The sequence below is a fragment of the Pagrus major genome, chromosome 6, assembly GCF_040436345.1.
Source record: "Pagrus major chromosome 6, Pma_NU_1.0".
Taxonomy (NCBI): Eukaryota; Metazoa; Chordata; class Actinopteri; order Spariformes; family Sparidae; genus Pagrus; species Pagrus major.
Window position 1 is genome coordinate 26,326,926 of NC_133220.1, and position 60,948 is coordinate 26,387,873.

At 41.1% G+C, this 60,948-nt stretch overlaps 3 protein-coding genes across 13 annotated transcripts in view; 1 reads left to right on the forward strand and 2 right to left on the reverse strand.

Annotated features, from left to right (window-relative positions):
* Positions 1-4,377, reverse strand: part of pcsk1 (proprotein convertase subtilisin/kexin type 1) — a 14,159-nt gene extending 9,782 nt beyond the window's left edge. Inside the window, exons 1-3 of the mRNA XM_073468751.1 lie at positions 4,189-4,377; positions 1,936-2,040; positions 1,725-1,847 (exon numbers count right to left, since the gene is read on the reverse strand). Of these exons, the coding sequence (XP_073324852.1) occupies positions 1,725-1,847; positions 1,936-2,040; positions 4,189-4,377 (417 nt within the window). The remainder of the gene's footprint in view (positions 1-1,724; positions 1,848-1,935; positions 2,041-4,188) is intronic.
* Positions 4,378-14,269: 9,892 nt separating this feature from the next.
* On the forward strand, positions 14,270-54,088 carry cast (calpastatin). Of its 8 annotated transcripts, XM_073467554.1 has the most exons (36): positions 14,270-14,314; positions 15,089-15,178; positions 37,124-37,192; positions 39,423-39,566; positions 39,845-39,955; positions 41,022-41,141; positions 41,743-41,826; positions 42,668-42,712; positions 42,791-42,889; positions 43,013-43,093; positions 44,204-44,242; positions 45,034-45,120; positions 45,592-45,663; positions 45,759-45,851; positions 46,111-46,212; positions 46,332-46,448; positions 46,565-46,639; positions 46,731-46,841; positions 47,523-47,648; positions 47,804-47,905; positions 48,017-48,133; positions 48,257-48,370; positions 49,102-49,218; positions 49,384-49,434; positions 49,568-49,672; positions 49,935-50,051; positions 50,203-50,316; positions 50,428-50,532; positions 50,626-50,730; positions 50,833-50,925; positions 51,194-51,238; positions 51,332-51,469; positions 51,606-51,686; positions 52,467-52,496; positions 52,771-52,877; positions 52,983-54,088. In XM_073467554.1, exons 1-35 carry the CDS (start codon positions 14,285-14,287, stop codon positions 52,867-52,869), a joined length of 3,228 nt encoding a protein of 1,075 aa, XP_073323655.1. In that variant the 5' UTR covers positions 14,270-14,284; the 3' UTR covers positions 52,870-52,877; positions 52,983-54,088. The 8 variants fall into 8 exon arrangements, with proteins under 8 accessions (XP_073323655.1, XP_073323656.1, XP_073323657.1 ...); XM_073467555.1 differs by lacking the exon at positions 39,845-39,955; XM_073467556.1 differs by lacking the exons at positions 39,845-39,955; positions 41,022-41,141.
* Positions 53,772-57,260, reverse strand: cd8a (CD8a molecule). 4 transcript variants are annotated; one of them, XM_073467565.1, is made up of 6 exons: positions 57,137-57,260; positions 56,556-56,885; positions 56,368-56,469; positions 56,153-56,260; positions 55,908-55,947; positions 53,772-55,313 (listed from the first exon to the last, which is right to left on the reverse strand). In XM_073467565.1, the coding sequence occupies exons 1-6, from the start codon at positions 57,171-57,173 to the stop codon at positions 55,265-55,267; spliced, it is 666 nt and encodes a 221-aa protein (XP_073323666.1). In that variant the 5' UTR covers positions 57,174-57,260; the 3' UTR covers positions 53,772-55,264. The 4 variants fall into 4 exon arrangements, with proteins under 4 accessions (XP_073323666.1, XP_073323665.1, XP_073323664.1 ...); XM_073467564.1 differs by lacking the exon at positions 57,137-57,260 and adding an exon at positions 56,998-57,127 and having other exon boundaries at positions 56,368-56,463; XM_073467563.1 differs by lacking the exon at positions 57,137-57,260 and adding an exon at positions 56,998-57,127.
* Between the last annotated feature and the right edge of the window lie 3,688 nt (positions 57,261-60,948).

Genomic DNA, 60,948 nt, shown 5'->3' on the forward strand with positions numbered 1-60,948 from the left:
AGGATAAGTGGTTACAGATGATGGATGGAAAGATACTCAACAATCAACTATCTTTCAGCAGAAAGTTACATAATAGTAATAATTATAATAACTTTATTTATATAGCTCTTTTCTAAACAAGGAATAGAGTAAAATGATAAAACCCAAAACTTGTTAAGACTTCGTAAATGCCTTGCTGTAAAAGAAGATTTAAGAGAACATTTTATTTGATGTGATGATGTACCCTGCCTGATTTCAATAGGGAGAAAGCTCCATAGTCTTCATCTTACAAGTCGGGATTTCGGAGCTGCATTCACCGATTGAACAGAACGCCCAGGAACATCAGTAAATCTTATACCTTATGTTAATCTTAATATAATCTGGGAGACTATTTAACGCTTTAAAAGTGATGAGTAACATTAAAACAAAAACATAGCGTGCTTCAATGGACAGTAAAAGTAAAAAAAGTGAGCTGCAGCCCATTTACTTGCAGTTTAATGTATTTTATGGCTTGGTCTGGCGCAATGAAAACAATAAACAGCATCCAAAATCATTCCCCCCAAAATACATTCAACCACTGTTGTATCTACTGTGGTATATATGTACAGGATGGGTGTGCTGCGGTCAGTGGGCCAGTCCAAGAGTTATCTCTAAGCTTATGGATCAAAATAAAGTAAAGATGCCATTCAGCATGGTGATTTCGGGGTCAGCCCACGGTCAGGATAGAGTGAAAGTGTCAGTAATGGATCTGGTAGGGGGACGCACAGCTGTGACGGTCTACTGTTCTCTGCTGCTACTTGGCCTCAGAGGGCTAAAACATCCCATTCAGAGTAAATTGGGACTTAATGCATGGTGCCCTACTCTGCTCCATCCTGCTGGATTACAGCCTCTCCACTCCTCTCATCTCCACACGGACTGTGTTACCAATTAAGCAAATGGCTCTTTTGGCTAGAACTGCTTGATAGCATGCTATTGTTTCATTGCTTTCGTGTTTTCGCCCTCTCTCTTTTCGGATAGCGGTTTATTGAAAAGTAGTAAGCTGCTTCCTTTATTTTCTGCACACATGCATGTGCACAGACGTCGGGGATGCACAACATTTATCAGTCTGATAAATTATTAGAGGAAGACAACATGCAGTTGTGCAAGTGTGCATAAACCACAGGTTAGGAACTTCTTTTTAATATTCAAAGACATGAAATTATCGGTTATCTTATCAGTATCAGCCATGACAGGCAGCTGCATATTTGTTATGTGTTGGCTGAAAAATATCTCTAACAAACATTCTGAGACAGCCCTGTCCACATACAAATGTACATGCATTTTAAACAGACACATATACCGCACACACACTCAGTAGCTTCCTGCTAGAGGCCTGAGGTCCCTGTGACAGCAGAGCGGTGAGCAGTGTGGAGCTGTCAAGCACTGCCAGGGCTTTCAGAGAGTCTCAGGGGAGAACAGACTGACCGCAGGCAAACAGAAGGCTCCACCAGACACATGTACGCCACATATGACCAGTAGACGGGATATCAAGCTAAATCTGTTGTTTATGGAGCTCTGGAAAGTACACAGTGTTCAACTGGTTTCTAAAATGTGTACATGTGACATCTTTAAACCAGGAAGAAATAGATTCATTGTTGAGCCACTTGTTGATTTTTCTCATGTACAGCCAGCGCTGTGGCAGACAGGCTTAACTTCCTGTTTTGTTTGTGTTTGTGTGTTACGTTCAATCCTTATTAGAGACTCACCAGGTACCACTGCTGGTTCCACATGGGATCATCAAACAGCTTATCCACCGGGCAGTCCCTGCACTCCCTGAGGGACGCTCGCTTGTTGCGACGCTTCTCGTACTGCTGCTCTGCCCACAGCACCTACACACAGACAGGAAGTGGAGACCTTAGTCTTTGAAAATGAGACAAGACAGAGTGAGACATGCTGATGGCTAAAAGATCAACTCACCCGATCATCCTCCAACAGCCGCCTGGTGATGTGCGCGGCGCTTCGTTTCATTCTGCTAGGATGATTGCGGTGTTTGAACAAGAAATGGTCTTGCAGGGCCCCAATCTGCAGAGAGGAAGACAGGCTGAATATTTTTTTTACAGGAAATGACATAATAACAGCCATGTGGTCGCTGGTGCCTGTCGTTCAGGTCTAGAAACATTATTATCTCTCACAAAAAGCTGCAGGAATTCAGTCATTCGGACAGTAAAACATTACTGCAATGTTACATTTATGTTTTATCTGTGACACAGCGTACGGTGCTTATTATTAAGTAGATGGTAAACTACATGGTTGGAAATCAGATTACTAGCAGACATAAAGTATTTACAGGTTTTTATCTTCATTAATTCCAGTTGAAAACATCCAAAGCACACCACACAAGGTCCACAGGTGTCATTTACACTGGGGAACGCTGGGGACATGTCCCCACTATCTCTTTGAAAGCATATTGTTTAAATGTTCAAAGGAATGTTATCTAATAAATGAGATGAAATTAATTTTGTTGTTCCATCATGCATTTTTCTCATAAAACTGCACATGTTGAAGATGGTTTTAAACTGTTTTTTATGTTCTTATGGCCCCACCACTCTTCACCACAAGGAAACGTCCATGACAGGTCCTATACTTTACACGTGTGTGTATCACAAGCATCTTAACATCATTCACTGAGTTCCTGCACTGTTACAGTTTACCTGCCGTGCATTCGTCCCTCTTATGTAACATTTAGTAACAGTTTTTTATACTGCACTGTTTGGACTGTCACTGTTTACCTGCATCATCCAAGTGCCTTTTTTTTATTATGGATAGATACATTTAAACTAGTGATGCACGATACATATGGAACAGATAAATCATCGGCCCAGTAATTGAAAATTTACATGATCGGTTATCAGGCAGATAAAGAAATTATAGCTGATAAATCTAACTGATAATACAAAGCCAAATTGCTCTTGTTGGCTTAACAGGTGCCGCATCTACACACAGCAGGTGGTGGCATGCACCTTTCCAGTTGTTTTATGAGCAGCCAATAAACACCGAGAAGAAGAACAACAGACACGATGTTGTCTCACTCATAACTGAGCTGCTGCGACTGTGCAGAGCCACGCAATGTAGACATGAGCCACACATGTCGTAACTGGTGTGATCTTTTGTTTTTACAACACAACACGAGGGAACAAGCCTTTCTTACACTCAGGTGTGCATGAAAAAGCATTAAAATGTTGGCTGCTATTTTCGGTTATTTTATCAATATCGGCCATGAGAGCCAGGTAATTATCGGTTATCTTATCGGCTGAAGAAAATCCAAATCATGCAACCCTAATTTAAACTAACTTGTGTTTTTTATTCTATTGCTGCTGGTCTCTTAGAGTTATCATAATTACATAATTGTGTTTAATATCTCGATATAACGATATACAAAATCTGAGATGATAGTCATATCACAATGACGATTTCATATCGATATATTGCCTGGCCCTACTTCATCTTAATCTTGAGGGAAAGCAAAGCCTGGTGCTAAGATGTGAAATACCTTGAGTACAATCACATTGTGTCCATTCCACAGACACAACCTAACATTTTGGATGACATCTTAACTCTTGTGCTCTTATTCTCTTGGAGCCTGAGTACAAGCGATGATGCTGATGACACAGTGATGATGATGATCCAGTGTGTCTCAGTCTCCATGACGCCCTGAGAGCTCAGTTAATCATTGACGGCTGCTGGACACAAATTAATGAACTGTCCTTATATAAATCATCCTGAGCCTTAATGTGTTTGTAGAGGAGGATGGTCAGTCAGCATCAGGCTGGCAGGTGATGTGCAGAAACGGGGAAATGAAAACCACAAGTGTGTAAACAGTGAGTCATGGACTGATTACACCCCCCTCCTCGTTTAATTTAGCAGGGTGCTGGAAATACAAACGTGTGCTTTTGGGCTATCATAAAAATAAAGCGACGAGTTTTCCAGTGTAATGGCCTCATCAGTAATAATTGATACAGCTATTTGCCTCTTCTTCTGCTGATGGCTGATGTTGTAGGCTGCAGGCTTCATTAACGTTTCATCATTCAGTTTTGCTTTCATGGTTTTCTCTTTGGCTGCTGTTTGATGTTCAAATGAGCGCTGTTTGCTCTCATATCACGCCAAATAAAAATAAATAAATAAATAAATAAATAAATAAATAAACGAGCTCAGGTCTGAAGTGGTGCCTACCTGTCGGACCAGCTGGTAGTCCAGCTCTCTGGCGATCCCCTCTGCAGCATCCAGCCCGCCCGGGATCTCCACTGCCCACTCGTTCAGGTACTGCCTGTCCCTGTAAGAGGACTCCAGCGAGCGGGGAACCACGGAGCAGAGGACGGCGAGGACACAACACATCACCGCTGGACGACATCTCACTTCCATCTCAGAGCAAATTCAACCAGATGAGAAAATGATACTAGTAATAACAACAACACACAAACAGCTAAAGCGCCAAAAGAAAGCTGCGATGACGAAGAGGATGAAGAAGAAGAAGGAGAAGAAATGTCTCTGCTGTCTGTTTATTCCTCAAGAAAACAGCTGGCTGAGGTGGAGGGAGCGTGAAACTGCGCGTTATTGGTCCGCCAAGGAGAGGAAATACTGGTGATGGGAGGGTGTGTGCGCTGTGTGTGTGTGTGTGTGTGTGTGTGGTCGCGATGGGGGGTGTATACACGTCAAATTACGGCTGTTCTGACGTCAGTTTGGCGTCTACCTTCGGTAAGATGTGAGTTCAAGTCCCGGGGGGAGAAAGTCTGAAAGGGAGGGAGGAGGAGGAGGAGGAGGAGGGAGATCCGACTAAAAATATCCCACTGTTTGTCCCTGGAGGAAGAGGAGGAGGAGGAACCACAACAATATATGTGATCCTATAACAGTGCTTCCATGTACATGTTTATCCTCATCATCATCCTCATCATCATCATTATGAGGCGGATGTCGTGCAGCGTCTTTCTGCTGTATCCTCCATCCGTGTGAGACAGTCCGACGCCTGATCAGCTCTTCTTCTGTTGTGTTGCTGAAGATTATCGATAGCAGAAAGCGGCCTCGGTCAATAATACACCTCTGTGTGTCCTCAGACCGTGCTCACGTCACTGTAGGACAGAGACAGACAGACAGACAGACAGGACAGACAGAGGAGGAGGAGGAGGAGGAGGGTGCGGGTGTTCAGCACCGCGGACAGCTCCTCGTTCACACCGCAGATTCTCATCAGGAGACGAGATGAAACCAAAAGACTCATGAGAAGGAAAAAAGGGTCAGAGCAGCAGCTGAGGAGACGATTACAACAATGCAGAGTCTAAGGAAGCAAAATCCAAATGCAGAATGTGTTCAAAATGTCTCCTGAAGTAAAACTACAAACGTGTATTCATTCACCACGCAGTATTGTAGCAGTCCAATGGTTTGAGACTTGCTATTTTTCTTTGTTTGGGCTGATTTCCCTCATGATCTAATTGCAGGGGATTCAGATCACCTGTGCACATGGTGGGGAGACTGACTCCTGATTGAGGAGTGGAAGCAGCTTGGGGCATTTCCCTCCCAGCCAATCATGGTGTGAGGACTCCCTTTTTGTGAAGGCTTAAAAGAGGAGGGGAATAGCACACAGGTGGCTCTCACCCTCAGTCTGGATCTGTCCCTGAATCACTGAGAACCATATTCCCCCAGGCAGAAGCTCTGGTCTGTTTAGGCCCTATTTTGTTTTCTTGGCTACCCACATCTTTATAGTGAGGAAACTGTTTATTTGGGAACCCCTTACAACCCAAGCCCCTCTACACCTTTAGTTGACCTTTTATTTCCCTGGGGCTTGTAGGAGGCATTTGTTTATTGATTTATTGGCCAAGTAGCGGACATTGGGCCTTTCCCCAAGTTTTACATGTTTTTTGTTTATATTTTTATGTAGGTTGGGCTGGCTCGCTAACTTGGGTAATTTAAAGGGGCACTATGTAGTTGTGGAGAAAATCAGAATTTCAATATTTACAATACTAATGAGGTAATAATACAAACTCAAATATTTATCTTTTCCATAACTGACTAAATAAGCTGTTCTCAGAGGAAAATAAAATTAAAATGTCTTCCCCAAAACTACACAGTGCACCTTTGAATAGTGATGATGCATCATATTTTATAAACATTAATCAAAATATAAATAATCACTTGTTTGGAAATTGAAATCTTAATTTATGGAGTGATAACTATAATTATACCTGACAGTAAAATGTAGTGTACTTACTTGTAAGTCGCTTTTAGCAGTCGCTGCTAAATGCCCTAAATGTAAATGTAAATGTATAGCCTTCGTATGAAGAAGCATAGAATGGAAAATAGAAGTAAAGTATCTCAAGTTTTACTCTGTGGATTGTATCTGTTATATTTCATTTCTGAAGACAAGAATTTTCCTGTTTTAATTCCCTTCTCTCTCAATTTTTAATTAAGACCCTAACCCTAACCCACAGCCCTGAGACATACAGTATGTACAACATAATGCATATGGCAGCTCTTTTACTGAGGGAGTATACAGCATATTGAAATGGTTCAAATATTCATGATGGTTATTGTCACGGTTGCTTTTCTCACAAAGTAGTGATACACATGAAAACACAGACGTCATTGTGTAATTTCGTCTTAAAAAAGAAGGGTGATAAGAGTCGACTCGAGTACATTGCATAGAGACAATTACGCTAAGCTGACAATATGTCCTTTGACAAACCTAGATAAGTTAAGTGAGACTCTCTTCACAGAGGACATTTGGACATGTCGCAGTAGAGGATGCACAGGTGTAAGTAACAGAATTAAGAGTCAGATCCAGAGTCCTGATACTGTGGCTCACTGTCACACAGCCACGGCTCACTGGGACACTTCAACAGAACAGAGCCATTGTTAATGTTATCAGCAACACCTGTGCTTTTTCTAAATAGACAAACAATAGTTGTACACCGATTCAGGTCTGACATGGTTCCGGTCTTTAGTCGTTTATATACTAATACATAATATAATATAATATGTTTTACACTGTGAGCTATTCCCATTATCAGATATATCAGATGGATTCAACATAAGTACTCAAAATTAGGCAATATTTGCGCAATATTGGATGAAAATGGCATACAACATATAAATATGGCACATTTTCGACAAAGATACACTCCTTTATTATACAATGTAAGCTGCAGTCCTACAAATGTCTACACTGTATGGATAATGTAACACATTGCGTTTTCAGAGAGGGGCTTATGCAGCATAATGAGTTTGATTGTGATTTTTTGGTGTCTTCTTTCCAAAATCAATACGACAACTGGTAAAATAAAAACACAGTTAGATCAAATTATCCATTTCTTTTCTCATGATGGCTGAACACATGCTGGAAAACCATAATGGGACTTCAATACATTTAAATGAGCTGAATGTACACCATTTTATTCATTTTAAAATGTGTCCTGCTGTTCAAATGTCATCCTAAATCAAACAGTGTTAGTGGGCCGTTGTTCAAAGGTTTTTTCTAGCGATGCTGCTGTCAGCATCAGCTGCTGTTTGAGCTGTTTACTGATGGAAACAGTGTGTCATTGAGTGTACGAGGATCTAGAGATAAAGGTGCTGTAAGAGTGGATGTTATTTTCTCCCCTCGGAAACAATGGAGCTTGTGTCGGTGCAGTTCATGTCAGACAGACTGTATAAATTAGGCACAAAGAGACATCAATAAGAGCACTATTATACAAAAGGACTCTCCAGTTTAATACACGTGTAGGATATTTGTGTAAAAATAGAGCGAGCTTGTTCGTCATTGTGTGTTAAACTTGTCAGAACTGATAACGACTGATACGGTCGCTCATCTGGCCGTGTGCAAACAGGTCTGCACCAGATCTGCAGTATAATCCACGTTTACCTAGCAACAACTGTTTGCTCTGACTGAGGTGCTCACCGAGGCGCGCAGAAACACACAGCGCAGAGCCACAGAAATATGAGCAAGGTGGACAATCTCTGGTTTCATTAGAGAGCAGCGAGTCCTTGACTTTATTTTCATTGATTCTCGGCGTTCTCTGTCCTAATCTCTGAACTGTGTGGGTGTGTATTTCACCACGGTGTCCTGGGATCAGTCATCCGGCCTTCCTTAGTTCACCCAGAGACCACACACACACACATATGCACAAAACCAACACACACACACGTCAGCTTCGTCAAATGAGGTCAGAGGTCTGTGCGTGTTTCGTCAGCTAATTATTTTTCCAGCTCCAGAGACAGACGGGGAAGGAAAGTCCTGGCCCTTAGCAGGAGGATGACGCAGATGAAGCTGCTGACACCTCAACAGACACTAATTCAGCCGAAATCAATTAGGTGTGACAAATAGATGTGAAGACTTCAGCTGCACTTCCCTGTGATCTCAGAGAACGTTTGCGGTTCAGTGACAGCTACAGTGTTTTGTAGCTTGCTGGCAATTTTCACAGTCATTTACTGATAAGTTGCTGTCCGGTCTTGTGTGTATATTATACCAAGAGAGTGCATTTTCTAATCCCGAGGAAAGAAATAGAATAGAAAAGATAAAATATTATAATAATGTGATGATAAGATTAGAGTCAAAGTCAATTTAACCGAAGTGTGTAAAGCAGAGAGATACATTGTACCAGTGAGGAGGACTGATATACTCGCATATCACCCACCAGCCCTGCGAAACCTGCTGCATGTGACACTAAACCGAGGACACATGGTTGCCATACCAACCCCCTCCTCTTGTCACCTTCATCATCACCGTGGCCATCAGAGAGCAACTGAGTGACAAATCGTCACCCACAAGTCGCAGTGTTGGTCAAGAACAACAAGCGTTACCATGAAACGTGACATCACACTGATGATTTGCTGCTAAGACTGTGATTTTATTTGCAAAAACATGCTGTGCAGGCGAACACTGATCAAACCAGATGAATTGTGTGTTCTTGTCAAAACCCCCAAAATCTACATAATAATGATATAATGAAAATGACAATAAGAAACATTTTGGGCTTAATAAACTCAGTAAATGTTGGAACAAAATCTGAGCTGTTTGCACCGACGCCTCTTGATGAAGTCTCTCCCCTCACTGTATCACTGTCAGAATAACAGCACGAGGCAGACCTCGAGGCCGTACGCTCATCGCTGGACACCTGAGTCTTTTGAAGTGGAAATCCCCTCGCCCACCATTTCATTCTCTACAGATCAAACATATTCCTCTTTTCATTAAAGTGGAAAGAATTACAATGAGAGGTCATTTTAGCCAGATTGAATTAAACATGAGTTTTTTCTTCTTCTTCATGACAGTAGATATTGTAATGTGATATATAATAAACTGTAATAACAGAATCTCAATATTTCAGAATACTGACGCCTACGACTCATCTTCAACCATGCTGGTACTCTGAAATGTGTCGGGGCTCTGTGATAAGTCTTTTACATTGTTTCACGTGTTTTCTCATGTATAAGTGTGGTATGTACATACATCTGTATTCACACATTGTCTCTGACAGGTGAACAGACCATGTGAGTTTTTCTTTGTTTTGTTGTTGTTTTATCAAGTGTTAACTCAGGTAAAGGCATGAAAAAAGATAATTCCTTAAAAAAAAGGTTTTGTTACTTTTCTCTCTTGTCTTGTATTGTTCATTTTCTTTTGCAAATTCTATTAGTTTATTGTATTATTTATTAATTATATGAAATATATATCTTTTTTTATTTATCAAAAGAAGAAGAATTTTTAGCATCACATGACTCAACATATTTTCTCAATACAATTGTTTTATTATTATTATTATTATTATTATTATTATTATTATTATTATTATTATCAATTAAGTCTTTTAACCAAATTCTTTATTATCACTACCTCTCTGTCTCTCCATGTATAGAGGTATTTGCGTATATATATTTACCTACCTACCCTGAAATGGACATGAAAACCTAGAAATTGAATTACTGATCCATGTGTGCCCTGAAAATTTCAATAAACAAAACTTTGCAAAGGAATATTGTACAAAATTCAGTTGCACAGCCATCGCAACATGCAATTTTTCTTGTAATGTAAGCATCCTCTAGTTTAAAGGAAGTATGGATCAAGCAGACAGAGAAGACATGTTCGAGATTCTCAAATGTTTTTTATGTTTCAGAGACATTTCCAGATTTTCCAGGTAAATTTTAGGGTAAACTGAAGGTTGAAGAGGGTCAATAAAAGCAATCAGAATGTTATTTAAAACATGTGGCGGAAAGAGAAGGATTTCTGCTTCTCAAGTTAGAATTATGAATAAACTTTATGGAGCAATTTTCAGAACAGACACAGAAAGTAGTAACAAAGTGCTTCACAAGCCAGAAAATACAAAATAAAAACACTTACAAACAGAGCAGCCCCCATTTACATATATGAATATATACATACAGTATACTGTATGTATACAGTAATAGATCTGGTGTATATTACTTGTTGTTGTTATTAAAAGTAATTCATAAATTCTAAAATCAAACCTTAAAAACTTGTCTGTTTAATAGCTCACAGTTTAAATGTGGAAAATATGTGTAATACTGGAAACAAAAGCAGCAAAGGTTAAGAATCCGTCTCATTCACTCGTGTCACCAACGCTCAAACTACATTGCACAAATGTCATCTGTTATCACACGGTGCTGTAAAAATGTCGCCGTGGTGTCACACAGATTGGCATCACTCTGCAGGTGATAGACTGCTGCTTTCTGAGGGGATGCGACAGGGTTCATACTGTTATCAGAAGGTGTGAAGGTCAGACGGACTCTTCTGTCTCTGAAGGGCATCAGAGTGACGGACACTGTCGACGCTCAGACGTCCCAGTCACCACTTCATCCATCCCCTGACGCTGACATCACCGCTGAGAGAAATGACAATGGAAATGTGTGTGTGTGCTCACAGGAGGCAGATCAGACAGGAAGTGCACCAATCAGTGCTGGATTTGTTTGTACTGATCCCTCTTTTGTGTCTTCTATAATATACAGTATCAGTCCACATATCAGGCAAATCATAATGTTGTTCTGGATATCTTTTAACGGACATCATACGTATGTTATTAAGCTTTTTAACAAAACTGATTCTCATACCGTTGTGTACTGTGACACTGAAGAGACTTAAACACAACAAGGCTTATTTGTCATGTTTAACACTACCATTTTTACTTATCATGGAGAAGAAACATCAACAAGTAGACCGACGTGTTTGAAGCATGTATAAAAACCATATATAATAATATAAACAGCAACAAATGGTCATATTTGAGAAGCTGCAGCCACAGAGTCTTTCCAATGTTTGCCTTAAAATGAACTGAAATGATTCATCAGCTAACAAAATGGTTGCTGATTAATTTCTTGTCAATCGATTGATTAATTACTAATGATTTTAGCTTTGTACTTTACCACAAAATAGAAGTCAGTCTACTTCTCACCTGAAACTTAATTAATACAGCATATGTTCACTATCATTACATTCTTTAGATGGGGATGTGTGAGACATGGCAGGATAAAGTTACAGTGATATAAAAGTGCTTTAGAGTGAATTACCTCTCGTGATGGCAAAATAACTATGTACCCAATTACTATACGTAAGTACAAATTTGAAGTACAAGTACATACCTTAAGACTTTTTTCTTTTCCTGCCACGTTCTACCTCCACTCCACTACATCTCAGAGGGAAATATTGATAACATGTATTTGACAGCTGTAGTTTAGTTACTTTATTTATATGTTTTGCATACAAGCTTATACATATGATGTTTTGTTATAAACTTAACTACCAAACTGTTTAAACACAAGCAGCTATAATGATTAGTCGACTGACAAAATATTAATTGTCAACTACTTTGATAATCATTTGGGATTTTCATGACAGTCATTCATAGTTTGATGTCATTTTAAATAACTTTGAGGTTTGTACTCGTGGTCGGACAAAACAATTATTGAAAATATATCAGTTTGTGACTGCATTCCTTATTATCATCAGATTTTTTTTACAAACCAGACCATCAATTAATTAGTAGTTAAAATAGCAGATTAATGAAAGAAATGAAATGAATCATTTGTTGCAGTCCAGTACATAATTAACTCCACCTCATCCAACTACAACAGTAAAATCCTGCTTTCATATTAATGCACGAGTAATAATAATTCAACGATATATAATAGAAGCCTTTAAAAGTCACGCGGACCAAGTTTCTGCATCAAGTTTGTTTAATACTTAAAGCAACATTATGCAACTTCTACCTTAAAATAACAGCTTCAGAATGATTTTGATCTGTCTCAGCCACTCTGCCCTCCTATCACTTGTTTCTGCACTATGTAACTTCAGTGAGAGGGTAGGATCACAGCGCTACATACATGTTTACTTCAACATACAAGTTTTCAACACATAACATTGTTATGATGTCATGAGTTTTGTTTGTAGTCAGCACCTACATCACATCTGACAAATTGTCACAGACCTGGGATTTGTATTTACAGTAGTGGTGTTGCACTCAGAAACTGTGGGGGGCGCCAAATGGGATGCACAAAATGCCAATTTCTACATAATGTTGCTTGAAATATTTCAATGATTTTGATTTAGTTAATAGTTTTGAGGTTTGGTCTATTGGTCGGACAAAACAAGCACTGTGAAGGTGTTCATTTGTGACGGCATTTCTCACTATTATCAGAATTTTTACAAACCAAACCGAAGTTAAAATAGCAGATAATGACAGAAATTAAATGTATCATTTGTTGCGGTCCAGTATGAAATTTACTCCACCTCATCCAACTACAACAGTAAAATCCTGCTTTTATAGTAATGCATGAGTAATAATAACCCAATATAAATGTCACATGGGCCATTTTTCTCTCTGATACTTAAAGCACATGTTCTACGTGCTTAAGTAGAATTTTCAATGCAGGACTTTTTTTTCTTGTGATCGTGTATTTTTAGTGTTGATTAATACAAAAGCTTTTACTCACACACACACGCACAGTCCCTCTCTTGGCCACCAGAGGGCCACCTTGCGTTGCATAGAGAGGGAGAGAGGAAGAGGATAACATCAGCGGTGAGTCAACTCTTCCCTGGGCTGTGGGGTGTGCCTCTTCATGCCAAAAAAATCCAGTTTGAAGGCTCTTCCTGCACAGAACTCAGTGTAACACGAAGATTTCAGCACAGAAATACACGGACATGTCCTCACATGCACTGGATCACACAGTTAAAGCAGTTTAAAGACATATAGTTCACGGCTGTTATCCTCTTTATATGATCTCGTGTGTGTGTAAATGTAATGGCTGTTTTACTGTGTTACAGTGTGTGGAGCAGTGTAGCTGAACATCATATGTGATATGTAACCTCTCCCTCTGCAAGACCTTACTTGCTGCAGCTCCATCTTAAATAAGCACGCACACAGCTGGGCTGCGCACATAAACATTTAGTTTGTGCCAGCTTTGATCAATCATCAGACGCCAGAAGTGTTTTCAGCGGGAGGGGCAACTTATTTTTGCTCAGAGATCAGCCTACTCTTATTCCCAAAAAACAAGGGACCGAGGACGCATAAGGACACTTTTAAAGTTCATCTATCCGCGTTTTAAAGATGCCACAGAAGAAGAAAAGCCACGGTCAGCACAAGAGCGCCAAGGAGGCGAAAGAAGTAAGTTGTTCTTTCTGACTGGGTGAGGGTTGGGATGCTTCAGGATGTGTGTGAGGATGCAAAATACACAAATGGCTTCTTCTAAGACAACACTGCATGTTTGCATCCACTTTTCAGCGAGTTTGGACACTTTCCGTGCGTATTTTGGAGCGAATGTGACGCGTATTGTTGCAGGACGGCTGCTGCATCGATTAACCGCGCCTTTGACTCGGCATCCTCGGTCAGTCGATGCTGGTAACACCAGCTATTGTTGCCAAATGCTGGAGAGCTGCTGGCGCTGGAAGCAAGTTCCTCTTTTGGAAATGTGTGTGTGTGTGTGTGTGTGTGTGTGTGTGTGTGTGTGTGTGTGTGTGTGTGTGTGTGTGTGTGTTGATGGTTGATGGGAGTGTGGGGGTGGTACACAAGCTGTACACTGGTACTGGATAATCATGGGCTATGCGGAAGAGCTGGACGCTCTGGAGAAAGAATTGAATTCAGTGGAATCAGCCTGAGTCAGAAGAAGACAAGGAGTACAGACAGCTTTGTCGTAATTATCTGAAGCGTGTGTGTGTGTGTGTGTGTGTGTGTGGGGAGTGGCACACTGTTTGGTGAGGCATGAAAAAGTAGATCCTGCGGTGAGGACAGGAGACAGTGGCAGTGCAGGGTTGAATCTTTATTCCTTCGCCTCCTGATCCCTCATGGCGTATGCAGCATACTGGAACAGCCTTGTGAGTACATTGCTTCCCCCTTCTCTGCCTCTCTTCTGACGGTCCCCTCTGGCAAAACACTAATAAGTCTTTGTAGGTAAACTTGGCACCTGTGTAGAAGCTGTCTCAGTGTGCAGAAAAGCAGCACAACTAGTCTGATAGTGTTCAGGCTCTGTTGAATGATCTTTAAAACTTGGCATAGTCAGCAGAGGATTAATTATCAATTACAATATATGAATGTAAGAGCTGTGCCTACATTGTGTCACACAGTGTTGATAGACGAGGGTGTGTGACTGTTTAAACACTCGTTTCAGCTTTGAGTTTGTTCCAGTTATTCCTCCTAGAGGTTAGGATCAGATGTTAAAGGGGCACTGTGTAGTTTTGGAGAAGTTCAAACTCTGAATTTTACAATTTGCAATATTAATTAGGTAATAATACCAACTCAGAAATATTTATTTTTTCCATAACTGTACAAACAAGCTGTTCTCAGAGGAAACTAAGGTCCCAGAACACTGTTTGAAGCTAGAAGCTGGCAGGGTCCGCCACATATAAACAAAGTAAAACAGTATGAAACTGTGTTGTCCTTTAAGGTCAGTTAAAAAGCAACAATGGGTTTGTTAAGAAACACTTTCCCGTCACATGTTAAATGAATAAAGCAGCAACACAATAGCTTCTTCTCGCTGCATCCTGTAACAGACGTTCCATTGAACTTACAGCCAACAACTCTTTCTCAAAGCCTGTGCACCGCCAATAACGAGCTGGTTGGTGTTTGTGTGTGCGTGTTTGTGTGTGTAGAAAGGTGGAGCAGCTGCTTCCCAACCTGATGTCCATCACGGTAGCAGGTTCACTGCCTGCAATCCTTCTGCATGGTCCAGCTATGGCAAGGTACTGACTTCACCTCCTCTTGCTGTCTCACAGATGCACAGTGAAACCAGAGAAGAGGAATTCTTGAATTTATTTTGCCTCTGACAGAATCTTGCAAAAAACCTTGGGCTCACTTGATGAGCAGGCAGGGTTGAAGTAGATTTTTTTGATGAAATATTTAAGAATGTATATCTGTAACTGTTGGTGTCATGAGAATTGTAGGACCTTGAAAAGGGGGTTTGCACGTTGGATACATCTGAATATACACACTTGCAATCCTGCATATGACTGCATATTGCTCTGAAGTCAAAAGACAGTGCTGATCTCAGTATATAGTATGTGAAGGAAGCTCTGAGTTTGTGTTTGTCTCCCTCTGCTGAGCACAGTCACCACTTGAGACTCCCTGAGCTGGTAAAATGCTGATTCCTCAGATAAGAGCTGCTCGTCTGTGAGCCTGCAGCCTGGGAAAGTTGTTGGTGTGTTCAGTCTTGTTGTTGATGAGGAGGTGTGGTAACCACACACTCTGCCCTTTTTCCCCCCAACCACCAACGATCTGGTTCGTTCAGAGTGAGTTTAGAGTCTTACAGAGAAATAACCTCAGACAATGTTGTCTTTGTTCTCATTGAGCACTTAGTCTTCATTATCTTGAACTCATTTGTCCTTTTAAAAAAAATGGCCGGGCTACTTTTATCTTTATGAGTATAAACTTTTATCTTTACTAGGAATCGTCTTCATCTATTTAGAAGACATTTTTCTAAGATTATTTTCAGACTTTCACCTCGATGAACAACTCTCACCTGACTCGAAAAATATACTTCCTGATGTTTTTTTTACGATGATGTAAAAGATGTATTGACAGATGGCTGTAGAGTTATGAGACTGGTGTAGAATGCATGCATTATTTCTAGGAGCAGGTCTCTACAGTACGTATGTGGATGTGTGAGGTGGTGATTGGCAGAGTTTGTGGATGTATGAACTGCTGGGTGACTGTGGTACGACATGGGTCTAAATATAAAGAAGAGCACCACTCTAGCCGAGGAGTCCAGTTACAGATGCACATTAACGTGGCACTGGGACGTCATTCATTCATTTGCATTCTGGTCATACATTTAACTAACTGTATTCTATTGGTTAACACTCTGCACTCACTATCTGTCACTGGATTAATCTTTTTATGCAAATCTGAAAAGAAGAAAATGATTTGCGACGCCAACACATGCCAAACAAGTGATACAAGTTCAGGTAGATCTTTGGGAGTTTACATCAGTGGACGCCTTTTTCCCATGGTGCACCGCCTAGTTTTACAGGCTGGGTCATTTGGCACGGCGCATCGACAAAGGTGTGTCTGTGGGGGCTTGTGCCAACGCCTGTATGTGCATGCGTACACACATGTGCAGGCATGTACATTGTCATAAGTCTATTGCAACATGTACAATGCATGGATACAAGTGTGTGCCTGTGCTGCACATACGTAGTTCTTCTTTCTCCTTTCTGAAGTCATCAGGTACAGAACAAGGATGCAAACTTGTATGACTTCATTCCATTGCAGTGTGAACACACTGGCAGTTCAGATGGAATAAAGGAGATATGTTCAAAGTCTAAGTTGCATTGTGGGTAATGTAGGCGCCACGTTTTGAAAAGCAGTCCACCGGTCTAGCATTGTACTCCTACAACACTGTTGGACTCGTTGTGGACAGTTTAAAAACAAATCTAAAGAGAAGAACCAGAGACCAGAGAGAACCAGCCTGAATCTTTCCACATATTCTTCTTCCTTTTCAACACCACACACGACACCTACATTACCCACGATGCAACTTAGCCACTGAGTGACATCACTGGAGGCAATTAATCAAATTACATGCCGCTTCCTCTGGAGCCACAGAGGGCTCTATACTACTTTGTTTCAGCAGTAGTACTCATCAAGACCTGTCAACACACCTTAATGTGTAAAACTGGTGGAGTTACCCTTTAAATGTGAATATTTTCTGGTTTCTTTAGCCCTCTGTTACAGTAAATAGAAAAACTTTGGGTTGCAAATGAAACAAGACATTTGAGGACGTCATCCTGGGCTTTGGGAAATATTAATCAACATTTTTAACCATTTTCTGACATTTGTCAATCAGTTGAAGAAAAGAATCGACAGATTAATTGACAATGACAACAATTGTTAGTTGCAGCCTTAATGTCGTAGGTACGGATTGGAAAGCCCCTTGAGGCAAATATGTAATTTATGATATTAAAAGTAACATTGATCTTACTTGACTTCTTCTTCTTCTTCTTCTTCTTCTTCTCCTCCTCAATTAAAGGTGCAACATGTAAGAACTGGCCACATGTTGAATTCATACTCAAAACATATAGGGGGCAGCATATCACTAGAGTAACTGCTAACTGCTGCTAAATATAGATGCCGTTAGCTGGTTAGCTCAGTTAGTCGTGAAGCTAGCCGTCTGGACCGGGAGCTTGTTTATAGAGCGAGCACAGGAGCTTTGGACAAGGACAGGCTGGGGCTAGCTAGTTAGCATGCTAACCTCAGTATATATCTCTGCAACATAATCCATAAATGTCATAATGTCAAAACTGTTATTTCTTCAGATTTTGGTGATAATTTTAGTTAATTTTGGATTGTTTTCGACTAAAATCTTTCATACATATTGCACCTTTCATTCACACAACAGATATATTCTTGAATTATCCATGTCCACTGACATTCATTCATGTGTTTAGGTCTTAATTCTGCCATTCAGGCTCATGTTGGTACAGCACCCAGTGTGGTGTGACTTCTGTTTTGCATCCTTAAACCCTGCCACGTGGCACGCTTAAAGGGACAGCACCCTGCTCCACCTGGACATTTGATCAAGCACAAACAGGAGTTTCATGTCTGGCCGGTTTCAACTCATTACTTGCACGGCACATTATTCTGCCGAGGTGTGCTACTAAAACACTCGCAACTAAGAGGCTCGCAGGCCGATTCCATCGCGCTGACTCACTCAAAGACAGCATTGTCTGCGCACCCCACCCGAGAGCTGCCCAAAGGGACACACAATCCACCCAAGTCATAGGTGAGGTGAGCGCCTCAGAGCTATGAGTGGAATTGCAGTTTGCGCTCGCTCTGATGCAAAAGACATGAAAACAATAGGAGATAAGTAATGACTCTGGGTACTCCTGAGTGTACTTGTTCCACACATTTTTTATGTGGAAGGCTGTATAGAGTTCAATGTTGTCTTTTGCGTTGTTCAAATAAAGCACCTCTCTTCTATAAAAGTACTGTGGGTTCAGAAAGCCAACACCCAAGCCTTAAGCTTTAGTAAATCTATTACTCATGGGCTCTGTAGGAACACTCCCTACATTCTTGTTTCCTATATACACTGATTAATGATGAAATCCCACTGATAGCAACCTCACATCGGCTCCTCCAGTGGCTTTTCACCGATTTCGACCTGGTGACCAGATGTTGTAATAATCATGCTTTAATCAGTATCCTCCCCTGACATTACTCCTTCAGATCAGTCTCGTCTCTCGTGGCAGTTACTTGACGCAGATGTGATATAAAGTTTGACCCTCCCTTTATTCTCAGAGGCAATTAGGTGGCCGCCGTGGTTGCACAAGCTGTCTTGTATTGCTGCGTGTAGTGTGTACATAAGCATGTGTGTGTGTCTGCTATGCCGGTGTGTGCTCAAGTCACAAACATGGGTGTGTGTTGATAAGTAGCTTGTCTCAGATAAAAGTTTTAGATACAGCACACTGCAAAAAATAGGTCCACACACCTGCACATGCAGGCATATTTTTATGCATGTGTGCCCTTGTGTGTGTGTGTGTGTGTGTGTGTGTGTTAGATCCGTATCTGTTTCTCCTGAGAAGCAGCTCAGATGTGGCCTCTCATCAGGTTGGTGGGTGTCAATCCAACGTCAGCTCACTTCCCTTTATAGCCCAGAGAGTTACGGCCCGGCCTCTTGTGACTTCCACATCTGAGCCCCCCCTCCCTTGCCTCTGCTCCACGACCACACCCCCCTCCAGTCCCTCCCCCTCTCTCTCTCCCTGTCCCGTTCCCTTCCCCGTGCGCTGGAAACATGCTGCAAGCCGACAGACAAGGCAGAGGCTGACAGAAACAGACACACACACACACACGTTCGGAAGCACTTTCAGCCAACATGGGCCAGATACTGAGCTGGATCCGAGGCCCACGGGACGCCCCGGCCCTGCGGGATGTGGCCGTGGAGGAGCAGGTGTGTTCAGATGTGTGTGTGTCTATGTGTGTGTGCTTGTGCCGTGGTATGTGCTGAGCAGTTAATGCAAAAGTGTCCACGTGTGTTTTGTTTTGCTAATGTTAGTCAGCCCGTTAAATGTACTTGTATTAGTAATGCAGCTGTTCTTGTTGGTTCTGTTGGTCTGGTTGGTGCTGTGCGTTTGACAAAGGACTTATAGGGGAAACTCACATAAGGAGGAAAACTGTCTTGGCTTCAGTCCAAGTGAGACCTCCCTCCCTCCCTCTCTCTCTGCTGGAATGTGAGTCTGCTGGTCAGTCTCCACCAGTTCAGAGTCAGAGTTTGTGGTTTGTAGTAGTCAGATATTAAACCAAGGCTTGGACGAGGCCTGCCTCGGTCTCTACCTGTTGCAACAGGCTCTTGTAGAAAGTGCATAAATACTTGTTAGTGATGGTTGTTTTCAAAGGACATTCTTGAGAATATTCTGATTGTATTGTCATTAAAAGGAACAATAAGTTCTGTATTTCTCTGAACAGGGGTTATAGTTTATAGGTGTTGCCCAAATAGCATTCCCATGTGACAATCTGCAGCAAGATCATGCAATCTGAAAGGGTGTGTAGCTATCCTGAGCATGTGTGTCCATGTGCACACACACTCTTGCTCTATTGTTTTTCAAGGAATAAAGAGATCTCCTATTTTTCTTTGCTCAACTTAAAATCACACGTCCTCACTGATAGGACATATCCTGTAGCCTCACTGTCACATTTTCACACAGAGAAAGCAGCTGTGTGGTGATATTTGACAGATCCACAGTACATGTCACTGAGATAATGTGCTCTGAGTCACTTTATGTGCTTAAGGTTAAATAGAAAATGTGCGCTGGGAGGAGGACTGCTCACAGATAGCCTTCAGATTTTTGTTGGGAGGTTTTTTGTTGTGTTTATGGACAAAATTCTTCCGACTACTGGACTGCAGCAGTCTGCCTCCCCCACAGCTCAGTGTCCTCTGGAGCCATTATCATGACAGGAAATGGCCACTGGGGAAACACATCAGAAAAAAGTCTAAAAATGACAAGACGACAATTGAACACTTACACACACGTCTGAAAGGTTTCCCGACTGTCAAACACACACATCCATTAAGAGCTTAGTGGGGATTGTACTCATCAGTCCTGACATTTGACACTTGTGTTTGCATGCTGTGATACAAATCAGCTGTTTCAACAGTGCAGTGGATTTATAACTGATTAATAATTTACATCACATACTACAGCATCATTCAAACTGCTTCAATACCTATTAACTAAAAAGTATTGTAAGTACAGTACGACTGTTATAGTAGGGACCTTAATGTGTAATGTAAATGTAAAATTCTTAGCTGAAAATGTTCAAAAATTAAATAAATTGTCAACAGAATGTGAAAAAGATAACTATATTGTGTTGCAGACATATCTACTGAAGTTAGTATGTTAACCAGCTAGTCCTGGCCCATCCTGGTCCAAAGCAACCGTGACAACCAATGTAAACACCAACACTACCCCGGTGCTCCGAGGGTCCCAGCCCCGACTGCTACCTGCACAGCTAACTCAGCTAACTAGCTAACTGGTGATATGCTGCCCCGTATTTGTTTTGAGTATGAATTCAACAGGTGGTCAATTCTCACATATCGCACCTTTAACTTAAAGAAAATAAGAAAACAGAAATTGCAAAGGTAAAAACTGTGCATTCATAATTCTGACTTGCTTAATGCAGCTATTATCAATGTTTTCATAATAACAATGTATCAAATGTGAAAGCAATCGAAGTGAACCTACAGTGAATTTAATGTTTTGGTTCACGCTCGTTTTTCTCACTAACCGGTGGTCATTTGTTGTTTGTTGCTTGTGCTGCTGGTTGTTGTTATTTTACTGGCCTGGAGCACAAAGATGGACTTCAGTACAGTTCTGATGAGTCATTTGATCAAATGAGTATGATATCATTAAGCATGTAGACTTTTCTCGCTTTTAGGCAATGACAGATCAAAACTTGAATTTCCCCTGTGGGGTTCGTTGATATCAGTAACCACAAACCAGCAGGGTCGGTTTGCAAGAGCTGGTGTCACGTGCCGTTTACTGAAATCATGTCACAAGGTGTCTGGATGACAAAGTTCAAATATCATTAAGTCCTATAACTACTATAACTACTCCCCCTGTGAAAAGTTTGTGAATTTAAGCCAGAGCGAAGTGAGAAATCAAATGTTTTGAACAGTGGGAGGGGATCAGCTGTATTGATGTGATGCTTCAGCACGTGGCTTTCTGTAATAAACCCTCAGGCTGTGTGCGCTTGTGCCAGAAAGAAAGCGAGAGAACACTGTGTACATGTGAGCATTAATACACAGCCACATTTGTTGACACATATCCTGTGCTGCAAAATATTATCCCTCCATTTCCTGTTAAATGTGTTGGCGTTCAGCCTGCAGGGAGTCTATGTGGTATTTCCCAGCATTCAGCGGGACTTGTCAGATTTCTCGCTGCACTGTCAGTTTGGCTTGAGCTGGCTGCTGATCCAAACGTTGCTCTCAGGCTTTTTGTTATGTCAGTTATATAAAATCAACTCCAGGAGAGTGTCCAGGCCTCTGGGCTCACCTGCTTCAGCCAGGCGCTGTTGTTCACCACCAAACTCTTCCTGAACTCCTGTCCCGCTGTCTGTTTACATCTGACGTGCTTGAGGAAAAGCTGGCGCTCGTAGCCACATGATGTTTGTGACAAGTAAGGTAATAGGTAATGAAGACCCAGTGGCTTGACGCTTACTGGAAATTGTAATGTGAGCGAAAGGCTAGAGCTTCGTGGTATTACTTCACATAAGCACATCCAAGTAGCAGGCCGAAGTTGATGATGACGTTGTAGCAAGCTTGTGATTATTATGAGCTAATTTTCAAAATGGCTGCCAAGTCAGTTGTGGCTCCTGTGCTCCAAAGAGTTATTCTGTCTTGTCCTGTAATGTTAGGCAAAAAGGATGAGCCTTTAATCTGTAGATGTACGACATAGATAAGCCTTATCTAACTGACAGTAGATATGGTAGGAAGGTGGAGAAAGGTCCAAATGGTCTTGTGTGTTTTTAGTGTGGGATGAAGTGTGGGTCAACAAACCAGGGTGAAAGTGCAGTGCTAAATTTAGAAATGGTACGTGGACATGCAGCTGAGCACAGGACATCTATAGTTTAGTAAGTGTGTGTGGGGGGTATGGATGGACAGGGGGGAACCAGAGAAGGAGAGTTCAACAGGTGTCACTATTTCTATTTTCACCTAAGTACCAAACTGGTTTGACTCCTCAGATTTTTTCGTCATTGTCAGTCCTGTTATTTAGGATACCGATGCACTGAAGTCATTGTTCTACAATGATGTGTTTTAATGGCTAAAAGAGGGACAAGTTAGCTGTTGAATAGTGATTTTTTTAAAGGAATGAAGCTGTCAGATTTACATTAATCTCCATAGGGCAGTGCTGTGTCACTCAGATTTCCGAGCATCTCATCATCACTTGAACGCTCCATAAATCAACAGTGATTCAGATTTAATAGATTGAGACTTCATGTAAACCTCAAAATACATTATTACACAATAATATGGTACCCTTAAAAAAGGTGCAATATGTAAGCCAACTGCAGCTGCCATTAGCTAGTTAGCTCAGTTAGCCGTGCAGCTAGCGCTCCTATTAGCTGACTCTGCCCGGACTGTGAACTCAGTGCTCCGGGGCAGTGCTGGTGTTGTTTACTATCAGACTCTTTAGGTACAAAGTGGCTAGGGGCTAGGTGGTTAGCATGCTAACTTTACAGTAGATATCTCTGCAACACAATACATGAGATATATATGGTCAAAACTGTTTCTGTCAATAAAAACTCAAGTTAATTTTGAATGTTCAATCATCAAGAACATGATTGCTTGCTCTGCAGTGTTCAACAGTTGATGTAAAGAATATGTAATAAAGTGCAAGAAATTGAGAATGCACACAAATCATTATTTATGTTTTGCCAAATATGGAGTTTAGATAAAGTAGCAAAGGAAAAGTTACATTTAGGGTGATGCAGACAGACAGTTATCTTTATTATTTACAGAAGTTCACATTTTTGTATTGTGTTTCCAAAACTGAATAGATGAATCCAAGGACTAAAGGAGAATACATAAACTTAATTTCCATTTTTCAGTCAAACTAGTAGCATAAGGATCGAGGCATGGTGATGTACTTAGAGTTGCTCCAACATTTTAGGTCAGGGTGAAACATTAGCAGCATTAGCATTTATTTGGAGTCATGTCTCTGGCCACCTGACAAACAAAATATCAGTCAAATATTCATTATCTCTTTTTAGCGCCGTTTATGGTCTCCAACTTGTGAGGCAGCTGGATTTGATTAATCCCATGATATGTGAGCTTGTAAATCTATTTTGCCTGGCTTCAAGCTATGCTCTTGTGTCCGAACACACAGTGGTTGAACCAATCAGCATCCCATGAGGAACCACTGGCAGCTATGGGTGTGACGCCCAGCCACACCAGCGTTTGAAAGCAACAATGGCGGCTCCTCAAGAGGGTAGCATAGATGCTGCTATAACATCAGAACTGTGGGGTCTGTTTCATTATAAGAAGAGCAAAGAATGGCACTGAAGGCTTTCCTCGATGGAAAAGACGTACTTGCTCTTCTAACTACTGTTTGATTTACCGACTCGCTCTGCTGATGGTAGCCTTCTCAGAGCTTGTGTGCTGGATGCAGCTGCTTCCTGCTGCTGGAAACAGGGCTGTGAGAGCTGTAAAACACAACCAAACAAAAAAACCCAAACAATTAGCTACAACGGGCTAAAAAGCTCTGTAGAGTTACAGAGCTGAGCAATCATCCCTTGTAGATGTATCTCTGCCAGTGACCTCATTACCAGCAGTGATGTCATTGTTACAACCATGCTGACATTCAGATCGATTACCATCGCAGGTTTAATCCATGTGACTGTGTTTCTTAAAGGAAAATGAGTCTGGTTTGTCAAGTTTTCCAGTCAACGACAAGTTCACACGGAGAACACGGAGAACACGGATTCCTTCTGGCAGATACTGTTCACAATCAGACCAACCAGTTTCACACAGTCTTTTATAACCTCTCCAACCTTTTGGCAAAACACGCCTCTCTGCCTGTTTATCTGAGTTTTTCCAGTATGTTTTCAGTGTAAAATGGTTTTAACTGTGATCTCTTGCCAGCAAAAGTATACAATCACTCCTGTGCCTTCCCACAGACTTAGTTCAAGAAACATGAGACTATGCAGACTCCCACTTAGAGTTTTCCTCTGAGCTCATAGAAACAGAAGCAAGAAGTTCAGACAAGAAACCAGCTTCACAGCTCTGATTGGGCGATCCCTCTGGATGGGTGGGTCCCGGCCCATTAGTTGTCAACAAAAATAAGTGTTACCAGGGGTTACCAAATAAGCCAACACTCTCTCTCTTTCTCTCACAGACCTTAACACCGACAGAGTCAAAGACACAAAAGCTAAAGGGCAAAGCTGTAAGAGAAGATTTATTGTGAAAGGTCCCAAAACAGACACAAATATTCCTGGCGGGGAGATGCCAGGGCCGGGGCAGGGATTGTACAGCAAGTTGAGGAGATAATGTGGTCGGACTACTCGTTTTTTTAAATGTATTTTTAGACAAAGAGGATACGGTCAGAGGAATTTAGGAACAAGGCACACCATTCTTCTGGAGAAGAAAACACATCCACCATACTCTTTATTCAAGGTGATATTCCTGTGTCCTGTAATCATCAGCTCGACTTGGCCGATGTTTAAATGCATACCGTGCAGGATTTATCGGTTGCTGTTTGTGAGCACACCATTTAAAGGTGCAGTGAGCAATTCTGGAGGAAGATAGTTGACAGTCTCATTCTCAGGTACTGACGCTTTGGGTGTGCACTAAATTAAAGCTCTTAACAATCAACCACCCTTCTCCAGAACTGCTGACTCCCTCATTCAGACGGATTCCTTTATGTGAATCTATACATTGTTTTCTGGAAAATCCCTCATAGTATAGCTTTAAGCAAGTCTAGGAAGAAAGGAGATGTGTGTATCTTCAGCAGCAGCTGGAGTTCATTGTGCGGTAATATGAAAAGGAAAGTGCGTCCAACTGTGTTTGTAAAATAACAATAAGTGGGTCAAATACAGCCCAAAAACAAAACAAACTGAAACTTTTTGTTTGTTTCTTTGCTTTCAAAAACACCATTTTTTCCCAGGGGACCAGGGTTCCCACATCTTAAACAACAAATTGAAGGACTTTTCAAGGACCTCCTAGGCCCATTATCCAAAAATACAAGGGCCCGACATGGCGTCGTTTGAGACACGGCTCAAGGACAAATACTGCTACAACACTGATTACTCATAATAACAAACTTGGACTGAACGTTTGAACGTTTCTCAGCTGTGCTGCTGTTTTTGTCTTCAACCATAAGAACTATGCAGGGACAGTTTAATTAGTCGTACTGTCATACTTTTATACTATTTATTATAATGCAGAGACAAAACAAGTGTGACACACATACAGTACATGCCAGACGTGTGTTCATTCACCATAAAACAACAGACTGATACAGACACTGACAGACACAGTGAGCCCACGCAGCAGATGACACTCACACAATCCTCCATTCATCTTCATCTAAGTGCTCTGACTATCTTTAGACACAGGGTGGTGCTGTCCTCGAGAGCCCTCCCCTTCAACATGCTTCACATGTTTTGTGGTTTGCAGCGCTCCATCTGAGATGTATTTAAAAGTCTGTGGATTAACTTTAGTAAGTAGTGAACTATCAGCTAATCAATACTGTAAAGTGTGTGTGTGCTGAGAGGAGTTAGAGGTCACACTGCCATGCTTGTTTCTGAATTTCTTACATAACCTCTGGCTGCTGTCCAGAGGCTGTGTTTCCTGTCCATTCCTTTGTTCAGGGGCTGCTTTAAAGAGCTGTGAAGGCCATGGAGAGCATGCCTGAACGTGTGTTGATGATCACATTGTTACAGGTCCCTTCCTTCCAACTGTGTCTGTCTTAAATTTACACCTTTTTTAAATTTTTTCTCTGCTCTGGCTGTCTTTGGGTGTGGTGTGGACTACATGTGACGTGTTCCCCCTCCCTCTCTTCTTTTCTTTCCAACAACACACACACACGCTCTGTCTCTGTTGCTTCAGTGGCTCTGCAGTCTAGATTCCTAAGCAGTGAGTGTATCAGACACACCCAGACTCTACCAAACAACACCACTCCAGCAGATCTACTTCTGTCTGTTTACTGCTTCATCCATCGACAGTAACTCTTCGTGATAATATCTTGATGTAGGCCATCGTGTCTGTTATCGAACTGCAACATCCCCTCCTCGCACAAATCGCCCTGACCCAGCCCCAAGTTTCCCTCATGCTGACTTATTTTATTTTCCTGGCAGGCGCTGAGCAGTGGGTGGGTCTGTGTGCGACTGACCAATCTGACTGAGCCTGCTCTGCTAGCATTTGGCTGAGGAGGTGGAGCCCGAGCAGCACAGGCTTGTTGTACTGCTCCCAAGAAGGCGGAGCAACAAGTTTTGCACTGCTGGGCGTGTGTGTGTCAGTGTGTGTTTACATGTGTGTATGTGCATGCTTATGTGGATTAACAGTGGGAATCTAAGGTGAAGCAGCCGCAAGGGAGCATCTCGGTAGTGTACACATCAGGATATATAGAGGATATACACTCACAATCAAACCTATGGTATGTATCTGGGAGTATTTCCCCTTCGTGCTCGCTCTAATGTAAGTGTGTGTGTGGAAGGGCTTCCTGTTTGACTAATACCTGTCTACTCAGTTTGACAGCTGCTGTGTGGCTGTGTTTGTGTGAGATAGCAGCTTTTGTTGATCTAGTTTACAGCAAAGTTAAGGAAAGTTGGCAAAGGACGACAGATTTGTGCGTTACTGTTTCTTTTATGGCCCCCGAGAAGGAATTGTCCCTAAGGTGACAACAAAAGGGATCCAAACAAACAGTAAACAAGCAACTGGATATGCTTACTCAATGATACTGCCCTTATTTTGTATTAATATAGAAGCAGTAACTCTTAATGGCTTTAAAGGGGCACTGTGTAGATTTGGAGAAGGAATTTAAACTCAAAATTTTAATATTTACAATATTAATGAGGTAATGATACAAACTCAAACTCATTATTGTTTCCATAACTGAGTAATCAAGCTGTTCTCAGAGGAAAGTAACATCCCCAGGTAGAAAGGTGGCAGGGTCCGCCACATATAAACAAAGTAAAACAGCATGAAACTGTGCTGTCCTTTAAGGTCGGTTTATTTAGAGAGTTGGTTTATTGAGTTCGTCTAGGCATGTAAAATCAGTCAATAAAGATCTTTCTCTTCTGGTTAAAAACTACATATTGCACCTTTAAACAAAATCATCTAACAGTATGCAGACTTCTGTAAACCAGGGTTTGCTGCTTATTTGTTGCCAGCATTATGACTGCATTAGTGTGATGGACAAACTTCGCAGAAATACAGAATAATACAAGATCAACAATGGATGTGCTTCACACCTGCTTGCTCTCATCTCGAGGTTAAGTGCATGTTAGTTTGCAATAAAAGGCAAATGAAGAATACAGTAAAACCAGCACAGAGCTGTTGATGTGACAGTTAAACGTATTAACAGCACACTGTCCTCACAGATAGCCTGTTAAAGTAGTTATGAGTTCACCAACATTCATCCCCACAGAGCTCTGCACAGAAGACAACAACAGTTTCAGACCTCTGCTCCACATTCTTGCCGTGTAACACCAACTGCAGCCTTCGTCATTTCCACCTCTGAGCCGAGGTGATCCACATTATCACGAGCGAGCATTTAGACAAGTTGCCAGTGCTATTTTGGAGCAGCAGCAGCAGCAGCAGCTAGCTAAGGAGCTGCTTCCAGCCTTATTCACATGTGCGTGTCTGTGGTTTGTTGGGTGGGGCCCAGCATTAGTCATCAGTTTTCATTACTGTCTGACGCTACTGCTTTAATCGCAGTAGTCGGGTACGGCTGCATTGTTTCTTACAAATACATTGTGAGTTATGTGCGTCATGTAAAGAGCAGTCCGGCAGGGTCTGATGCAGCGAACGTATGTGCAGACGTGTCCTGGCTGAAACAGGAAAACCTCGAGCACATCGACTGTTTCCGTCTGTGTCAAAATGAATGCCAGTTTGAAGGGGGCGATGGTTTCAGATGGCTCTGTGCTGCCATCAGCCAAGCTCGGAAGTCTTGTGTCTATTTTGACCGCACTCACTCGAGCTTCAGCCAGCAGTGTGCCCAGCTCTCCCAGATGGGTTGTGATGTGGATATCCTGTCCCGAGCGGCGTCAGTCAGTGTCGTCCTCACTGGTTACTGCTATGGCGGCTAAAGCTCTGTGGTTCTGCACACATGCATGAGTGTATGTGTGAGTGTGGGGGTCATGTGTCGCACCACAGGAAATGTGGTCAAGCACCAACTTAAGTGACCGGAAAGAAGTGGGTTTTGGTTCGGAGGTTTTTTGTCTAAAAGATGTTCACACTTGCCTGCTGCTGTTGCTGCTGCATTGAGAAGGACCTTCTCTCTCGCTGTGTGTCACATAAACTGTTTTCTGTGTGTGTTTCTGTGTCAGCCAGTGTTACAGTTGACATAAAGTAAAGAAAGTTCATCGTAGGTCTGTGAGCCGCTGAAACGACCTGAAACTTTTCTTCACTTGTAACTTTTAATAATAATTGAGTATATATGTCGGCCTCTATGTGCATTTTTGTTTCAGTGTGTGTGTTCGTATTTATCATGGTGTTTATTTGTACTGTTGTGTTTCATTCTTCCGCTGTCTATGCATCTGTCAGCTGTGAACTCAATATGTCCCTTTTATGAAACAGGTACATGGCAACTATCGGCCCCTCCCCTTACCCCGACAAAATTTCTACCAGGTACAGCTGTATGCAGTTTCTTCCGTGTGCACACTTTGATTTTGTCTGTGTACAAGAGTCGGACAGAATAACGGGAACAGCTCACAATGCAGTGGAAGATACAGCGGTCAGATCACAATCTACAAAAGTGACCGCAGTGTTAAATAAATGTAGCATCACGAAGGAAGGATTTTCTGCAGATCAGATTGTGAGGTGTTCCTGTTACTCTGTTCGCTGCTGTTAGCTGCATGAGAGAAGTCTTGCATAAATCCTCCTGCACGGAGCCAAAGTCACAAACCACTTGGAGCTGGTGTTGTTCCCAGTGTGGTTTCTTTGTTGTTGTTTTTTGAAAAGCTGATTAAATGACTCCGTCCAAATTCAAAGGCCAGTCAAGGTCGACAGGAAAAGCATATTTTAACAGAATTTAATTTAACTAATGCTTCAGCTAGCATGACATTTGATAGCGTAGCTAGTGTAAGGCCTCATTAGCAGGGCTGGTTATCAAACCTCATGACTTTTTGGTACAGACCTAAAATGCGTCTGTGGAACCAAGTATGGACAAATAGAAAGTGTTGAAAGGAGATACTGAAGGGTTATGTGTGATATGTTGAGTTGTTTATGTTACTTATGATCTTATTTTTCCTTATTTAAACCAACACGTTGCCAGTTTGAGACAGTATTTCTGTGTGGCTGGTTGTTACATTATTTAAAGGTACAGTACGTAGGATTTAGGGGAATTCAGGGACAGAAATGGAACACAATATTCATAATTATTTATGTATAATCGCCTTAAACTAAGAATCGTTGTGTTTTTGTTACCTTAGAATGAGCCTATTTCTATAGTGGTAGCAGAGTTTGCCATCTTGCACCGCCATGTTTCTACAGTAGACCAGAGCAAACAAACTAAACACTGGCTTTAGAGAGGGCCTTTCGCATTATTTGCAATTTAAACAGCCACTCTAGGAGAGTATGAGAAGAAGGGTGTTCAGTTGGTCGTAATCTGTGACCACACCAATAGATGCCACTAAATCCTACACACTTAACATTTGATACCTTTAGAACATTATCTTCTTTTGGATTTTGTAGGAATACATTTTATATTCCCTAAATTATGTTACAAATAAAAGTACTGTTTTGGTATCTGTAGTCAAACTCAGGTATTGTACTGATACTAGTTTTGGAAAATGTAAACTAATAGGCCACGTTCCCATCGCTCTTTGCAGCTTTAGTTGTAAATGGTCCACATTTCACTGTGCAGCACAGTAGTAGATATTGCTTTTGCTCTGTTTACTTAGAATATGAGTGTCATGTTTCAGCTTTTTAAGAAAAACAAAAACTCTGCAAATACACGTTTGCCACAGGGCAGAAGCTCACCTGGAGGCAGAGCCAGACTTGAGCTGTTTTTAGCTCAGTGGGTAAAGCATGAATGTACAGTAACACCAGTGGGATCCTTTTTTTTTAATTCTCCCTGAGGTCACCTGTGTGTGAGGCCTGTACTAAAAGCAGCTTGAACTGTATGTGCACTGCTTGCATTGTACCGGTGGATGGTTATCTATAAGCAGAGAGCGGTCTGCTGGACAGCTGTGTGTGTGAGGAATGCAGGAATGCTGCAGTTTGGAGTCTGAGCAGAGAGAAAGCTTGCAGAGCGTCTGGGTGGAGCTCAGGTGAGCACAGAGTTCAGTGTGGTGGCAAATACCTAAAACTGGCCCCATGTTGTTGCTTGCTGTTACTGGCTTTATATATAAATAACTTTTAGCATGTTAATTTTAATGCCAACAAGATGATATAGCCTTTCATTTCAGAGGACAGTCGAGGGAAGAGACCTTTGTGCTTCACTCTTTGGCATGTTCTTTTTTTATTGCTAGTTTTTCTCTGGATCTGATTCTGACAGTGGGAGTCATCTTGTAAACACACTTTATAGTTCCCTCCCTGTCTGTCAAACAGTGCATTGTTTCCTTTAATGGACTGTGAATGAAATCGGTGTGTTTGCCTGTTGGAAAAGTATCTGGGTGGCTGGTTGTAACTGGCATCTGTCACACTCAGTGAATACGGAGCTGGTGGTGGACTTGTGCAATGCTTTGACTGTCAGACTGAGGGGAGACTATTTTGTTTGTGTGTGGTTTTGAAGCATGATTTCCTCATAGATCTCCTATCTGATGGTTGTGCAAATACCTGTGGATGCTGATTTAAGCAGTAAACATGAATTTGTTCCGACCTGTAGTAAGTGAGCGACGTGGAGATAAGCGTGGATGTGTATGAGGGGTCAAAGAGCAGAAAGTCAGATTAGCAAAGTAGCACGTCCATGGTTTTAATCTTGTACTTTGTTGTTGGACTGCTCTCATATGACTAAAAGGCAAATGAGTCAACATATCCTCTTAGCCAACTTCCTTTCATTTCAACTGACACATTTAAAATTTGCTGAAGGTCCTATGTTTAGTTTGGACACGTTCTTTGAGAGCTTTTGGTTTGCCACAATTTGCACGAGTGTAAGGGAAAGTATAGAGAACAGTAATGATGTCATTTGGTCACAGAGACATCTGACATCATGTTTTAGTCATGAAGGTGAAAGCCGCCACTGTAGTGACCACAACAGTCCCTTTAATCAAACAAAATGAAAGCTACTTTTTCAGTGTGTGCTTAAAATGTGCCACTTGTACACAAGACTGGGCATCAGCGGGCAAGAAGTGTAGGTAATGCTAGATGACATCATGGCGTTCAGAGACAATCTGCATGCTCTAGCTTTTCCCATTCCCTGCAAAATAAAACGACCAAAGAAAATAAAGCCTTCCGTAACCTGATCCACTTCATAAATACATACATGATTTACATACATGATTGTTGTTGCATGTGCTTTGTATTGGCTAGAAGGGCTTTTCCAGCAAAACCATTGTTCTCCTGCGGTACAGCTTGCCCTGTTGTGCGCTCATCTCTTTCATTGCGCATGTATGCTATTTTCATGTCTACACAACAAAAACACAAAGCCACAGCCAGCAGCTGGTTAGCTCAGTTTAGCTTAGCATGAAGACTGGAATAAGGGCCAAACAGCTAGCCTGGCTCTGTCTATATAATTTCTGCCTACCAGCACCTCATGTTAACATGTTGTATCTCGATTGTGTTGTGTTTGGCGAATCAAAAAACAAAGTGTAAACATGACTTTGCCGGGAGCAGAAGGCCTGCCAGTTAATTCCTGAGGCCTGCCAGTAGCTCCCAGCCGAGAATAGTCTGGCACATAAACCCTCATAAAACAGTGCGTTTGAATTTTTGCAAATATATATTTTTTCCTATTTATTAATTTTTTTACTGATTCCACTACTGGGCAGAATTTTGTTTCCGTTCGATAAAGCTAGGCTAGCTGTTAGCCAGCTTCATGTTTTTGTAATAAGCCAAGCTAACTGCACTGTTCATTTAATGAAAACTAATACTTGATGTAAAAACATTTGTTTATATTATCAATGTCAAGTATTGACCAAAGTAATCTGTTAGTATATGTACCAAAATACAGTTGCATTAGCGCCAACATCAGTATCAACATTAGCTTCATAACTCTAAAATGAAAATATCTTAGCTGGTGGATTTCAGTTTCATGTGTAGTATCAACCTTAAAAACACATCTGACACATCATGCATTACTACCCAGCATGCAGTGCAACTCTGCTTCCTTTTTTAAACCTAATACAGTTTTGTCTGTGGTAACTTGGGAACAATCAATATTTATGCGGTAACAGGAGTAATGTGACTTCCCCTGTTGCGGGGGATCCCCCAGCTGCTTGTGACCTCACTTCCTCGCTTGTGCTACTTCCTCCTCATTCTCTCTCTCAAGCAGCATTATGTTCATTCACTTATAGTAGAAGAAGAGAAAAGAAAGTAATAGGTGGCATGCTCTTAGCTGTATTGTCATTTACTTGACTTTGAATCTGTTTTATCAATGTGAAGAACCATATGTTGTTATTTTAAAGTGTGATTGTCCAAAGAAAGACGGAGGGTTTGAGAAAAAAATGAACCTCGGAGCTTTAATAAACTAAATAGAGCCTCAATTAGTGACCTTATTTGTGTTAAATGTAACAGCAGTGTGTGAGGTAGTCACTGACAGTGCTGAGCTGCAGTCATTTCTAAATCAGAGGTGACAGATTGCAGATGATTGAGAATGGTGCAATTCACACTGTGTCTCTGTATCTCTGTGCTATTTCCTCCTCCTGTTAATCTGTTTCCCTTCTCTCACTGTAGTCATTCACAGACATACAACCTGCCTCCATCCTGCTGGTTCAGGGTAACTGTAAGACGTGATGAACGGCTGGCTTAACAGGTTGATTCACTTAGACACATACAGACGCTCAGACGTGGAATAATGATAACTGTTGGGCCTAATTGCCACGAGACTCAACGGCATCTGTCAAAGGATACTTTGAAATTCATCATAAACAAACAGGCCGGTGTTCAAACTGTCGTCTGTGAACTTCCATCAGCACGTACAGTATGTTTGAGGGGGCACTGATGGACAGCCTGGGTGTTTACATCCCAATGATCTCACAGCCTTTGCGTGATTAGTTTGAACAGCAGAGAAACAGAAATGTTCACTAACTGGCTCGGTTAGATCTGACTGTACAATGATACACAACCACACAATGCTTTGAGTTGGATGTGAAAATAACTCGGCAGTAATTCTGACCTGGTGTCAGTGGGGTGGAGGCCTTTTAACACTCTCTTTGTTCACACCACCTCAAAGGACAGGGCTGGGCTCTGTGGCATACTGAGCTCCACCTGGATACAGCAGAGTGCTTCAAAATACCATACACCACCCTTAAAAAGGAGTGTATTTATTACATAGTTTGTATATGTACTTCTGTAAAAGGGAAAAAGCAGTTATTCTTCAGTACAAGTGGAGCAGAGAGTGCACCTGAGAGCGGTATGTTCAGGATTGTACTTCTCATTTATTGCTGCTGCTGAGACTTGTTGTATAACTGAACTTAATTTGATTCATTTTGCAGAGATACATTTTTATAGTATGTCGTTACAGTTATAGTTAGAAGAGAACAGGTGGCAATAATCTTGTTCCAGTGATGAAGCTGTATAAGATAGACCTTTTCCTTGATGCTTGATTATTGCATGATACAAGTTATTGCTAGTTTGACTTCTAGTCTTCTGTGTTTTATTGGAAATTAGCACTGTTGTCTCACAATATGTGGGTCCAGGGTTGAATTCTCAGCCTGTGATGAACAGTCCAGGTTGTTTCCTTCATGACTTCCAGTCTGAAGGAGAAGTTTATAAAGACCCTGATCGATATATGGCCCGGGTTGGTGTATTTGCTATATTAGCTTATTTCAGGCATATGTAAATGTGAGCTGCTTAGTAACAAGAAATATCATTCAAGACATGCCAAACATATATTTTTGCATAGTAAACATAGTTGACATAGTTTTTGTGCCCTGACAAGTTTACTTTTTAGTTGGAAAATGCCCTGCTCAGTATAGATCTTGGTCACAATACTGATAGTAGTAGTGTATGTGTTTTTTTAATGTATGTACTGTAACTATATATATTGAATACTGATATATTGTTATTAATATAACAATATATAATGCAAGGATGAATACAGTTAAATGTAAAATGAAATGTTGTTTTCGCAGAAGTAAACTAATACGTGCTGAGTGATACAGTTTGTGTCCTTTAGACTGTAAAGAAATGAACAAATCAGTTTAGAGTTTTCCAAATGAAGTGAACTCCTTCTGTAATTGTTCCAAGTGAGTGAAGACTTTCCCTCAGCCAGAAAAGAAAGGTTTATAGACCCTGGTCCCTCGATGAGGTGAATGCACTCGCCTTATAAAGTTTTACACATGTTAATGGACAAATAGACCATTGTCTGTCAGCTTGTTTAATGCTTCTATGCTTGCTGAGGGAACATGACCAGAAGGATAATGACGCTGAATGTTCCCTGTTGACTCTAATTAAATTTGGGGACAGACATAATGCCAGTTAGACCAAACTGTATCTGAAGAAATAACCCCAAAACATAATCTATTAATCTCTGAAAGGAACATTAAGACCTCATTTGCTGTGACTGAAGTCTGTGTATGCTGTTGTCATTGAGATGATGTTTGAAACACAGGAAAGACGTCAGAGTTGTTTTGGAAACCCAGCTGATTATCAGTCATTGAGCCTTTAGCGTTGTGTCATACTACTGCGATTATGTACGGAAGGCAAGAACTGCTGTGCTTGCAATAATTTTTTTAATTCATTATCTTGAGATGAGGAAACAAGCATTGTTATCTGGAGAGAGGGAGATAATCAACCCGCTATCACAATGAAACAAAAGATTGTTTCCTCTCATTACATATAATGTTATCAGAGATCAGGAGCATGAGTCGATGGCGTATTGAAGACTGTAGCAACTGATTCAAGCTGGAAATGCAAACACCACCAATGAGGGTCATTTATTTTCCAGATGTCTAAACAAGAAGTCTTTTGGTTAAAGTTTACTAGACAGTAAAACGCCTGCTGTAAGTTGACCACTGTATGTAAGTCTATCCTCACAATAATTAACCATAATGTAAATACACTCATGTTAGGTTATGGGGAATTGTTCCTATAAAAGCTGAACCAACACAGCAGACCAGTGTGTGTATCAAGTTAATTATAACATTAGCTTGAGGTATCTCGAGAAAAACAAAACTGGAAATTAAATATGTGATTGAAATACATCAAACTGATGTTTTGGGGAAATTTGTTTTCTTTTGTTTTCTTGAGATAACTAATGAAATGAACCCTTTATCGCGAGTAAACAAGATTTGTTATCTCGAGCAAATGCTATTTCGAAACACATAAGCATAAACACTCTTAGTCCACTGGTGACGTTTTAAACACACTTCAAACAAACCTTACTAGGGTTGTCTAGTTATAAATAAATAAATAAATATGTGTTAATAGTAGAGTATGTAGAACATCTCCCCACGAAAATTATGGACACAAGCTTTAATTTTAAACTGCATGATACATTTTAACAATATAACAGTTTGAATGGCTCTTTAAACTAAAGATAGACAAAAGAGGACACTCACAGAAAAAGTACCCTAGCTTGTATGCTACTTTTGTTACAGCATTTGAAAATAGACTTAACTATACCTTTTTTAAGGAATAACATGGACACACATGGGCACAGTGACAGTGTCCTACATGTTTAATTTCTTCTCTGGTTAGGTCTTTCCTTTGTGTAGTGATGTGACAAATTACCAGAAGAAGACAAAATCACAGCGGCACTCTGACACTGTGTGAGGAAGTACAGTGCAGCACAGATATCACTGCACTTGGTGTGTACGTGTGTGTGTGTGTGTGTGTGTGTGTGTGTGTGGGTGTGGGTGTAGTCTCAAGTAGTCATAGGTCGACCTCTGATGAGAATGAGCTCAGGTTTAATTTTTCTCTGTGTGACGTCAGCTGAACAGCAACTTGTGAATCCTACAGTCGCCGCTGACAGTTGCCGAGGCGACCCCAGAAAACAATAATACTCAGCCTCTGCTGTCGAACAGGTCGCACCCTTCTGACTGGAATGTAGCGCCTGAATCAACCACCTCTGACTGCAGTATGATGGATGTGTTCGCGAGCCTTCTGCAGCAGGACGTTACTGCTCTGTTGTAAATGTTTCCTGTCTGTACGTCTCTATATATTTGTCATAAAAAGTGCAGTTTGAAGCTGTGGTGACGCGTGTTTCCTCCCCATTCATAGATGAGCTATGTGAAATCTTTCCACACATGTCAGCTCTTGTGAAACAGAGATGTTGCTCCGAGTGAATCTTGATATAATTATGATGTTTTTTGTGAGATTTCTCACCGCACATGCATAACTTTTCTCTCTGGTCTCTTTCTCTGTCTCTCTCTAGTCGCAGCCTAGCCAGGCCACACCCAAACCTGCAGCTCAGGTCTCCACCGTGAAGCCTGCACAGTACGAGGTATCAAACATTCCTCTTCATTACCCTTTAACCTCTCCTCTCCCTGCATCTCTCTCTGAAAACTTCCCACATTCAGTCGGTTGATTGTTGTGTGCCTGACCTCTGACCTGCTCATTATCTGGACTATGTGTAGTATTTCCTTTCACTGTGCAGCTTCAGGCTATTAATATTTTCAAATAAAGTGAAGGGAGTAGCGTTAGCTCTGTCCTGTGAACGGTAGCATGCAGAAAAGAAAACTTTCCTCTTCCTTGCATTCAAGCACAAGCGAGGTAACACCCAGTTTCTCAGTCAGGGGGAAGAAGTTTAACCCATTGATGCAGCTCTCAAACAATGGATCAAAGTGAGCTGATTGGAGTGGTTTCTAAAGGGTTTTTACAGCTTAAGGGAGCGGACATGCTAAGATAATACACCAGTAGTAGTAGTAGTAAGAGTTCACGTATTATGATAAAAAAAAAAACAATTGTGCTGTTCGTGACTTCATGTCAGTTTTGTTTGAGGATGTTAACAAAAACCAGCATGATGTCTATTGTGAGAAAACAGTTGGCAGACATGAACAAAGACTTATTTGGTAGCTGTACGTAATTAAAAGTCTGTATAGGGGACAACTACAGGACAAACTGGTTCTCTTGACCAAAAGGGAAAGTCCGTTTCTCTACAGTGAAAGTAATGAAAGTCTTGTAATGACTCGTCTTTGTCTTGCTTTAAGCCGATTTTGGCTCCAAAACAAGGCTTTCAGTAAGACTGTAGTCTAACTGTCTTGCAGTATTTTTCTCCTTTAAAGCCAGACAGTGTTGTGACAGAACAAATCAACATGCTCAGCCTGAAGTGTTTTCACTTGGCCTTCAACAACGGGGCTTGAACATTGTCTATTTTGGTGTCTGGCTTGTTGAGAAAGGCTTCAGTGGGATATTTGGACTTTCACAGTGGCTTTGTGCGGAAAATAGGTGCACCAATGTTTAAAATAGTAATGAATTATAATGTGAGAGAATAACACAGAGTTATTTACAGACTAAGCTTGTGTTACTCGGGCATTAACCTTTAGCTAAAAGTGACTCTTGTTGGCAGTTGACCTTGCTGCCCCTTTTCATACCTCTTGGTCGACTTAGTGGGGTTCAGCTCTTCATGTTTCAGTGGCAGTGTACATGAGCAGGGCTTTTTTCAACTTTAAAGGGCAGTCCAGTGATTTGATGTTGCACTTCCATAAAATTGGGAAACTTACAAGTGACAGATTAAAAAACTAATGTTTAAATTCAAGCATTAATGCGAAAATATCTTCTGTAGTCTCTATCGGCCTTATGTGCCCAGCCCTTTTTTGTTTATTTCACTGCCTACTTTGCTGTTACTGACTACAGTAAATACAAGTAAGACCTCGTGATCCTGATGGGTTGAAAGATGTTGAGTTAAACTTATTGTAGGTGAATCTGTTCCATCAACATGAATTAAAACACTTTTTCACCCAACTATGAACTTATATGACATGCATTTTATTAATGGCGCAATTTTAAATCATCTGCTTGTTACATAACAATAATCCCATGTCATGGAAACTGGACTGTGTGTCGCAGTGCGACTAACCAGATGAGTCTCCACTGAAGAAATATTGTATTAACACACATTTTTAAAGGCCGCTCCAAGACAACACCTACAGACAGCTTCTCTTACAGAATCATGGGGTGCTCCGGTAGCTCAGCTGGTAGAGCATGCACCCCTGCTGCTCTTCAGCTGCCTTGAAAAGACTAAAAATATTAAGGAAAAAAGGAAACACAATTTGACCAGTCTCCATAACTATTATAAATTAACCAGCTGATCGAGGCACTGGGCTGGTTTAATTGCTCGTGTCACTATGTAGCCAAATAATGGTCAGTGTTTTGAGAATGCTTCTACAGTCAGTCCTTCAGGCTGTACATTATTTTATAAAACTGGTCAGGTATTTTGCTAAGATGAAGATGCATGATAAAAAACATGCAGCAGTCTATCTTATCTACACAATCTGACACATCATTTCATTCAAGCCAAAGCCAGGTCTGTCCAGAGTCACAGGACAATGTCAGTTAAACTGACCTTTGTGTGTTAAATTGGTGGATTACTCCTTTAACAATTCATTTAATTTTGTCATGAAACAGTAAATACATCAGCAGCTGTCACAAGCAAATGTATATTGGCACTCTAATCATCCAGTGAGCTGTGATAAAGGTAGATGATCGACTTTTCCACATCTGGTGCGTTGCAGAAGGCTTCATCAGGATCCGCCATGGCTACAAAGCCTGGGGTGGTTTCCACAGCAACAGGTGGAGCCACAGGAAGTGGCGTCAAAGCAGGAGGAAGTGCTTCAATTGGGACCGCAGGAAAAGGGTCCCCTAAAGCCAAAACAGAGGTAGACGGACTCTGGATCTATAAATGATGGAAGGGGGCTTCTGGCTGTTTGGGTGTGATGTAACATGAATCTCCTCTTCCTTCTGCACTCATCATGAGGCCGCTCACGTTTCTTCTTCACTGCCTTCATCTTCTGGCTCAGCCATCCAAACCTCTTGACCTTTCATGTGCATTAGAATGACAAACACTTGCTGTGAGCTCTCACATCATCACGCTTGGGATGAATGCTCACCACAAACTGTCCTCATGAATAACTTTCTCGTGCTCCTTGGTTTGTAGACTAACACTACTCCGGCAGGTGCTACTGTTATTGACATGTCGTCCGCTGGGGTTGCTATTGTTGACATGACATCAGCGGGGGCGGGAGGCGGTCCTAAAGAGATGTCAAAGGTAACATTATGACGAAAGCGCTTCTTTCTTGTCTATTTACATCACTGCTGACCATTTTAATGACATTTTTGATTGGTGTTCCACCAGCTGGCAGGTACATTTTATCACCTTTACTTTTCATTGAGGTTGTTTCGCTGTCAGGTTGTAACGTCTTGTGATCGAGGGCTGATGTGATAATGCACGTTGGTCGAGCCATGTGCTTGTGGGCAACTCCAGCATACATGATGTGTGTGTCAGCTGCCTCTCATATGAAGCGACCAAATTCACATGACTGTTTACCACAACATCATGTTAACTTATTGTTTCAGTCATTGTCTTTTGTTTTATTGTAGATTTTTAGATTTGATTTTCTAACAGCGTGGCTGGCGAATACAATTCTAAGCAGATACCACGTGATGTATTAGACTTGAAACAGGACCTGCTATTTCTCAGCAGTGTCTTGTACACCTGAATGCAACCAGCCGCCTAAATATTGCAGATAACGCCTTATCTCTTAAGGTTATAGAAAGTCAGAAAAAAATTCCTGGATCCGCATCAAAGGTTAATGGGGTCTATTCTGGGCCATGTTTCATGGAAGTCCGTTCTGTAGTTTTGGTGTGATCCTGCTGACAAACCTACCAATGAAGCTGGAACATCTCTACTGAATACCCCACACATTTTCTGCTTACTGTACTACCTTTACATATCTTGTTCAGCTACCTAGGAGGCAGAAAATCAATTTGGAGTGTTTAGAATAAAGTCAGCAGTACTGTAAAGTATTAAATATGTTTTAATGGGCTAAAAGCACCAGCATGTAACCATACACTGTGATCAGTGGTCAGATACGTCTCAGTCGTCCTTAGTAATTAACAACTCAGCACATTTGAAACATGTACTTGTGCTTGAGTCGGACTACAGTGGCCGATCTGACCGGTGATCATTGTACATTTACTTCTGCTCTGTTTCCACTAACACTGTTTAAAATGTCGTCCACATCTCTCGTCAATATGTTCACTGGCTTTACTGTGAAGTTCTGTGAATCTTTCTTCTTGTGTTTTTGAGTAATCATTTGGCTACGTGTTTGTAGACTCCACCTGTCTCTCAAGGCAAAGCCACAGCTACAGTTCCTTCTGCTGCTGCCGGAGCAGCTGCAGCAGCTGGCGTGGCAGCGACCAAACCTAAAGAGTCACCTAAAGGCACAGCCAAGGTAGACTCGACTGCTACATCTTTATTGCCTCCATGACTCCCTTGAGGTGTACTTCTACTACTACTACTACTTGGCTTTATTCTTCTCTTTCTGCAACATTTTCTATGTGTCGCAGAGTCTCATCAGGTTGCGTTACTTCCTTTACCTGACAACACTCTCGCTCTGGGCAGTGCTCACTTTGGGAGTTTCATTGCTTTCGCCCTCTTTCTTCTACCTCGGCGATGACCAGTTGGGCGGTATAAAGGACTTTTGTTCTTCTCTCTGCAGCACTTTGCTCAGCATGCCTGCACTTGTTATTGTATCTGCAAACAGTGCACACCTGTCCACTTGCATCACCACTCATACATCATTAATCTGAGTCAGTCAGAGGTGCAGTCTGTTGGTTTGTCTTCTCGGGCTAGTTTCATTGCACAACACCTGCTGACACTCATGACTGTCATCAAGTTGGTGGAAGCTTTCTTCTCCAGAGGTCGGCCCCTCACTGTCCTGTGTTTTATTTGCTTCCTTGGGTATATTACCGACTTTGTGCATGCACAGTGGACCTGTAATTTTACTTGACATTTACTTGGCTTATAAAAGATTCAAATGTGTTGTATTTTAGAGTGCCGCTGCCGTCACAACACTCAAGGCTGATGTGGCTAAAGTTGATCCAGTTAAAACATCAAAGTCAGCTGCAGCAGCCAAGGTAGATGATCCTGAAACTGACTGAGGTGGAGGCTGTCCTGTGTATTTCCTGCTTGTATAATGGTCATGAATATGATGTGTTGAATGTCTTCATGGTGTTCTGTCTGAATTGACCACTTTTTTCAGGCTGGTGAGATTTTTCATTTGTGTCAGACTTTGGGGGAGTGTCTCTGGGTTTAAAGAAGACGTATTTACGCTTTAGTGCTCAAAAAACACATCAGTTTTCTTGTCCAGTGCTGCAGCGCTGTATCCCCCCTCTGTCTGAGACGCTCTGTTTTAGCTTGTGTCTCTTTAAGGCCCGCCCTCCTCTGATTGGTCAGCTCACACGTGCCTGACCCAGCACTGCTAACAACAACAGAGCAGCTGTGCTAAATCAATTCTCATGTGCCAAATTAACTGCTGTGCATACATTATGCAAATGTATGACATGGTGACGTAGTGTGATGTCACAAAGTCACGGGATTAAAGGCTACTGACGAGGCATTTCAGGAGCAGTGTTTTCTGTGGGAGAGAGGAGCTTCTGTCGGACTTTGGCCTTTTTCATTGTAAAGATCTTTTGCATGTACAAGAACATACTGTATATAAAACACTGATGGAAAAGGAAAAAAAACTAAAAGCACAATAGGTCTCCTTTAAGAATATTATTAAGTCTCACCATTTTTATTTTCTGTCTGGAATTAACATGACGAAAAGTGACGTCTGGCTCGGTGTAGATGGATCAACTTGCAATCAATTAGTGCAGTCTATTGAGTTGAAGCACACATACTGTAAATCTACCACAATGACGCATGCAGGTTTAATGTGGTGGAGGTGGGAGTACTCAATCTGTATCTGTGTTGCAGGTGCAGGTGGAGGTTCCTCCCACAGCAGCCAAAGGAGCCAAAGAGGTAAAGTCTTACTGAAGCCCTTTGCTTTGAAAAGCATGTTGCGTTGCTCTAGTGTGCTGAGTTGTGTTGCATGTTCAGGCACCTGAAGTGGATCCATTTGATGCCCTGGCCAGCATACTGCCATCAGCTGATCCTGTCGCACCAGAGCCTGTATACACGGGGCCAGAGGTCAAAGAGGTACAGAACAGCCGCAGTGTGCACTCGTGTGTGTGCTCATATATAAACTGAACAGGTATTTAATTGCATTGAGCTGCAGCATGGATCTGTTGTGAGTAACCGTGTGTGTTGCATGTATCACAGCATGACATCATCTCTGAGAAGGGTCAGAAGTGTGGAGAAAGAGACAGCACGCTGCCTCCAGGATACAGATTTGAAGATATGGTCAGTTCTCCACAGTGGTTCTCATCTTCATCACTTCTGATTCACTACTTAACTTTGCCACACTGCCAGCAGAGAGGTTTTTCTCCCATTTACAGACCTCACTGTTAGAAGGGCTATTTCTTCAGTAGGAAGAAGTTCATATGAAAGCTGTTCTGGTCTGAGGATTATCTAAAGCAGGGCCCAAAGTGCGGCCCATGGGCCAAAGTTGTCCTGCCATAAAATTTGATTTGGCCCAACATGTTTCTAGCTGAAGTATATGATATGATTAACTGGTTATGGATTTTTCGTGAGGTTAAACACTTTAAATATGTGGTATCCCTGATTATGAATTATTTCTCATAATCTGAGCACGGCGTGCAAAGTACTAGTGACACTTTGTGTTGGCAATATGGAAGCCTTGAGAGGCAAGTGAAAAAAAAAACTTTAAGCAACTCAGAAAGATTATCCTGGCAAAACATGTTTCACCTGTTCTTAGGTCATAAACACAAGAGAGAAAACTATTATGACTTTATGAAACTATTATGAAATTACCAGAATATTTTTTTTAGGACTCTTGAATTTTAACAGTACAATACAATAGGTGCTTGCTTTTGGCCCATGGTCCACCATTAAGTTTAAGTTTTGGCACTCCAAGGAAAAATGTTTGGGCACCACTGAGGTAGAGTAGCCTAATAGGGAAGTTCTGAAATGTCATTTTTCAACACATAATAAAAATCCATTCACTTCCACTGTATTGCGACGGAGATACCTAAAACTGGCATCAGAAGTGTGGTCAGATTCATAATCTAGTTCACTCATTTGTTTTGACAAGATAGTCACAGATTTAAATTAAAGGTGTGATATGAAAGATTTTCATAAAAGCAATCCAAAATGAACTAGAATTATCTCCAGTTAACAACCAGTATGACAGTTAGCGTGCTAACCTGCTAGCTCCAGTCTGGACACATAAGACCAAAACTACCTGTACCATAGTGAGATAGCAAAATGAGAGAGTATGTCAGGGAATCTTTTTTGTAACGTGTGTAATCATTTAAGGCAGTGTTTGTTGACACCCTTTATGATTTTAGCATTTTTCTTCTTATATTCTAAAATGAATATTTTTTCCCCTAGCCTCCAGTCCCTGCCGATGTCAAACCCAAGGACGTCCCTGTAAGTGAACTTTCCCCTTTAATGGAGTCACAATCTCTTGCACAACACTGATTTCTGGTTCAGATACTAAACTTTTACCAACATGTGTAAGCAAATCACATCACACACACATTCAGGAAGCACTGTTTCCACTGGATGATCTGGTTCCTCTAGAGTTGGGAATGTTGCACTGCACTGGTGGGTGTTGTCACAGCAAACAGCGCTGGACCCGACTTCTCCATCTTAGCTCGTTGGCTCTTGTCAACAAACCCAAACACTTATATAAATATACAGTATGTGCACCTCCACATAGACACACACACACTGATACATCTATTACACACTGAGATATCCACCCACATGTAGGTTACTATTTACTCACCGTCAACACACCCACATTTGCATCATAGCCGACTCCCACTTAGTCTTTTTGTCTTGCATGAGGCTTCTTTAGTTCTGTGTCAAACGATCTGTTTCCACCCAGATACTCTCCTCCAGTGTGAGTTTTGTGTTTTAACTTTTGATGTTTATCATATTTATGCTCAGTCGAAGCAGTTTTATGTGTCAGATGTGTCTTTTAAAAGATTTTATTTGTGATTTGTTATGTCTTCAAGGAATGTGAAGGGTGTGCCTGTACTTTTCCTTCACTGTTGGTACATGTAATCTGGTTTGCATTATTTTGCCTCTGACTTGGTCAGATATGCCATCTAGTGGAGGATCATATGGCTGTTATGGATCATAATTTGGAGTAATTTGCTCAGATTAATAGTTTTTAAAAGTCTGTTCATGTCATGTCATGTTTTTCCACACAGAAACCACTGAGCACTGACGACGCCCTGGCTTCTCTGTCAGCTGGTTTCATGTCTTCCACCACTCCAGCTGCAGGCGTGCAGCCAGAGGTCAGATTCTTAAAACATGTAGCACTCGGCTGCTAGTTCCTCCTCCAGCTTCACATCTCATGTACACACAAGACAAAACTCCATGCTTAACATTCCCAGTCTGGCATGTCTGTTGTTGACAGTATCAGTCCCGACTCTACACTTACATTCCTCTATAACATTAAAGGTGCAGTATGTAAGAATTGGTCACCTGTCAAATTCATACTCAAAACAAATAGGGGGCAGCAGATAACCAGAGTAACTGCTAACTGCTGCTAACTGTAGCTGTCCTTAACTAGTTAGCTCAGTTAGCCGTGCAGCTAGTGGTTCTGACTGGGAACTCGGGGACTAGAGGAGTGTAAATGTCACACCGCTAGCACAGGAGCTATGGACTGGGATGGAGTCTTACATATTACTCCTTTAAAAGGGGGATCTTTTTTTTTAGAAGTCTAACAAATTCCCATCTTGTTTTTTTCTAAATGAAATTCATAGAAAAAGGGCCATGTCGACGTTGTCAGTGCCTCATCTGCCGGCCCTGCTAGCTTCGCACCACCTCCTGTACAGGTAAAGTAAAACTATCACGTCTGTGCAGTGTCATCATAGAGGCATCTGACGGATGGAGCTAAGAATCAAATCATAATGTTGTGTCTCTGTTGCAGAAATCTCAAACCTCTGCAGCAGCTCCTCCTGCTGATAAAAAAGCCAGGATGGAGAAAGCCTCAGACGCTGGACGCCCCTCTGCTCCTTCCAAGGTACAGTAAGTTCACAGGAACACTGTCCTGAAAACGTCTTGAGGTGCTGACGGTGCTCAGATATCCTGTTGTTTTCAGTAGTTTCCTCTAAGTGAAGTGTGTGAAGTTGAATGTTGTCTCTGTTGGACACCAAGCCCAAGACTGATGACAGAGCTATACAGCAGTGGGCAAAATACTTTGTACCCTAGTCTTTGCCCGGCGCTCTCTTCTTCTTACTTCCGTAGTAGTAATATGTGACAATCCCCTTTTCTCTCCGCAGAGCGCCATGCCTCAGGATGCTCTCAGTGCTCTTGTTGACTCGTTGCCAGCAGACACACCGAAACCTGAACCCCCCAAAGTCAGACCTGAGGACATGGTCTCAGTAAGAGCACAAACAATCGCAGAGTTCACAGCTTCTGATTGCAGAAAGCCTCCGGCTGTTGGCACATCTGTAGTATTTGTGTTTCAGCTCCTCACAGAAACCTTTTGTATTTCTTGTAGGAGGACAAACACAAGAAGGAGAAGGGTGTTTTTGTAGGAGAGAGGGACGATTCAATTCATCCAGACTACAGGTTTGATGAGGAGAAACTCAAAAAACTGCCTGCTCCCAAACCTGAGGTGAGACTGGGACACATTCAAAGTCTTACTGTGATATCAACACAATAATAAGGATATTGGCATTCAAAATATACCACTCTCTTTCCTCCGTGTCCCTTCCTCTTCTCCTCCTGCAGCCCAAAATGGCCACTAGCGAGGCTCTGGACTTTTTGTCTGGAGGCTTCCTGGACTCTTCAGCAGCTCCTGTACAGGTACATTGTAGATCTGTCACTGGTAACAGCAGACAAACTAATGCAACGTACACATCATCTCTTTAAATGCCATCTCTGTTGGTTGTTGTAGAAAGCCCCTCCTGTTGCTGTGTGTCCTGCTCCTGCTGATAAAAAATCCAAGACGGAGAAAGTCCCTGATGATTTCTCTCTGGAGGCTGGACTTTCCGCTTCGACTGCCAAGGTACAGTGAGCTCACACTTCCACTTCCCCATAAGCGTCTCCTGTGAGGTTCTGACCCAGTGATGGTGTCAGAGGAAAAGTCAGAGGATCGCCAAGTTATTAGAATTCATCCTGAGAAACATAAATGTTAATCCACCCGACGGTTTATGAGACATTCACTTCAAATAAAAAATGGTGACCTTGTGTGGTCATTATAGGAAAAGTAGAGAGATCACCAAAGTCATTAGGAAACATCGTCTGGGAACCATGAGGGTCTGAACAGAACTGTGTGTCGATACGTCAAGTAGATGTTGAGATGTATTCCAGAATAAATGAATGAAATCTTTGACCTGCACCTTGTGGTGCTAAATAAAAAGTTGTGGGATCACCAAATGCTAGCACTGCTAATAACATGGAACACTCTCTATTGATCTAAATACAGATATTTTCATGTATTAAACAGACAGAGATACAGATAGTAGATCTGATATTCAGTCTGATACCAGCGTTTAATTGTTTGCAAGAAGTGACACTACTTATAAAATACTGACACTGTAAGTAGAAGCTATTTTCTCACAGTAAAAGAACACAGCAACACTTATTGGATACAAATGCCTTTAAAAATGTTGTGATCACATTCGAGAGTACAGCTGAAATAGGTCATGAATATAAAGTTTAATGTCGTCTCTGTTGTCTGGTGTAGAAAGTGGAGTCCTGTGCCGTCCCCCCTGTGGCTGTGTGTCCTCCTGCTCCTGCTGATAAAAAAGCCAAAGGAGGGAAAACTGCTGCTGTAAAGGACAGCACTGACGGCAAGCTCAAGACTGATCTGGTGAGACACTGGAAATGTACAGATTAGTTTCCCTGCTTTTCTTTCCCTCACCAGTTTACCTTGTCACTCATGCGCGTGGGAGGAATCTTATTTAAATGTTTAAACTGTGAATATATGACGGATCAGTTGAGCACAATCTCCTATTCTCTCCTCAGGGCGACATGTCTCTGGACGCTCTCAGTGCTCTTGGTGACTCGCTGGCAGCAGACACCCCAAGACCTGAACTCCCCGAAGTCAGACCTGAGGACATGGTCTCGGTAGGAGCACACAGAGTTCACAGCTTCTGATTGCAGAAGGCCTCCGGCTGTTGGCACATCTATAGTATTTGTGTTTCAGCTCCTCACAGAAACCTTTTGTATTTCTTGTAGGAGGACAAACACAAGAAGGAGAAGGGTGTTTTTGTAGGAGAGAGGGACGATTCAATTCATCCAGACTACAGGTTTGATGAGGAGAAACTCAAAAAACTGCCTGCTCCCAAACCTGAGGTGAGACTGGGACACATTCACTTGAGGGGACTAAAAGTCTTACTGTGATATCAACACAATAATAACTGCAGGATATTGATATACAACATTTTCCTCCATGTCCCTCCTCTCCTCCTCCTGCAGCCCACCTTGGCCACTGGTGATGCTCTGGACTTTTTGTCTGGAGACTTGATGACCTCCTCAGCAGCTCCTGCTGTCCACGCTCCCGTTGTCACCCCCTCAGCTCCTCCTGCACAGGTAGGATCCAGCACTGGTTCCAGTAGCTCAGACCTGCAGGTTGATGTACAAATGAATCAGTCCAGCGGATGAAACATGTATACTGAAGCAGAAGTAATGGTAGCATTTTTGTGTGCTGTTCTGTTTAATAATGATGTGTGCATTTTTAGCATTAGCACAGTCTACATGTCACATCTCCGTATTCTCATTTCCCTCGCAATGTTATATCATTGGGAAAAAAAGTAGACATTTTGGGAAATATGCTTTTGCTGTGTCTTGCAGAGAGTTAGAAAAGAAGACCGATAGCACTGTCATGTCTGTAGTCTATGTTGCCGGTTAGCTTAGCCTAGCATAAAAAACTAGAACCGGGAAGAGAGTTACTCTGGCTCTGTCCAAAGGTTGAAAATAGAATCAAATGAAAAAATAAATAAATAAATAATACATTTCACTTATTAACACACCCCAAAAACAAACAAACAAAAAAAACCTGCAAAAACAACGTGGTTTTACAAAGCCAGGCTAGCTGTCTCCTCTTGTTTCTAGTTTTAATGCTAAGCTAAGCTAACTTCTCCTAGCTTCTTACTTATCGGCCACACCTTGGAATGGTATCGTTCGTCTCATTCAACTCTCGGCTGGAAACCAGAGAAAAAGTAAAAAAAAGTATTCTTTCAAGATTTTGTGTTAAATCAAGATGAATTTTCATTTTAAAATGTTCCTTGTGATCCCTAAAAGCTCTTGTCTCCGTTTTCTAGACCAAAGTAGAGGATTTGTCAGCTCTGGATTTGCTTTCTGACGATTTTGTGGCTCCAACCAAAGCTTCAGGACTTCAGGCACCGGTCCCCCCTCCTTCCAAGAAGAAGACACCAGAGGTAAAGCCACTGGTGTGTGTTAGCATATCATTTAGGCTTGCTATACTGTGTTTCTCCTGGACATAATATTGTGTTCTCAGCTGTGCGCCTGTGTTTGCATTCTCTACCGTCCCACGTCTTCTTTTTCGTCAACATGTCCCTCTGTGTGTCCCTGTCTTCCTGCAGAAAACAGTTTGTCCAGTTGATGTCACCCCTGCAAAACCCAAGTCTGGGAAGGTAACTGTGAGGATACAAAATTACATTTTTTCTGAAATTCTTCATTTGCACTATATATTTTAAAATTCTTGTTTAAACTGTATCCGGCTAAAAGAAAGTAAATGATATACTTCCTCTCATGTTTTCTCCTCAGGACGACTCTATGTCTCTGGACGCTCTCAGTGCTCTCGGTGACACGTTGGCAACAGACACACCAAGACCTGAGCTCCCCAAAATCAGACCTGAGGACATGGTCTCGGTATGGGACACACACAAACTCACACAAAAAGCGTTAGCACTCCAAACACACAAAAACATAGGATTTATCTATATTTTTTCTGCTTTATGGCGCGGTAGAAAATCAATGTTACATATATATGAAATGCATGGATGTGAAAAAAAAAATGAAATAATTGCAAAGAACCATGCAGACAACTTACCATTATTTTGTTTACAAGTGTGCATTTGTAGTAAAAAAATGTTCCCACCAGGTAACGTAATGCTTTCTTTCCTTTTCATAGGAGGGCAAGGTCAAGGAGGAGAAAGGTGTTCGTGTAGGAGAGAGGGAGGACACACTTCCTCCAGAGTACAGGTTCGATAAGGACAAACTCCAAAAACTGCCTGCCCCCAAACCTGAGGTGAGACTGGGACACATTCACTCATACGCTGTTTTTATTAGCAGAGCTGTTTTGGAAAACATATATTTGCACTGATGAGGCAAAGATCTGATCCTTAAAAACAGTGTTCCTAATCAGAGCTTAACATGTCCCTCCTCTCCTCCTCCTGCAGCCCACCATTGGCACTGGCGATGCTCTGGACTTTTTGTCTGGAGACTTGATGACCTCCTCAGCAGCTCCTGCTGTCCACGCTCCTGTTGTCATCCCCTCAGCTCCTCCTGCACAGGTACACTGTGGATTTATCACAGTTTACGGCAGCCCTAATGATACAAGTGATGATGAAACAATTTGAGACTTCCCGAACAGATTTTTTTACGCTTCGTTTTGTCCTCCTCAGTCCTCTGCTGACTTTGCTCTGGATGCCTTGGCAGGAGACTTTGTTTCCTCCACTGCTGCTCCAGCAGTTAAGTCTGGTTTTGCTCCCCCACAAACTGCCCGGCAGGTAACCACGCCAGAACATCTTAAACCTCTTTGGACCACTTAGACTCTCTAAAACCCTGCACTTCAATCTGAACGTTTTTGTCTGTGCTTTCAGCTGTCAGGAGGAACAGACAGCGCTCTGGACGCTCTGTCAGACACCTTGAAGGATATCGCACCCGCACCTCAGCCCGCCCCGGTTCCTTGTAAAGACGTTGTCAAGGTAGCCATTATGCTTCAGGAGCACAGCCAGGATGAGAGAGAATATTTAAAAATTTCAGTCCACCAGTCACTTCAGCTGTCCTGATTTGTGTGGTTGTTGCAGGAGAAAAAGATTGTTGAAGAGAGGCTGATAAAGATGGGAGAGAAAGACGACACGCTGCCGCCAGAGTATCGACCCACAGAGGAAGATCGTAAGGTAAACTGTGTTGATATGAAATTGTATCCACACATTCATGCAGCTCCTAATGAATTAGGTGGTCCCCCGCATCATCACAGAGCTGCTAACCTGAACTCAGACTCTTAGTTTTAATGATCATCAGCTGCCGTGAGCTTGATTCACAGTTTTGGTGCATGTTATGTGGGAAAAAACAAAACAACCGTCTTTTACAAACCATGAGCAAAAATACTGTGTGAGGGTTTCTGATTTGAAAACTTACTGGAATCTGCTTATCGATTCATTTAAGAAAATGGAAGAAGCAAAGAAAAAGGCAGCCGCAGCACCCAAGGAGGTAAAAATGCAACACACAGAAACAAACACACATACATACACACACTGTGAAATGATATGTGTGCAGATAGTTTGAATTCTTGTCTTTCTCTAGAAGACTATGGATGATAAAACAGCCTTGGACCTGCTGGCTGGTGATTTTGAAGCTGCTCCACTGCCCACTGCAGCTGCTGCATCATGTGCAGCCACAACAAAGCTGGAACCTCCTGTGCTGGACTCAGATCCCCTGAAGGTAGCGCAGAAAATTAACTAAAACTGACCTTACAACTCCTCCTTATATAACAGATTTGAGTTGCAGTTGGTAATGTTGCTATGTGGGGCCAATTTTATTTATTCTTTTTTAAAAATGTTTTATTATTCTTTCCCAGCCAATGGCAGGTCCTGTCCTAGACAACCTGGCAGGCACACTGCTCCCAGATGAGTTAAAATCGAAGACGGACAAACCAAAGGTAAAAACAGGATCTGTGTGCCATGAGCCCGATGTACTAAACTTCACTTATAAATGCTCTGAAGAGCAAGAACCTCAGGTGTTCTTGTGAAAAGTGAAGAAACATGTCTTACTCCTATTCTGAATTATACAGCACACACATTCTTACATATTGCACATTAAGTCAAAAGCAATTTGACAGGTAACTGTATTTGTTTAGTTGGTAGAATGAGTACAAGTGAAGTGTTTGATCTTTCACTAAAAGGGCCAGTATGTAGTTTTGGAGAAGAAATTCAAACTTGCATATAAGAAATAATACAAACTAGTATTATACTAATAAACAAGCTGTTCTCAAGAGGAAAATAAGGTCCCAGAACACTGTTTGAAGCTAGAAAGGTAGCAGGGTCCGAATAAATAGTATGAAACTATGTTCTCCTTTAAGGTCAGTTTGTTTATTTGTATTAAGTTCATTCAGTTACGAAAATGGAGAGAGTTTTTTTGGTGTAAAAAACTAATTAAAATGTTTTCCCCCAAAACTACATAGTGCACCTTTAAGTCTAAAATGTCATTTTAAGCAGTCTGATAAATACAGGCCCAGATCTAAATGTTTGTAAAGCCTGACATCCAATGATAAAAACCTGTATCTGACTTACAGCACTTCATGTGGTTACTGATGTTTTAGTTATCATTGCTACATGGCGCCCTCTAGAGGCCATTATTAGCACCTACAGTTCCAGTGGTCACCACCTCATGGAGCAACGAGGACTTGTTGAGCCTAACCAAGGTGTCAACTTTGTTACAGGGCAAGAGCAAGTCAAAGTCCAGGTCTAAAGTAAGACACCTGCCTGCTGCATGAAGACCTATATTAAATTGGATATGCACTATAATCGACTATTAATGAATCTGTGTGCTTATGATTGAATCAGTCTAAAAACAAATGTCTCCATCGATGGAGCCTGCACCAAGCTGCATGTGATGCACTCCTGTCTCTGCTTTGTTAATTCCCACAAATAATTCTCATCGATCTTTCAAATCATCGCATGCAAAGGTGCTGCTTCTTCCTTCCCTCTATGTATATGTTTCTTAAATTTAATCTTGTATTTCAGAAACACCACGCAGAGGAGCCATCTGCCACCGACCTGCTAGCAGGTCAGCTAAGCTCAGACGTTGTGCCAACATCTACAAAGAAGGGAGGCAAGAGCTAGACCACTTGGTAGGGTTTGCTCTCGTCTTTTGGACAATTTTAGCAGATAAATGATGAGGATAAACGTCCACATTTCCTCACTGACGTCTGAATGTGTCGCTGAATGTGTTGCAGGTTGACGGTGTAATTCATCCTCCCGGCCACAGGGACGCATCAGTGAGGGAGCAGCTCTCTGGATGACGATTCTATTTTTCTAAATTGTCAAGAATGTACAGTTTACTGGATGAGAGATGAACTTAGACACACCCATAACACTTGCTCAACACACACACAGACACACACACACAGACACAGACACACACACACACACACAGAGCTCTGCGTGCGGCGCCTTTCTTGCTCGGTTTCACATGTATTTAAGGATGAGAGGCTTTTGGTGTCAACGAGTTTTTAAAACCAGATGGAGAATGAGAAGGGGAAGCGTGGGGGAATAAAGGAATTGAGGACAAGTGACAATATTTTGTTTTGCTGGTTGGTGTGTTGAGCGTGCTGAAGGAAGGAAGGCGCTGCTCGTCAGAGTCCTGCATGCACATCTCAGCTGACAGTTTCCATCGCTCCAACGCCGCTAATGTCACAACTCACTGCTGAAGTAAGTTGTGACATTGGTTCACGCAGCGGTGACTGTCGGCTTGCCGGGGCGCAGTGAGGAGTGGGTGTATAGTATCGGGATGTTTGTGCAATCTTGATGTACACAGAAAAGCCAAGTTTTTTATCATGATGTGGTCAGATGCCTTAAGGACACTAGTGTACAGCTTAGTTTGCTTATATTTTGGACAACACATAGTTTACATGATATCTGGAGGATTTCCAGGAGGTGTTCTGCTTAAATCTGTATTCGAGAGCTTCTTGCAAATGCCTTTTACTTTCTGGAGAGATCTATCTGTCATGAGGAGGGTCTGTATGTATTTGGCCGTGTAGTGAAAAAAAAAAAAAATGCTGGTGTCCAAAAGTGCACTTAGTGAGCTGAGGTGGTTACAAGCTTTGTAAACTGCCCTTCTTTGTATACTGTAAAAAACTGTAACTGTTTTTTGCTCTATAAGACAACACTGTGTAATTTAGAAAGGGCTTTCAACTGTAAGATCAAAAATCAATATACTTCCCCCGAGTTTTTTATTTTTTTTTTCATGTCAAAGGTTTTGTGTGGGTGTGAGTCAACAGATATGAGAGATATTTTAGATGTGGGAATACTAATTAAATAAAATAAACTAAAAACAAAAGTGTTTCTATACGCAGAGTCTGGTTTTTAAGATGTTAAAAGGAGAAAAACAACCCAACATGAACTGCTTTAATATGTGGAAAAATGCTGAATCCTGCAGAAAATCAATAAACATTGTTTTCTCAAAGGTGTGAGGGAAATTCTGAATTATACACTTCTCTATATTCTGACTTCCTGGTTTTTCGCCCTGCATACAGTCGTAGCAGCCCACTTCCTTTTTACTCGGGGGACTTACAACAAAACAACTTCGCTCCAGTTTCGTGTTAAACTTTTATATCCCTGTGCCAAGAGCCTGAATGACTGATTAGGATGCAAATGAGTGGGTTTGATGTGTGAAAAAAGAAAAGGAAAAAAGCAACACAAATAAAGACAAATCGAATCGTTGCAACAGAGAAAGCATGCTTTTCTGAGTGGTATTACATTTTATTTTGTTATACAATTCTGACATTGGGAAAACTCTAAAATATCAGTACTGTACATACAATTATACATAACAAAACAAAGTTACATATTTGTTCCTCATTACTTTGAAACCATAGAAATCTGAATAAAGGGAAGCGCTACTTTGAAGAAATGAAACAAACTAATTGAAAGCTTATCCTCCTGCAAAGAATTATATTATCAGAGATCATTTTTGTCTATTCAATCTACTCAAGATTAAGGCAAGTTAAGTTCTTATTTAAAAATCACAAACCTAAAGGAGAGTACAGTAAAACCAAAGTCAAAACATAGTCAAAAGTACACATTGTAAATGTAAAATAAAAAGAAACAAAAATTAAAATTATATACAATCTTTGCACACATTTCAATAGGAAAAAAAAAACATGAATCAGAGTGATGAATTCTAATATTCTCAGGATTTAAATTATATCAAAATTATTTGATATGGATGAACAGACATTTCATTTCAAGTTATTTCATTAAAAGAGTTCAGTCTGGGTGTGATTGTGCAGCGTTATCGGCCATCAAACCATGAATTTGAAAGTATTTAATGTGTTGAATCCTTGATCATCTTTTTATATTTTTCATTACAAACAGTATTTTTTTTTTTTTTTTGTCGGCAGCAAAATATTCACTATGATTGCCACTAAACTGTAAATCAGATAAAATAGCTACAAGAACGCAACACTGTAAAAGAACTGAAGTTTAAAGAAATGTCGGTGAAATGGCACCGTGTGGATTAATATTGTCTGTTTGCCATTTGTTTTCCATCAGCCGCTGCCCGTGGTCTACAGAGATAAAGAAGTAAACAAGGTATTTAATGATGATGATAATAATAATATTTTTGATTATTATTATTATTATTAATAATAATAATAATAATAATAAAGCAGCATTAGAAATAAAACTTTAACACTTTAATTTGCTAATGATCACTAGGAAGAGTACTGTAAAGAATGATGTAATTTGTTAGTAATTACAGGGAAATAGAGACAAAATATTAAGTAAATTGAGTTTAATTAGTGAAGAATCAGAATCACATTTATTGGCCAAGTATGTGTGCGCATGCAACAAACTTGACTCTGGTTTTGTCGTTAGCCGGATGTACTAACAGTCAGAACAATTTAAAGAAGATAGAAATAAATACACAGCTACAAACGAGGATGACAAACTCTACATACAAGTACGTGAAAAAAATAGAGGCCTATACAAAAATTAGTATAAAAGCAATGATGAATAACAACATGCATGTTTATTAGCATTAGTTGATAATAGTAATTTCCTTGAAACAGCTGCTTATTTAATTAAAAAATACACTGAGCTAACTATTTTTTTTAAAATCCTACTATCAGAGTAAAATAAAATATAAATAAATAACTTACTTTCTTTTGTAATGGTGTGGGCATCTCTTTGTCCTTATTTCTACAGCAAATGCAAAAAGGGTTGTTAAAAATGTGATAACGCACACATTATAGCAAAATCATGCAAGTATTTATCAAAGGAAGCAGGAAAAAATACAGAAAATTTGCAGAATTTAAAACAACAGCATGAGAATTTATCGTCTGCATACAAAAATCATAAAACAAAATGGCTGTTTTTGTAGCTTTAAGCTCTTGGGTGGACTTACTGTTGCAGTACACGGTGGTGATGATAAGGAGTAGAAGAAGAAGGCCGCAGCCGCCGACTAGTGGGCCCAGTATGATCGGAGTACAAAACATGGAGAGGCCGGTTTCCGCTGTAAAGCATGTGCTCATTTACCAACTGCTGTTCTCTCTTCACAGCATCGTAAACATGAGGATGATAAGGATTCACTACACACATTTTTTGATTTGTAACATTTACCTTTCCCGCTACTGTTGATGCAATTGCATGGCGGGGCATCTGTGCATCGACTCTGTTCATTGTCAATTGGGGTCGAGGTCGGTTGGGCTGCTTTTTCTTTAACTTGAGAGAAGAAATATGTGATGAGAGTGTGACTGAAAAGCATCCATCATATCACAATGAGACCAAATTTATGAAACAAAACCCACCTACGACCAGTCGAGTTACTGTGCCGAATCTCAGTTCAGTGCCTTTGTGGAGTGACGCACAGCTGTAAATGCCGCTGTCGTCAGCTTCTTTAAAAGACTTCAGTGTTAGGTAATCTTGTGCAATCTTTGTGAAAGTGAAGATGGAAGTTGGAGGCTTTGTATTTGGTTTTTTCACGCCAGTATTGCTGAAAGACCCAATGAATTCCATGCCAGATTTGTCCAGCACTCGAAACCAAATGATCATAGAGCCAGGCTCAGGAGGACGACACCTGATATCAACCTGCTGCCCCTCATTTACGGCCATGTCCTCACCAGCTCCTGAAGTAATCTCTGAAAGATTTAATAAATAACGCCTTAACACATCATCATCATTTACACATTAATAGCATTTCACCCTCATGGTAGCGATTAGAGAAAACAGTAAAATTTAAGTTAGACTTACTTTGATAAAAAGCTAGAATCACCAGAATATGAATCCACTTTTGTTCCATTTTAATCTTGTGGGCGACAGAAGCTCCTAAACACGACTTTGCTTAAGACTGCTAGGAGATAATTTAGTGAGATATCAAACCACGCCCCACCTGTAACCTTCTTCTCGGCTGTGTCAAATGGGATCATTGCAGCGCAGTGTTGCAGAGACCTCCTGCAGCATGGTCGTGGTCTGCTGTTCTTTGAAGTGGAGCCCACTGATGTGCACTTCACACCTCTGCCTCTGGTTTGAAGCATCGAACTGCATTTCACGCACCAGGTACTGACACACAAACGCAGCAGTGCACGGTATGTAAGATGACAAGGGCAGAGTAGAAGTATAAAAACTGCAAGCTGAGCACGTGTGTGGCAGCTCACTTTACACAGATACAACTCTGCACTGTTTCCCAAATCAAACAGTGAATTTGAAGAACAAATTTCGAGAAACCCCATCCTTATGTCGGCAAAATCTGCCCTGCTGAAGTACCCTGGAGCCAGAATCCCTGCCTTCTACCTCCCTCCTGTGTGTGATGTGACAGATCAGCTTTGAATAAATTGATAATATTGTTATAAATTCCAAAGAACTGACTTTTTGTTGATCCTTCTGGTGAAATCACTTCTTGTAGCTGCTAATTTCATGGATCCGAACAGAGTGAAGAGACAAGTATAGAGACGTCACAGTGGCTAAATTGTCTTGACTCAAAACCACGAGTTTAACTTCCCTATTTTATTCCACCAGTATTAATCCTGTAATAAAAAAGAACCCCAATTTGAATTTGACTGGCTAACAGACTGTATTTGTGTTGAGTGTTACCTAATAAATAAGAGTCTAGTTACGCCGATGACATAACTCTGATAGGCAGCATTAAAATAAAATCATTAAAAGTACAATGGTATGGCAAATTTACTAATTTTTATTGGCTAACCACACCCAACACAAAATGTCACACTGTGTTATCATTCAGGGTCACATTCACTGCAGCAAAGGGAAAATTCAAACCAATAGATGGCAGCAAAAGCAACATTTATAGGTCTGTCATTGTTTAACCGGTGAATCTTGAGTCACAAAACTGCTGTTTATCTTCTCTTCAATGGCTGAAATTTTAAAGGGTGTTTTATCGCTGCCCACACCCCAGTTAGTAATGTCATGGCAGGTGTTTTAACGTTTGACAACTGAAAAAAAAAACAGATAATGTGAAACACCTTCTGTGGTCAGATATTTGAGCCCACAGAGAAGCAACAGCTTATTGTCTCAAATGTTGACAGTGATTAGCTATTTACAGTGAGAGACGTCACAGTGTAAAATGGGCCTCAACCATAGAAGTGGCATCATTGTTAACGGGCTTCTATCTTTGTTTTCTTTTTTTTCTTTTTTTTCTTTTTTACTGTGTTATAAACTAGAGATCTGGATGACATGCAGTATGTACAAGGTCCAGGGGATTCGACAAAACTGAGTTGCATTACAGGAAAAGCAGGATCCAGTGTTTTGGCAGCTTGACCTCAACTTTTGAATATATGTTGGGATATCTTAGGCCAGCTATTCTCAAACTGTGGTATGAGTAAAATGTAAAATGTTAGCACAAACAATAGGGATGTTGACCAAAAATGGAAATGATCGAGGTTGTAAAACAGCATTTTCCATTCATAAAAAAGTAACTACAAAGGGACGTAGCCAACAATTAAAGGGGTACTCTGTAATTTTGGGAAAGAAATTTTAATCAGAAGAAAAAGAGCTTCAATGATTTTTTTATTGCCAAAACAAACTAAATATAACAAACTCTCTTCATGTCCATGACTGAATAAACTGAATAAACAAACTGACCTTAAAGGACAACACAATTTCATACTGTTTTACTTTGTCTATATTTGGCGGACCCTGCCACCTTTCTAGATTCAACACCACATTTAACTCTGAGAACAGCTTGTTTATTCAGTTATGGAAAACATTAATATTTCTGAGTTTGTATTATTACCTCATTAATCTTCTAAATATCAAAATTCTGAGTTTGAATTTCTTGCCCCTTTTAAGCATCGTGTCATTTGCCGTTTCATGTGAAAGCTTGTCTAACAGTTGTAGTGAAGTGAAACCTCTTTCAGATCAACTGAGATAGCAACAGCGGTTGTGGCGCAACCCAGGGCCTGTCTATTTCCTGTTCAGTGATGGAAAGTAAATGCACCGATTTAGTAATGGGCAAGAAGGGCTGACATTTTACTGTTTAGTGGGCGATTTATCTGTTCCATGAGTGGGTGGAAGGAGACAGACAGAGAGAAACAAAAAGAGAGTTAAATACAATAATGTGTCTCATTTACCAAGATTTACCTTAGAATTTTCTTAACCCTGTCACATTATTGAAACCATGAAACCATGAAACCATGATGGAAACCAGGTTCAGGTTCTCAGTAAGCAGGGGATTCTGTTGATGCTTTGAGTTAGAGGGAAGACCCAGTCAAAACGCTCTCAGTTAGCCCACTTCACCTTTCCATCCCTCTGTTTCAGGATTGAGTCACTCACAAACACACCTGCATGGGCTTCCCTATCTTAGTCACACAAGGGGGTCACCAACCTGAAACTTACATCTGTGTGTTTTGTGTGGGTGACCAGGGGAAGCCGGTGATCAAGAGAGAACTCTGTGCAGCAGCACTGCATTGCTTGACATTCAAATGTAGTCAGAAGGGCCATTCTTACATTCTCAAAATAGCAGCACCATCAATACCAGTAAATCAACGTCGATGCCAGTTGCTTGTTCAGCAGTTCTTCATCACTTTGGCTCACCTGTCTCTGCTCTGTTTCTCCACCAGCAGTTTCAGGCATTATGGGATATTAAGTTATGAAAAGGAAACCAAGAGCATCAAGAGGAGTAAGTACAAAAGGGCTCTGCAGTGGAGGAATCGTACATGTGCGGATGTGTCTATACAAATACATGTTTGGTCATCATTTCTTAAGTTACTGAGACTTCCTGTCACGGTCTTATATGTGGGTTTCGGAAAATCATTTCCGCATTTTAAGTTACCCTTTTGGTTTCTGCTCAGAATACTTAAATTAGGAGAGAGAAAAAAACATGTCTAATTGGAAGTTTTAATTTTTTATTTAGAAAATGTGAGATGAAATAGGTAAACAATTGTTCAACTGTTCAATCGTATGTGAAAAGTTGGTGTGTAGGGTGCTCAACCCGCGTACTCTTGCTTGTTCAGTTTGTTACTGATTGTTAAATAAGATAATGTGTGACTTACTGATATCTCTTTGTAAAGCATGAGCTGACATTACACAATATGCTGTCTGCAGGATTTCACGATTTCACGATTCCACGAATATCCTACTTTTATGGCATTTGTATTTTTCAACAGTGTTGATTTACATTTACATATTTGGAAACTTTCATGTGTGACTTATATACTGGTGTGAATTCTTGTTGCAGTGAACTTAAATGTAAAACTGTTGCATTTTCAGAGCTGATCACTGATGTACAGCTGGCTGTATATTGTCTTGTAAATGTATAAACCATCTCTTGAAGAAAAAGCAGAGGCGAAATAAGGATTTTTCAATGTTAAGAACTACATTTCACATGTAAACTGTCACTATTATCACATACAATATGCATATATGTGAATTTATCATGTGAAATTGAGTGCGAAAGTGCTTTTTGTAATATATAACCGAAATCAAAATAAAAAAGGTTTCAATCAAGTGGAGCTACATGCAGTTATCCTTTGATTTAACATCTGCCACATGTTGTGCTCCTACGTCTTTAATGTTTGTTTCTCACAGATGAGCAGACTGTATTCAGTTCAAATGTTGACAGAAGTTAAATCTACAAGTTTTTTGCAGAAAAAACATTATGCCCTCATGTACAATTTATAGCTAACTTTAACAAGTAATCTAATAAATGTAGGGTGCATTTATTAAATTCAAAACTTTTAAACCCTT

Coding starts and splice junctions, on each gene's coding strand:
- cast (XM_073467554.1), top strand. CDS start 14,285: ATGGCGTATGCAGCATACTGGAACAGCCTT. Junction 48,371..49,101: donor CCTCAGCTCCTCCTGCACAG/GTAGGATCCAGC, acceptor TCCGTTTTCTAG/ACCAAAGTAGAGGATTTGTC. Junction 49,219..49,383: donor CCAAGAAGAAGACACCAGAG/GTAAAGCCACTG, acceptor GTCTTCCTGCAG/AAAACAGTTTGTCCAGTTGA.
- cd8a (XM_073467563.1), bottom strand. CDS start 57,046: ATGGAACAAAAGTGGATTCATATTCTGGTGATTCTAGCTTTTTATCAA. Junction 56,470..56,555: donor AGTAACTCGACTGGTCGTAG/GTGGGTTTTGTT, acceptor TCTTCTCTCAAG/TTAAAGAAAAAGCAGCCCAA. Junction 56,261..56,367: donor CATCAACAGTAGCGGGAAAG/GTAAATGTTACA, acceptor CATGCTTTACAG/CGGAAACCGGCCTCTCCATG.